Source organism: Carassius gibelio, chromosome B20 (genome assembly GCF_023724105.1).
Source record: "Carassius gibelio isolate Cgi1373 ecotype wild population from Czech Republic chromosome B20, carGib1.2-hapl.c, whole genome shotgun sequence".
In the NCBI taxonomy this organism is placed as follows: domain Eukaryota; kingdom Metazoa; phylum Chordata; class Actinopteri; order Cypriniformes; family Cyprinidae; genus Carassius; species Carassius gibelio.
Window position 1 is genome coordinate 3,707,273 of NC_068415.1, and position 72,089 is coordinate 3,779,361.

At 36.7% G+C, this 72,089-nt stretch overlaps 3 protein-coding genes across 3 annotated transcripts in view; 1 reads left to right on the plus strand and 2 right to left on the minus strand.

Annotated features, from left to right (window-relative positions):
* Positions 1 to 8,479: 8,479 nt before the first annotated feature.
* Positions 8,480 to 32,885, minus strand: LOC127983422 (protein lin-28 homolog B-like). Its single transcript, XM_052585602.1, has 4 exons — positions 32,450 to 32,885; positions 31,683 to 31,834; positions 20,340 to 20,527; positions 8,480 to 13,435 (listed from the first exon to the last, which is right to left on the minus strand). Exons 1-4 carry the CDS (start codon positions 32,457 to 32,459, stop codon positions 13,162 to 13,164), a joined length of 624 nt encoding a protein of 207 aa, XP_052441562.1. The 5' UTR covers positions 32,460 to 32,885; the 3' UTR covers positions 8,480 to 13,161.
* A 14,344-nt stretch (positions 32,886 to 47,229) lies between these two features.
* On the minus strand, positions 47,230 to 63,506 carry LOC127983970 (ras-related protein Rab-10). The gene is made up of 6 exons (XM_052586417.1): positions 62,877 to 63,506; positions 54,226 to 54,286; positions 53,507 to 53,645; positions 52,383 to 52,472; positions 51,047 to 51,148; positions 47,230 to 48,262 (listed from the first exon to the last, which is right to left on the minus strand). The coding sequence occupies exons 1-6, from the start codon at positions 63,001 to 63,003 to the stop codon at positions 48,176 to 48,178; spliced, it is 606 nt and encodes a 201-aa protein (XP_052442377.1). The 5' UTR covers positions 63,004 to 63,506; the 3' UTR covers positions 47,230 to 48,175.
* Positions 63,507 to 71,542: 8,036 nt separating this feature from the next.
* The window catches only part of LOC127983404 (kinesin-like protein KIF3C), a 14,713-nt gene continuing 14,166 nt past the window's right edge, over positions 71,543 to 72,089 (plus strand). Inside the window, exons 1-2 of the mRNA XM_052585584.1 lie at positions 71,543 to 71,631; positions 71,710 to 72,089. The exon at positions 71,710 to 72,089 is cut by the window's right edge and continues 1,188 nt beyond it. Coding sequence (XP_052441544.1) covers positions 71,850 to 72,089 — 240 coding nt within the window. The 5' untranslated portion in view covers positions 71,543 to 71,631; positions 71,710 to 71,849. The remainder of the gene's footprint in view (positions 71,632 to 71,709) is intronic.

Consider the following 72,089-nt stretch of genomic DNA (forward strand, 5'->3'; position numbering starts at 1 on the left):
TTTCACACAGGACGCGTTTGCAGTCCGCTACTCGGTACGTGAACGATCACTGCACTGCTGCAGACGCACCGCTCCTGGAACGCACTGACGGACCGCAACCACATGAACGCTTGAATCCGTTAACATGGGTGCGAAAAAAAATACGCAATGCATGCGCACTGCAGACGGATTTTGTGTGAAACAGACGTAAGGTTGTTTGCACATTTTGCAATGTGGAATTAGTTTACAGCTTTCTCAAGCAGTTTGTGATTCATTTTGGAAACAGGAGATGAGCCCCTGGTCTAATGCACCACCTGGCTTGAGAAACCCGTTCTAAAAGACTTAACGTTACTTTTAGTCATTATTTTATTTGGGTAACACACATATTCTGAATGCCTTCGGCAGAATTTAAATGAGCCATTTTAATCTAGATTATTCTAGATTAATTCCAAGATTACAGTGAGATTAATCTTACTTTTACTTTCTTACTATTTTAATTCCTTTATTTTTCTTAACTAATTAATTAAGTTAATGCTTTAAACTGACAGCCCTTATTATATAGGTATATATATATTTATGTAAAATGCAACAAATTTATTCTGACCTGTAATGATTAAAATGTATACAAGAATACATGATCATACAACATTTTATTAAATGTTAAATAATTAAAAACAATTGGCAGAGATTGGTTAAGATTTAAAATGACAATTAATTTTTTTATCTATCTGTGTGTGTGTTTATAAAGAGTCTATTTTTTTCTTTCAGTTTAATCTTTGAGAATATCCCCAAAGAAAAGTTTTATCACATATAGCTCATTTTTGAGGACAGCTTTGTTTCCAAAGAACTAAGTACATACACACACACACACACACACACACACACACACGCACAAGCACACACACACACACACACACACACTTGCTAATTCTCAAAGCCACAGCTCTGACATCATTTATTCTAACAATAACTGACAACAAGAATTAATAACTCATCATAACATGACTCTAACATTAATAATCCATCAGTAGTCAGTAAATAATCCAGTCATGCCGGAGTTGAAATGGAAAATCTCTCTGGATCTCCTCTGGCTAATATTTACAAGCGCAGACAGGAACAGGAAAAACATCCCTGCTTTATGAAATCTCAAGTCAGTGTCAAAGGCAAAGCCTTAAATGTTGTGTCATTCAAAATATTTCTGTACAGCAGTTTAATAACCAAGCTTGTCTGACCATTTATTATTTGAACGATAAAAATGTTATGGTAGTAAAAAAGCCATAAATCTCCCAAGGCAAAAGCACAGGAAATTGTGTCACTTTTTCTCAGCGAGGCCTCGTTGAGCTTTTTAAAGCGGAACGACTGAACTTTTTTTCAGATGATCACGATGGATCATGGGATCACAGGAAGTCAAGTGAACTGTAATATTAAACAGGAAAGACAAACAGGACGGTGCTGATGGCAAGATTTCAATATCATATGAGACTGAGCCACTGAGTTGGTATGCATTTCAATTCACATATATCTAATATACGACTGAAGATGATGAAAATAAACACTGAAGATGATAAATAAGTACTTCAGCATTATCTTGATGTCTTAAACAACTTTTTACTAGCTTGCATCTATGCAGTTGATATTTGTCACTTTTATCTAAAGCGACTTACAGTGTGCTCAAAAAGCATTTTATACTTATGTTCAGCAAATAAAATCTGTGACACATATGGACATAATTAAACCATAAAATGCACTTGGTTCACACATTTCAACAGCGTTTTTCTAAACCTTAAAAAGTCAAAAGTGAGTACTCACAAACCACATCTTCTGTAGCTCAAGGGATTGTGGGGAACATTAGACAAATGTTTATAACCCGGGCATATTGTTTCCAATGCAATGATATGTGATGCATTCAACTTTATTTGGGATTATTCATTTTTAATTATTCCCATTATTTATTTGTTTATTATGTACAAGTGATTGTGTGAATTGAGATGCAGTATTCTGACTGGAGTCGCGATTCAGAGTTTGAGCGTTTCTGTGTTTGCGCCATAGTCAGCACTGCCATCTAGTGCTGGAGAGAGTCCAAACGTCTGGGAAATCTGCTTAAAACCTGGAAATAAACAATGTTTTAGGCTTTTGTTATAAATGATTATAAATAAATGAGTGTCATTGATCATGTGACTCTGCACAGACGGACATTGAAGCTTGATAATGTCTCAAATCATGCTGGAGAACATGATCGTCAGGTTTTGTTCATGTAGCTGCTGGCATTAATGCAAAAGGGAAGCACACCAAATACTAAAACCATTTTACATTTAACATTTTGCTCAAATTGTTATGCTTATAATTATGGTTATCATTGTTTGCATTATAAACTGAAACCATAAAAAAATTAGTTAACAAGTAAACTAAAATAAATGCAAAATTATTTAAAAGACTATATGGAAGTATTTTAAAAAATCAATTGCAGATGTAATAAAAATGACAAAACACAAAAAATTACTAAAACTTGTGAAAACAGAATTTATTTTAAAAATAAATTCAAAATATAAATAAAAACTATAATAGTATATTAATGTTATTTAAATAAATCTGTGTATAAAATAAAGTATTTAATCAAAAATAAATAAATAATGAAAGAATTAATGAAAAAATTTAACTTTTTTACTTTGCAGTCTCAAGAGTTTTTCATAGTTTATCCAAAAATTTAATTCTGCCATCATTTACTCCCTCATGTCTTTCCAATCCTGTATGACTACTGTCCTTTTTTCAGAGGAACACAAAATGAAAGGTTTAGAAAAATGTCCAAGCTGCTCTCCTCCATATAATTAAAGTCAGAGGCTTCCATACATGTCCATACTGTATATGGAGTTATACTTTCATTTAGCAAAATATTTTCTGACAATTTCCTAATTATTAGGATGACTTTATCAGTTTGAATGATTTGCTCCATGCAGACTGCATCTTTCACGCTCTTTCATTTCAGGAGCAGACAGATTCATGCTCTGTGTGAATAAACATCAGTCTGTGTGTGTGTGTGTGTTTCCAGGTGAAGAGTGTTTCTCAGGTGAGCTGTGCTCTGCTTAACTTTTCCTGCAGTTGTGTTCCTCTGCCGCCCGCGGCTCGTCCTGCTAAAGAGAGTAATTTGGCTTATCTTATCACGTAGACCTCACAGCTGCCTTTTGATTCCTCTCCCTCCTTCTCCTCTTTTCTCTTTTTTTGGGATCTGCTCTTTTTCTCATTTAGTCCAACAAAGATTGTCCTCGGAGATTGACCTTGCGTTTGCCCGCAGGCCGAAGCCCTCATGCTAGTAACTAGATAACACACTCTATCAGCGAGAGTGAAATCGTTGGGAGAACACACTGCTGATAGTAGCATCAATCCAGGCCTGACACCGCCCGGGTCAACCATTTATCTCCCATAATGCCCCGGGCCATGCACTCGCCATCTTGCTTTGCTACATCCTTTTTTTAATAACCTTGGCCACGTTGCGTTTCCACACCGCTCTTCCTTTCTAATCTGCTATAAAGTCTCTGTGTGTGTGTGTGTTTGATTTGCACCGGAGTAGTGAAGGTGAACGAATTTACTCAAGATATCTCTGATTTCTGTCTGTCTGGGTCTTTGTAAAACACACACACACACACACACACACTTGTTTTTGTTTTGTTTTTCACATAAAACTAATCATAATTATCAGACTAACCCAAACCATGTCCCTCTACACACACACACACACACAAACACACACACACACACACACAATTGTACTGTTTGGGGTCAGTAAGATTTTCAATGTTGAAATGTCTCTTCTGATCACCTAAGTTGCATTTATTTGATTAAAAATACAAATGAAAAAAAATAATATTGTGAAATATTATTACAATTTAAAAGAATTATTTTTCTATTTGAATGTTTTCAAATGCTCCGGCCTTCAGTGTCACATGATTTGAATATTGTTCAAAAGAACTGCATTTAATTGAAACAAATCTTGTTTTTACTCTCACTTTTGATCATTTTAATGAATCATTGTATAAAGTCTTAAATTAATTTCTTTAATAACTAAATCATATTCACCCAAGGAAGGGACTATTAAAACACAATGTATCTAAAGTATGAAATGTAGCCTGTTTATTTTTTTATAGAAGTTTTAAAGTCACATACTGGATGGATTATTTATAAATTATAGTCTGTTACTGTTTACAGATTACATGATGAGAATTGTAGTTAGTAACCTAATCTATGTTACTCGTATTCTGACATCTTTTTAGATTACATTAGTTTTAACCTAATTTATCATTAAATGTACAATATTAATATAAAAAGCAGAAAGAAAATAGATTTTATTATTTGCTATCAACATTATGAAATGCATTTAACATTCTATTACACCAGGTTTGCCCAAACTGGGCTTAATGAAGGAACTGCAGTCGGTATATTCGGTAAATAATATGGTAAAAATGTAAATATTTGTTTACCTGCATGTCTGTGTGACCATTAACCGACCTCAGAGAACTGTGAACATGTGAAGGTCTTGTTAAATCATTGAAATACAGGTGTTTCTCAATAAATTAGAATGTCGAGGAAAAGTTAATTTATTTCAGTAATTCAACTCAAATTGTGAAACTTCAATATAAATAAATTCAATAAATTCAATGCACACAGACTGAAGTAGTCTCAGTCTTTGGTTCTTTTCATTTTTATGATTTTGGCCTGCATTTAACAAAAACCTACAACAAATCTCAACAAATTAGAATATGGTGACATGCCAATCAACTAATCAACTCAAAACACCTGCAAAGTCTTTTTTTTTTTTTTTGGAGTCTTCAAAATGGTCTCTGGCAATCATTGACACCCTTCACAAGGAGGGTAAGCCACAAAAATGCATTGCCAAAGAAGCTGGCTGTTCACAGAGTGCTGTATCCAAGTATGTTAACAGATAGTTGAGTGGAAGGAAAAAGTGTGGAAGAAAAAGATGCACAACCAACCGAGAGAACTGCAGCTTTATGAGGATTATCAAGCAAACTGGATTAAATAATTTTATAGAACTTCACAAGGAATGCACTGAGGCTGGGGTCAAGGCATCAAAAGCCACCACACACAGATGTGTCAAGAAATTTGACTACAGTTGTCGTATTCTACTTGTTAAGCCACTCCTGAGGCATCTTACCTGGGCTAAGAAGAAGAAGAAGAAGAAGAACTGTCAAAGAAACCTGGGCTTCAGACCACCTCAGCAGTGCCTCAAACTGATCACCTCCATGCCACACTGAACTGAGGCAGTAATTAAAGCATGAGCCCCTAACATGTATTGAGTACATGTACAGTAAATGAACATACTTTCCAGAAGCCAACAGTTTACTAAATGTTTTTTTTGTTTTGTTTTTTTTAATGAAGTTTTCTAATTTGTTGAAATAGTGAATTGGAGGGTTTTTGTTAAATGTGAGCCAAAATAATCACAATTGAAAGAACCAAAGACTTAAATTACTTCAGTCTGTGCCCATTGTATTTATTTAATACATGGGTTTCACAATTTGAGTTGAATTACTGAAATTAATGAACTTTTCCTCGACATTCTAATTTATTGAGATGAACCTGTATTAACTTACTCTGGGATATTTCAATGTTATATGGGGCTTGGCTGAGAACAGTTTTAAGAAACACTAATAAATGTAAAAACAGCAATGATATTACACAGTGAGAATTCCAATTGTTATTAAATCCACTGGTTTATATCAGAATTTTGTAAATTTTTCTTATGCCTACATTTTATAAATAGTTTTTTGTTGTTGTTGTTTATATGTTTTTAACCACAGAAGTCCCAGAAGTTACAAGTCATGCAAAAATCAAACAACATATGACATGCAGAATGGATGCATTTTGAAGAAAAAAAAAAAATTATTTGATGACTATGTTTGATGTCAATTTGATGTCTATTTGATATCAATTGCCCGCTGGGTTGATATCAATGTGATGTCAATATGACACCAACTGAACGCCTATAACACGATGTTGATTTGATGTCAACTCAATGTCAAACATGTTTGCCCATATACTTACATAATCAATTTCAGTATGGGATGAACCTAATATTTTCACCAATTAACCACTGGAAGGACTTAATGTATAATCTGACTTTGAAATTATGTTTTGCAGCATCTTGATCAAATCTTGTCTAATATTTGACGTCAAATTGACATCAAGGTGCCCACTGGGTTAGAAATGAACATTTAAAAGGGTTTTTTAATTAACTATCTATCGTTTTAACATTCTATCTATCCGTCTGTTTTAACATTTTATCTATCTATCTATCTATCTATCTATCTATCTATCTATCTATCTATCTATTATTCGGTCGTTCTGTCTGTCTTTCTGTGCTCGTTCAATATCTATTCAAATCTCTTGAAGCACATCCCTGATTCACCTTCATGTAATAATAACATTATAAACAGTGATAACACGCTACCGAATGATTGTTAATACAAATGGATTATTGTAATTGTCTCACTCTCTGTCATTCGGCGGTGATTGAATTCTGACAGCTCATTGGCCGAGAGAAATAACCCCAGAAGTGTGTTAGCGTGCGTGTCTGTAACAGAGCTGTTGATTGGCTGTTAGGATAACAGCCGCTCCATCACTGTCTGTCGTTGCTATAGAGAGGAGCTCAGAGTGGTGGAGGATGAACGCTGGAGGGAGAGAGAGACACACACAGAGAGAAGAGGTTAAATGGTGTCTCATCAATCTTAATGAAATGCAATTATTTCTGCCCGTATTAATCATTTTTGCGCGTTTGCTGCTGGCCACTTCAGTTAGCCATCCATCTCTCTCTCTCTCGCTCGGTCTTTCTCCGGATAATTCTGTTTCTTCTGCTGCAGTTGTTTGTTTACTTGGGGTCGTTTTTAACTTGTGCAGTCCTATCAGTTCCCATTAATTTGGTCTGTGTGTGTGTGTGCAGTTAAAGTGAGATCTTTGTTGTCAAATGGGACATTGCATTTCTGTGTGTTTGAGCTGTGGACATGAATGATGTTCACTGTAAATATGGTGTGTGTTGTTTGTGTATGTGATGATCATGTATGCTGTCTGTGTATGTTTGTTATGTTTTTTCACTAGGTCACAGAAGGTCTTAATATACTAAGTTTGGCCTTTCTTTCTTTCTCTAGTCCAGTAAAACCCACTGCAGAAGTTGACTAGATTCAGTGTGAGTTTGCAGAATGGCTGACCTCTGCTGACGGAGTAAAGTAAGTACAGTCGATTATATTTCAAATCTGTTAATAATTTAATATCCCCTTCTGAATATTTTGGTATGAAAAAAGGCATGTATTGCGAGTTAAAGTAATATTAAACCAAATAATCAAACATTTCATTTAAAATTGATTTAAAATATAAACATACGCTACTGTTGAAAAGTTAGGTGTCAGTGAGATTTTTTCTTTCTTTTTTTTTATTTATACTTATATTAAGCATGGATGCATTCAAGTGTTCAAAATATAGTAAAGACAGTATGTAGTAAATATAAAGACATGTATAATGTTACAAAATGTATATTGCATTTGAACTTTCTATTGATCAAACAATCTTGAAAAGATAAATGTATCACGGCTTCCTTAATGATCACATGACACTGAAGACTAGTGAAATGGATGCTTTGCATCACAGGAATAAATTATATTTTAAAATATATTCAAATAGAAATCATAATTGTAAATTGTCAGAATTATATTAACTATTTTACTTATTTTGCATTATTTAATAATGTAAGCAGCTATGCTGTATAGCTATGCTTTAACAATATGAATGTGTAATTTGTGATATGGCAATAAAGAACAAAAGTGAAATAATTTCACTTATCTATTTTAATAATTGTATTAATCTTATAGGCTTTAACCATTACAGTCTGCACTGAGAAACAGCTTAATTTAGTCTTAATATGCAATGTGTTTACCCTTTCCGACATCTTTGATTTTGTTTATTTTATTATAACTTTCCAAAATGATTATTGCCAGAAAATAGCATTAAAAAAAAAATCACAGAAATCTTGCATTTTGTCAACTCATATTCAGTTTAACTTGACCTTGTGAGCCTGGTAAACCCTTTTCTAATGGTAAAATTTGTTAAAAATAAATTTTCATTTTGTTGTGGCCAATTTTTTAAAGCACTTATGAAAAATACCAACCAGCCCCACGATTTCCCCAAAATTTTCCATTGAAATGAAGACGTCAGCTGAGAACTTTTATGCAACATATTTGATGTTGCTATAATTGGTTTAAAGTGCCCCTATTGTGCCATTTTTAAGGTTCCTAATATCCAACTTTGCTGATCATTTACATTCACATACAGCTACATTACATGCTGCATGAAAGGCGATATTGGAAAAGGCATAATAGGGGCACTTTAATATCAATCAAGCAAAACAGTTAAAAATACTCAGAAGTCCTAAATTCACAGACAAAAGAGGCAAAATGCATATAAATGTGGTTACAATGAATGATATGCTCTTCAAAAAATATCATAAGAGGCAATCAGTGCTTTAATGAAGTTAAAATCAGACATGACCGCCGCTCCAAATACATCTCAAGAGCAGAACTGAGAACTAAAGTACGACACTGTTAAAATGAGGGTTAATGAACCAAAGACCCACTGCGTCGCCGTCTCCCCTCAAATACATGACATCACTGACTTCATCAACCATACTCTGATTTACAGCACGTCAACGTTTAAATACACAGGGCATAAACACACCAGCTCTTCAACTCACAGATATCATACATCTCTGAGAGACACACTTCTTCAAAGTTCAGCAGCTGCATGGCAACAAAGGTATGTCATAAAAACGGGATTTGATTGATTCTTAAGAGCGCAGTGATTCATTAGGCATTACAATAACAATCAAGACTTTGCAGCAGTTATGTTCATTAGTCCCGGGCTTTGGTCAGTTTCATACATTCAGTGCTAAAAGTGAGGCAAAGAAAACGCACATTGATCTGATTTCCACCATCTGCTCAGAAATCACTTCAATCTGATGGCAAGAAACATATCGATCTTGATGCATTTGTGACTGCAAATCTCTCAATCAAACAGCATTAAATCAGTAGTTATAATATATATATATTTAATACTGCTGCTAATGTATTAAAGTCCTTCTCTAGTACTGAACCGGAATGATATTATAGCAAACTAATGCCCCAAAATGATAACATACTTCCTCCCGATTAAAAGTCTAGCCATAACAATAGAAAAGAAAGGCACAAGATGCTAAACAATCTTTGCACTGGAGAACATTCTGAGCGTTTTATGCTGGGTGAATCTGTTAGATTTACGCTGAACCGTTTCAACACATTCAAATCTAGTTGAGTTACTCTAAAAATAAAAGAAAGAGACAACAACAACAACAAAAAAAATAACATGAGGTGTCCTATTTTCAGCAGAAGTGTTCTGATAAAACTCAAACTGCCCCAGACCAGCATCTGGACCAGACCGAGATGAACTGGAGATGAAGAGAGAGAAAATGAGGTAGACTTCTGTGTAAACACAAAGCAAATTATTACTTTCGCAGACTAACAAAACAAACGAATGCTTTGTTAAAAACATCAGACTCGAACGGAAAAGTATGACTGTGTAACTGAAGGAGGTAGTTGTAATGAACGAGAACGAGAGTGATAAGCAACAGTCGATAGATTCAGTTAATGGTCAACGCTTCCCTACAGAATAACATCAAATACGCTTATTTGGTTCGTTCCCTGAGAGAAGTTCATCCTGAGAAGAATTGTGGGTAGAAATGTACAAAAATACACTGTATAAATCTGTACGAGGTTTGGGATCTGAGTCTGTGCTATCCATGTCTGTCACTGGTGGGGTTCTTTCTCTCAGATTGTTTTTCTTCGTCTGTGCACTTGATTAAGTATGATGCGCGCACACACACATTCACGTCTAATGCCTTCAAACACAGCCAGTCTTTGGTATAAAGGTCTATACCAAAACACACAGTTAGTTTACGCCCTCCAATGTTACCACGGGCCGTCTGATTTGTCAACACACAGAGGATAGGAAAGTCCATGGAGCCGACGGCCGGGAACAGTCATGTAAGCTCGCTTTGAATCTTTATCACATTCAGTACGGTCAGAGAGGAGTCGTCTTGTCTTTAAGGACCTCAAGTGGAGGATGAGCGCCAGTTCAAGTCATGATGTGAGGCAGCACGCGTGTCTCTTTCCGGAAATCTCTGCCTGAGCGCACACACACACACACACACACACACACACACACACACACACATCTGCTCATGTGATGAGATACAGAAACTTAAGACTGTTCAAAGCTTCCTATCTACAGAAAACAGACATTTTTGATTGGCTCCCCGATGAATCTCAGAAAAACATGCAAATGTCATATTTCACCCTAGAGACAAAAGAAAAATTAAGATTTTATGTGAATAAAAATAAGTATTTTTCACTATTATTCTCATGTATTCACATTACTGTAATTCATAGTTTTACAGCAAAATACTGCAATAAAAAGATTTTTTTTCAAATCAGCAACACTACCTTGAAGTATAAACACTTTAGAAATTAAATATTTTAATTTTTATATTATTATTATTTAAAATGTACATTTTTCTTATATTACAGTAATAAGAATGAGATTTGTTGACATTGAAGTGAGGAGAAATACTTAATTAAATACAAAGAAAAAATGTCTTACATTTTAAAGTATGCTTTTTAAAGTTGTTTTTTCTTATTAAAATAAATCAAATGTATCAATTCATAATTTCTTTCTTTTGAGGTCAAATATGACTGCTGTGTTTCATGAGATTCACCCTCCTTTCCTCCAGATCACGACAAAATGAGAGATGCTGCCATAACACTCTATGAACACTGTTCTTCTCTTGGATTTCTAAAGTTCATCAGTATTTAAGGTCGACAGAATGAAAAGTGTCTGAAATTATTGCTGGCAGTCACTTCACTGGAGCTTTCAGTGACTTTGAGACATTAAACAGCAAATCTCTACAGCGTGGCATTCTGGGTAAACCATGCTTACTTTGTTCAAGTGCACTTTTTTCACTGTTCAGTGGATGATTGTAGCAGATTTGCTTTTAACTTTCACATCTCTGCCAGCAGCTTTAAATGATCAGATCTAAGGCTTCAGTTCATCTACATTCATTAGCTGAACGGGAGAAAAAGCATATGCACTGCATAAGAGCGTAACAACTTGTTTAGGAGTATATTAGCATGGACAAAAGACAAAGGGGAGTAGGTTTAGACTTGAAAAAAACAAACAAATCCAACCCAGCGGCCTCACGAAGCTCAATAGAAACGTTCTCGATCATCTAGAGTTTGAACAAGGGTTTGTGATCAACTCTGGAGTGCGTGAACTTGAAAGCCAATCATTAAGAACATCAGCAAAGCATTAGTTATATTCACTTTTTTGCTGAAGATTAAGAGATGTTATTATTAAAAATAAATTTAAATGCATTTACAAGGCAGGGATTTTTTTTCTGTGGTGAAAAAAGCTTTATCATTGTGGTAATTTCGACATAGCATTGTTTCCTCCACAAGCTGATCGCTTTCAGTGAAGCTGCATGAGATGCATGAGAGAGGAGAGAGATCAAATCGAAACTTCATCTACCTATGTGCTCTATATAAGTTACACTTTCACATTTATAAGATTTCAACATATATATTGATGCCTTAAATAATCACTGTGAGCTGTGGAACAGTCTGCAGTTAAATAATGGCAATACGTTTAAATCAGTTAGTTAGTCCACTCTGGCTCTTATTAGTCTTCAACTGTTACAGTCTAATCTCAAACTCTGGCTGACAGCACCTTATCTGAGAGCTGTATGTGAAAACAACCCACACACACAAACGAATTCACAATTCCTCAGGATCCCATAATAATGTTATTGACTTTAACCACTGCCAGCCAGAATAATCTGTGCTGGACCCTGCGGGCACCAAACTTGATCATATTTACTTTCCTAATAAAAAAAAGGAAAACTGCTGGAAATTTACTCACTCTCAGGCCACCCAAAATGTAGATGAGTTTGTTACTTTATTTGAATAGATTTGGAAAAATGTAGCATCAAATCATTTGTTCACCAATGGATGCTCTGCGGTGAATGGGTGCCGTCAGCATGAGAGACCAAACAGCTGATAAAAACATTACAATAATCCACACTTAATCCACAGCAGTCAAGTCCATCAGTTAATGTCTTGTGGATCTTAAAATCCATTGCTTTCACCAAAATAAGAGTCAATAATCAATATCATTGCTTCTAGTAAAAAAAAAAAAAAAAAAAAAAAAACATATTTGTATACAAGTTCTTCCACTGTTGTCCTCTCACATAAAAATCCACCTACATATTTTTAAAGAAACATTTTGGGTTGTTTCTCTTAATTCAAAATTTATTACTTTTCACTAGAGGAAATAATATAATTGAGAAATAATAGAGAACTCATATTTTAGCCAGGAGCAATGGTTAAAAATGTCTTAATGATGGATTTGTTTCTTACAAACAGATTTTCACCTCACAAGATGTTAACTGATGGACTGGAGTGGTGTGGATTATTGTGATGTTTTTATCAGCTGTTTGGACTCTGATTCTGACGGCACCCATTCACTGCAGAGGATCCATTGTTGAACAAATAAAGTGAAGCTACATTTCTCCAAATCTCTTCCCAGGAAGAAACACACTCATCTACACATTGAATGGCCTGATGGTACATATTCATAAAATTGTTACTTTTAGGGTGAACTATTTCTTTAACGTGATAACTGTGTATGTTAAGATAACAACACTGCTTCTCCTCTGAAACGAGTTCACTGACGTCACTTATGCAGCACACGGCAAACATTGTTACTCAATCAAAAGCCCATTTCACTATTATGGAGATCAAATGGCTAGCAAACAGAAGCATCTGTTGACTTCATGCTTGAGTTTTTAAAACACTGCTTCATGTTTTTGTGTAATCTGTTTTGCCACACACACACACACACACACACACACACACACCAGTCGCAGAGTTTGTTGTGATTTCTCAGTGAGAACACGCATGTACACGCATGACCCCCATCGGCTGATACCATAGCTGCACGGGAAGGAAGGAAGGGAGGGAGGGTCTCCTCTGTGACCCAGCCGTGTGAGGTAGATGATTTCAGGTCTGGGCTTCGTCTGGATGAGGAACCTTTCGGTTGCTTTCAGTCCCGGCTTTTCCTCCAGCTCCGGGAGTGACTCCCCCTTTGAGATGCTTCTTCGGGAGAGGACGACGAGCCCGACCGGCTCCCCTCTTCCTGGGACTGAGCGGAGGTGGAGGGGCGCTGGGGGTCCTGAGACGTGGAGGGGGACAGCGCCCTCTTATGGGGACACTGGGCCACCATGTGTGTGACACTCTGACAGTAGTGACACTTCTTTGGCTGGGGTGGAAGGCCACACTCTTTAGCGTGGTGGTCCAGACCTCCACAGTTGTAACACCTACAGAGGGATGAAAAATGCTTCGTTATATTAAAACATTACAGAAATTATGCTTCTAAATTTTACTAATCAAATTGGAGATTTATTGGAAATCAGGACTTCTCTTGCTTGTTTATATCAGAAAAATCAGTTTTTAAAGCTTTAAAAACATTTCCTCTGCTCACCAAGGCTGCATTTATTTGATCAAGAATACAGTAAAAACAGACAAACTGTGAAATATTACATACTAAAATAGCTGATTTCTATTTGAATGTATTTTAAAATGGAATTTATTTCTGTGATGCAACGAAATTATTCTAATATGCTGATTTACTGCTCAATAAATTTTTGTTGTCAATGTTGAAAATGGTCAATTATATTTTAGTGGAAACCATGATAATTTTTTTAGAATTATTGGTGAATAACATTTATTTGAACATTATACCTATATTTTTAATTTGCTGAGCTTAAGAGACTTTTTGATTTATTCATAACTTTTAAGCAAAGTTAGTTAAAAAAATAAATCTTAATTATTCCCAACATTTGACCAAAGTTAATAAATTTTTATTTGTAACATAACCATTGTTTTTTATGTATTAAGTTTATTATGTTATTGGTGATTTGCATGAAGAAAGTGGATCATTACTCATTAAGATAAGACCACTAACCAGATTCAGAATGCAAACTAATTAATAATATAATGTATTTAAATAATAAAGTATGCATCATGGTTGTATTCTAATAATGCTTGTCATATCAATAAAAAAAATGGAGAAAAATCTAATTAATGAAAATAATACACCCCAAAAACATAAAATTTATTAAAACAAGCTTTTAAATGCAAAACATTATTATTATTATTATTATTATTATTTTCTTTCATTTTTTGGAATGAAATGTGAGCTGGACTTTTCCGAGTTTTGGTCACTAGAGGGCAGTACAGGATAAAACTGACTCCAATAACAAACATCCGTCTCAGAAATATATATTTTTTTCTTAGAAAATAGGCACTACAGTATTTAATAAGTATTGTTTTAATCATATAGGAGTAAAAAAATAGAACAATAAAATGTAACCATAAAAACCCATTAAATGATTCATAGCCACAAAAATACAAATAAGATTCAAGAATACAGTTCTCAGCTCTTTTGTTAGATATGAGGGAACTGAGTGACTGTGATCCTGAGGAATTGTATGGTAGTTAACAGGAACCTTGTATGTTACCATGGAGCCTTTGGTTGCCAAGGAAATTCCAGTGCATGGAAACGAGAGAGTAGGAAATGACATTATAGATCTAAATATAGAGAATCAGATCAGATCTCTCAGTTCCACTAATGTGTGTGTGTGTGTGTGTGTGTGTGAGAGAGAGAGAGAGAGAGAGAGAGAGGGGGATATATTATTACACTGCTCTCTGGAATACTTCATTCTGATTGGTCGATCACAGCACTCTACATTCATTTTTGGGTTTTTTTAATAATAATGTCAAATTACATCTGACTACTGTCAAGAGTTAATTAAATTTTACAAAACCATTACATGTCTCTCATATTAGTGCTCTTTTAATATTCAATGAATATTCATTTTGGAGAAAAATAGCTACTAGAAGGATTATATGATGTAAACAGACACAGCATATCTGCATTAAAATATATGTGTATAAATATCTATTATAGATAAAACAATACGTTTAAGGGGGAAAAAAACATACCACTCAATGGAAACGGAATGTTTTGTATAAAAAAGGGACAACTTGCCCCCAACCTGCATTTACGAGGGATCTAATTATTTTGATAGGTTACGATGTATTTTGAGGTGGTGTTTTTACAGTGTCATTGGACAAATAAGAAGTGAGTCGTATTAATTAACTGCATGGGTTAGGGTTAACTGGATGTAATTATGCATCATTTACTGTTATTGCTATAGTACGTGTAATTTGTGTAACTACGTCATCTTAAAATAAAATATTACTGTCTAATTTAATAGGGTCTAAAACTAGTTGCTTAATACGGACAAACAACAAACCATGCTTGCAAAACACAAATAATTGATTAAATCGGACTTATGTCGTGCTGTGTCTATATGTGCAGTGACTGTACTGAGCCTGTAGGTGGCAGAGTGGATTAACTACAGCTTCACAGCCGACTATTACACGAACAAACCTGACACAACTGAACAAAAAAACTCAATGTTTATGAATGACATTTTGATCATTTTGACTCCTCACACATTCACATCTAAAAACATGGAAAATGGTCAAATGACCAAAAGATCATAAAATATTGACAGTATAATTTCCCTCATTACATCCAGACTTTGCATGCACTGATAAAGATTTCTATTAACATCATAATTATATTTAAAACAATTATTACATGCTTTCGAACTTAGAAGCTACATATCATTTCACTGAAAATACAAGCAATATTTCTGTATTTTAACTGAGAAAATGACATGAAATCAAATGTCTAAAGGTTTTGTAATTTTTCTGATGACATTCAGACTCTACATGCAAAGAAAGAGCTGTTCAACTAAACAATGAATTACTCTTATGTAACTATTCAACTAAAGAGTTATATTCATTTAATGATTGTATTTAAGACAATTATTGCATGATCTTGAACTAAAATTGTGGCAATTTTCCATTTAAATTAAAGGTATGAGATAAAAGTCTTTTGAATATTTATTTTCCTGCAGGAATTTTCCTGAAAATCTCAGACTAAACAAAGCAATAAGAAACATGATAATCCCACGCATCGTCTAATGCAGTGTGTATGTGGCTATGGCTATAAATGAACGACAGGAAGATGTGCGATCATCATGGGTTCCCTGATGTTTAGTCAGAAAATTTTTATTCAAGGTGATATATTAGAAACATGATTGAAACTAAAGAAGAATTGAATAAGATCAGTAGATCAATATTGTTATCCTGAAATTTTTGAAACAAACAGATGCCAGTATTGTCATATTATAAATAAAAAGATATAATCTGCAGACATCAAGAATTGATATCTCATATCCCTGGGAGACAGCGTGAAAAGTTGATCCATTTCAGAGATGCTATGATTGTGCTTCGAATGAGAACGAGACCAGCGACCAAACCAAGTCAAATACATTCAACAGACATCTCACAGTCATGTTAGTTTCGAGTTAACAAGGAAGACCAATTAGTCTTTACTATTACACCATATGCATTATTCTGTATTCTGTGAAGTTACTGCATTTTTGCAAAGAAGCAACTGCTTGCTTTTCTTTTTCCTGCAGATCTGTGACCTGATAAGATGTATAAAATGTAAAGAAAGGTCAAGAATCGGAACGTGAAGAGCTTGAAGAAAAAATGTTCGATTTGATTCATGTGCGTTTGTGTAGGATTGACCCAGCAGCAACCTCGACAAAAAAGAGTAACCCGACTGTAGTCTGCTCAAGGGTGAGAGACATGACTGCAGTGAGAAGAGCAAGTGTCTAGTGCCTTGACCGCTCAGGAAAGAGGAAGTTGATCATGGAGACAGACTGATGCAGGAATATTTCATGGTGACAGCTGTGTTATATAGGGTTGATTTTAAAGGGGTCATATGATGCAATTAGAATTTTTCCTTTCTCTTTGGAGTGTTACAAGCTCTTGGTGCATGAAGAAGATCTGTAAAGTTACAAAGACTGAAGTCTCAAATCCCAAGAAATATTCTTTATTAAAGTTAAGACTCTGCCATGCCTTCCTGAAGCTCTTTCAAACATGCCTCCACATGTCTACATCACTATGTGGAAATATTTGCGTAATGCCGCCCCAAAAGAAGGCTTGGATTCAGTAACTGCAGTTGAAGCAGCCATGTGTGTATCTGGAAAGAGGTCTTCTGAAAGAAGATGCATTTAGGAATATTTACAGAACAGAACAGCAATGCATTTTATGGAGGACCGTTTGGTGACCCTAGGAGAGGAGGTCATTTTGACTTTGCTACGACAATCTGGCGCTTCTGAATCAGCTTCTGGAAGTATACTTTGTTATTAGTTTAAGTATTTGCTATTGACTGTTCAAATGCTGAGTTTTGCATGTTGCATGCGTGTGTGTGTGTGTGAGGGAGAGAGAGAGAGAGACAGAGAGAGACAGGATCACACACGTCCGTGGCTTGTGTACTGCAAACACGTACGAGCTTCATCACTGTGTCTGTCACATGACTCTGTTCATCTTTAGGGCTTGAACTGATGGTAAAACTAAGGACATTATTAACTGTCTTTACATAATTGAAAGAGGTGTTACATTTCCGACGAGTGCTTGCAGTGATCGGCCAATCACAATGCGCTGGGTCAATGAGAGATAGATTTGACACTCTGTATACAAATGAATCAGCTTGTTGAGAACTGACTCTGTAAAAGGTCTGTTATAGCAGTTTACTTTGAGGGATTCGGTTGCTAATTTTCCATCGCTTGAAAATAAGATGTGATAAAACTGGGAAAATTACATTAGTAAATAATTTTCCAGTTTAGGATTCTTGATGGAAGGAATATCAGGTATCAAGGAGAATTAAAGTGCAGTTGATCAACATTAGATCTGGTTATTAGATGGCTAACTTTGGTGATGATTTTGATCACCGCTACCAGTAATTATCACTTTACACATTGCAGGATTAATTGAATCCTCATTTGATATTTCTTGAAGAGTTTGTCTAGAAAACATTTGGTATGTTCCTCGTCAGAGGAGGACATTTTATGCATGAACAAATAAAATTGTAGATTCATACAAGTCTTTCCCAGAAGAAGTGTAAATAGAGTCATAACCAGTTTGTTATATGATTGAGAGATATTGAGATATCTATGTCTCATGAAAAATATGATTTATGACCTCTGGTGGAAAACATGGAAAGAAAACAATTTGAGAGAGTGTGTAAGAAGTAGTTTTATCTTCTTTGGTTATCGAAGAATGATAAAAGTGTGGAGTTTGGAGGAAATGTTATTTCTATCTGAAAGTTTAGATTATTAGTTGTATTATTTGCTTCTCTGTACTAAAGAGTGTTCTCTGAGTTTTTGATGAGCTGACAGATCCATTAGTGTATGTGTGCAAGACAAGTGTGAGACAGAAATGTTATTTTAGTGTCTTCCACGTCCTGGCTACTTAGAAAATGATTTGCATTCAGTTCTTGGAAACTCATCTGGAAGACATAGTTAGGTGTCTTAAACGGACAAATATGAGGAATATGCATTATGATCGCATTTGATGAAGGTATAAACGTTGAGTTTGGGTGTTTCCTCCTTGTTTGCAATCTAAAGAATGACTGTATGAATGTACACTATTACATAAATATTCTAAAGACTTTTACCTTTAATTGAAGTGGAAAACTGCCACGACAAACATTAAATCAGATGTTTAAAGATTGTGTAGTTAAATTTACACCGTAAAACAACAGCATCATTTTCTTATGACATTAGATACAAAGAACCGGTAAACGAAATCCTTTAATCTAATCTAATGTGTTTAAGATGTTAATTACAAGATCTTGAACTTTTAGCTGCAAATCTTCAGTATTTGCCAAAAACACTGAAAATTACTGACATAAAATCAGCTGTCTGACGGTTCTTAGTTTTTTAATTGAGCTGTGTCCTAATATACCGGTTCAGTTTCCGACAGATTAAAGAATTGTTCATAAATTAATTTTTAATCATCAGTTCAGGTCTGAGAGTGTTAACAAAACTTCCATCATCTCATGTCTAGTTTTTTGTTAGCACATCTATAGTGATGGACTATACAATAAACACACACACACACACATGCATATACATATACATAGGCTACTTATAAATAGCTTTAACACAACAGACTGAAAATAATTATTCAGAGATTTTTTGTGCTCTTATCGCCATGGCAACAGGAAGTAGAAGACACACTCACAATCAATGAGTCGTGAACAGAAAAGCGTTTGGCGAAACCAAACTATGAGCCGTCTACACTGAAAACTATGAGCTGTAATTCATGTGGCTTCACAGAGCATTATCAACACTGGAACTGATTCTTTCATACAGAGAAAAGGAGAGATGAAAATGCTTGTGTAGGATAGAAATAAAAGATTTTAGATTAATAATCCTGTCTGCATATCAATCTTAAACTATGACATTATTCATATATATTATTTTACATTAAGGAATATTTTAAATGCAGTATGTAATTATATAATTCCCCGGCTCTATTTTATATGTCAATTTATTATTATCTATTCATATTATTACGAAAATTAGGCTCATTTTGAATTACAAACCAGGTTACAATAAAGGTTTCATTTGTTAACATTATAGTTAATGCATTCACTAACATAATTTAACAATATGAAATATATTTCATTAACAATAGTTCATTTTAGTTAATAAAAATGTTAGTTTACAGTGCAAGTTTAACAGCTAGATCTTAAAAAAGTTGAACATTATTAAATATGAATAAATCTTGTAGAAGAATTGTTCATTGTTCATTTCCGTTACATAATGTAATAAAGCAATGTTAATAAATGAAACCTTAACAGAAAGTCATTTGTTTAAGTGTTTAGATTGGATTCCATCTATTTTTGTGGGTAAACACACACACACACACACACACACACACACAATTATGATTATAATTAAACACCTTTAAAAATTCAACAAAATATAATCAGACATTTTTCAGAAAGAAAGCAACAAGAAAAGTTTGCCATGTATTTTAAGTTTTGATTTTAAATTAGTTTTTACTAATTAAGATCTTCCAATAGTTCCAATTATTTAAATTAATCACTGCTACTAAAAGAACACTGGTTAGTACTACTCCTATTATTATAATTATTATTAAAAGCAGACTTATGTTGTGACTTATTCTAACGGTTTATAAAGACCAGCTGCAGCTGCTAAAGGCAAGCTATAAATTTAAAGAATAAATGTATTAAACTACACTTCCCATCATACTCGGCGCACTCACCGGTCTCCCTTTGGTTTGCGTTTGAGGGGCGGGGCCTTGCCTTTGGGGCGTCGGTCACTGCCCGAGCATGGGCCCCCGCCGGGCCCCGTGACCCTGAGCGACTCCAGACCTTTACTCGACCTCTTGAAGGTGAATTCAACCTGCTCGCCCTCCCGTAAGCTCCTGAAGCCCTCCATCACCAGCTTACTCTGAACACACACACACACTTCATTTAATACAGATACAAACACACTTATATCATCTAGAAATGTCTATATATTTATTTTAAATAATAAAACTAATAAAACATTTCATGGCAAATATGGAAAGATATACATAGATGTTAAAAAGAGAGATTTTCTATTTACTAGAAAAAAAAAAAACAATCTTACAAATTTTTTGTTTAAAAATGCAATGCATTGCAAAAAATGTTTAAAAGCAATGTTTAAAAATACATTTGACCACTTGCATTAAATGCACAATTTTATAAACTTCATTGCTAAAATAAAAAAACTAATTTTAAAAACAAATTTTTCATATTTAAATATTTGTAATAAACCCAGTGTTTAAGGCACTAAACCAATGCCAATGACAGACAATTTTCAAATATGCAATATGAAAAAAATAAATTTATTTACATTTATTTAGTTTAGTCACACCAGATATTAGTGAAGTTGTCTAAATACTAATTGCTGCCTGACACAATTAAATACATTTGGTCATATCTACAGAAAGAGCCAAATCTGTCAGGGAGAGAAGTGTATATAGATGTTCAACAACAAGGTTTACCAGAAATAGCAACTTCTGTCTGTCATTTAATCTTGCATTAAAATGAAATCAAAACCTCATTTTGAAAAACAGATGTTTTCTTATTTAAATATTTGAAGTAAAACTACCACCTGGCAGAATCGAAAACATTTGATTAATATATAGGATCAAATCTAAACCATGTAGAAAGAGCTAAATCACACAGATCAGTCATATCTACAGCAAGATCCATAAATTGTAATTTAATGTAGAATAATAACCTGCATTATAAAAGCAAACTTTAAAAACACATTTGATCATGTTTCTTGCAAAAAATGCACAATTTTGAAAACTAACGTTTCCTATTTAAACATTTGTAGTAAAACTGAACTGTTCTTTTCCAGAACGTCAGAATATTAAACATATCAAAAAATATTAGAGAACAATTTACACTGCCAAATGACAGAATCTAATACATTTAGTTTTGACATAAAAGTTAATACTACAAAAGTAGTCACAATAGATGTAGACAATTCAGCAATATTTTAATTATATACAGTATATGTTATTCGACAATATTTGATATTCTTGTTTACAGCTTTTATATTCAGGAGATTTTAGGAGAACTGTATCCACTGTCACACAAGATGCTTACAGCAAATATAATTGCAAATACTTGTTCCACAAATAATGTATAGGACTTAAGTAAACTTTTACATTAAAATAGGTTTGAACAAATGTGAATCATAGCTTTTAAGGAGTGAAAATTAATTAAAAATCCTCTACATAAAGCTCAATGCCAGAAAAAAATTATATTTAATCATTCAGCAGATGCTTTTATCCAAATGAGGAAAATTAAAAGCATTTATCACATGTATTATTCACAGTCAACACACAGTGACCAAGGTGTTTATTAGTTTATTCAAATCCATCCTTCAATTTATACGATTTTCTGTCATTAGAAATGAAAAGCAAAGACCCTGAGAAAAGATCAGAAATTATTAAAGCAATGATTTCAGTTCATTTCAGTTAAATCACCACAGAATCTGTAATTTAGCATTGGTTTTATGAAAACTGTTTCATCACACATTAGAGCTGAATTGATGAATTTATTTAAATACAATTAATACTAGAAAACCCACAGATCACAACTAGTTTATGATTATGACAAAAACAGCAAATCCTGAATATGTATCTATGTTTAGACATTTGTTTGTGATTTAATAAAGCTTGATTGTGAGCTTTCCAATATATAAAAAAATAATAAAAACATTCAAACAAGTCGACTTCGTCAAGTAACGTTGATTTAAGTCATAACTGTGATTCAAATACATGAATACTAATGAACTCCAGAAGGCTCTCCATGGTCTTGCAGAGACAGTGCTATGATCATACCATTTACATTTCAATTATTAATGAAATTAAAACAGCACTAACATAATGCATGAATCAAATGCAAGAGGTAAAGCGCAGCTGACATGTATTCTCATCATTTACATTCCTCTAGAAACATCACGCTCAGAGAACAGTCGTCAAGACGCTTTAATAAGACTTTTTGGAAAGATGAATGTTGAAATATCAGCACTTTTAATTCAGCCGTGTAGGAAATTAATTGACATAATGGGCACAAAAAGCATTCTGATTTAACACTTATGACGGGGAGAAATTAAAAATCCATAGCATGAGAGAGAACTGCATTTATGAGAAAAGCCAGGGGCAAAACCCTTCACACACAGATATATTAGATATGTTCTATTGAAATATGAATCTAAACAACACAATCAACAGGATCAGATCTGGGCAAACACACACACACACTCACACACACAAAAATAACAAATACATATTTATAATAGATACACATATTTCTATCTGTAAGTAATAATGAAGAAAAAAAAATCAGTTAATCAGTCAGTATTATTATACATTAATATATTGTTTTGTATATGAATGTTTTAATATTATTTATTAATATAATTATGTAAATTTTGCCTGTTATTACAATTATATATATATATATATATTAACATTTTCTATCAAATTATTTATTCCAGTGTTACTGAATGTCCATCTATCTCTTTGTTTCTCTCATCTTTCTTTCATCTATCTTTCTTTTTTCTGTCTATCCGTCTGTTTTTTCTATCCATCTTTTTCCTTTATTTTTCTTTCTTTCGTCTATCATCTGTCTTTCCTTTCTCTTTCTATCTTTTTCTCTCTCTTTCTCTTTCTTTCGTCTATCATCTTTCTTTTTCCTTTCTTTCTATTTCTCTTTCTTTTTTCTTACTTTCTATCTTTTCTTTCTTTCCATGTCTATTTTTCTTTCATCTATTTTTACTATATTTATTTTTCTTTCTGTCTATTTCTTTCTTTCTATTTTCCTTTCTTTATTCTTTTTATCTCTTTCTGTCTATTTTTCTTTCTTACTGTCTATCTTTTTCTTTCTTTCTTTCTTTCTTTCTGGATCTGTCGTGTGAAAAACTGTAAACACTTTCCATTAATAATTAACAAAATAAAAATATAAAATCCTTTTTCTTTTGTTCTTTCAGTCTCTTTTTTCTTTTACTTTCTTTCATCTATCTTTTTCTTTCTATCTGTCCTTTTTTTTCTGTCCATCAATTTTGTCCTTTATTTCTTTTACTCTTTTTCTTTTTTCTTTATTTCTTTATTTACTTCATTCAGACTTTCTATTTTTATTTTCTTTTTTCTTTGTCGATTTCTTTCTTTCTTTCTTTCTTTTTCCTTTCTATCTTTTTCTCTTTTCTATTTTTATTTCCTTTCTCTTTCTCTTTCTTCAGTGCTTTACTTCATTCTTTGTAATTAATTCTTTGTGAGTGAAAATCGTTTTTCTACACCAAATGTGTGCTTCTATTTCCAGGTCAAAGTTCAGAGAGAAGCAATGCAGCTGCAGACACATTTCTGGAGTCTGAACTCATCCAGTAAAGCACAATTAAGAAATGAAATCCAAGAACACAGGAGAAGATGTGTCACACTGTTCTGCTCACTGCAGGGGAAAAAAAGCAAAAAAACTCAAGAGACGGAAGACAGAGAACAGGAGGGAGAAATACAGAGAGCGCCACCAAAGGGCCGGACGTATCGCACATCACCCCTCCTCCACATGTTTTCATCCTTCACTGTGACCTCTGACCTCTGCCCACCCCCCCTTCAAACACACTCACACACACACACAGGCATCCCGTTTCCCTGCGCTAAATTAACAACACACTTCTGCTCTGACTACAAGACGTTCACACAGTATTTGATCTGCTGACACACACTACATCACTCCACACACACTCCTGATAGCAGCCGGAAATGAGCTCTGTGTGTGTGTGTGTGTGTGTGTGTGTGTGTGTCAGCTTATGTCTGACTAAACTATCTTTAATTTAACATTTTAAAAATGCCTTTGAAGATGAACACATTGTTTCTGCATGATTGTGAATGTACAGAATTACAAAAGATTAAACAAGAACTGAAATAATTCGATCAAAGGGACGATTTAGACGTTCACATGTCTGTTTGAATTATGATGAAGCTTAAAAATAAAACAAATGCACAGAAAACAAATAGAAACAGAATCAAAAGTACATTTTATGTTTGTTTGTCCTGGTTTGTTTTGTTACTTTTTGTGTTTCTTCATTACAATAAAACACAACAATGTAGCTCATTGTCTTTTACCGAAAGCTCGTTATATTTGAAAAGCAAACACAAACAGTTGTATGAAAAAGTAAAAGAAATCATAGCTTTTGGTATCTGGTTTATGTTGCCTTTTTCTTCTCTGTCCAAACCATTTAACTTGAGATTTTAAACACTTCTAAACAGAACTCACTTTTATATTTAACATTTGTGCTCTTGGCAGATGTTTTCTTTAAAAAAGATACATCATTTAATGAGTTTGTGATTTTAATCAAGTATAGATATATATTATGAGACCACAAATCAATTCTTAAAATTAAACTAGCAAAATAATAAAAAACAGAGCCTTTTTATAATTATTTCATTCAAGAACTAATTCCACCAGTGAACATTAATCAACAAGTCAAGCATTAATAAGATTATCAAATTAGATTATTAAAAAATGTGTTGATAAAAAATACATTTAAAAAATGCATTGCAAAAATACAAAAAAATAAATAATAATTTGATTTCAGTGCTACAAAGCTGTGGCTGAACTCTTGGAAAGTGAGCATTTGTTTGTGTCAGATCAGCAGCGGCTCCACCCACACACTCACTCCATATATGGGCAGAGCTGAAAGAGGAAGTCATGTGACCTGCAGCTTGTGTTGAGATGGAGACATGAAGAACTGAACAAATGGAGAAATGGAGACTAAAAGAGCAGGATGCAGAAGAGATCGAGCTCTGGAAGAAAAAAGAAGAGAAATTACAGTGAACAAAAGAAGATACAGAGAGTGAGAAAGAATACTAAAGACAATAATGGAGAAAACAGAAAACGAAAGCTCAAGGAAAACAGAACTAAAGTTTAGATGAAAACAGAGTAAGATGAGCAGAGGATAAAAGGAGATCAGAAGCTAATGAGAAAGATTTTAAGGCAGATAATGAACTACATTCATAACATGTTCGGCATCATTCCTGTTATACAGCATTTCCATCTCCTCATTATGGGTCTTACATTCTAAATAAAATATTAAACTCAGTATAAACCCAATCATTTTAAAGATAAAATCAAGTTAATTTCTGTTTTGTAGCAACTATCACAACACAGAGTAAAAAATAAACGAAAATCTACAGTCCATTATACACATCAAAAACAATAATTAAAAGCATTAAAACAAATAAAAAACATTACCAGTTGTTCCTGCATTTTTAGTTTCTCTAATCAAAATATTTCAAACAAAGTTACTTGAAAAACTTGTTTTAATTAGCAATTAATTTATTGTTTTTCCTGAGTTCTCAATATCACAATCTATGCTTTTTGTAAAATTCGTTTAAATTACAAAACTGGCAAGATGAAAGGTATTTTATTGCTATTAGTTGGTTTGTATCACAGTTTTAACTTCAGTTGAAAAAACTCAAATTATTATTAATAGGGTAAAGTGCTTTCTGGCTGTTAAACCCCTCAACACTTCCTTAAATGACAACACAAACATTAACATATTCAGTTTATATGTCACAGAGTAAAAACATTCTGTACAACAGGAATGAGCATAAATGTACATATTCATTATAGCTCTCATATTCCTGTGATTGTAAACCTGAATCATCAGTCTTAGATCACAGATTTTACACTTCCACATATAATATTAGATACTTGTCTCTTGCTTGATTTAAAGGAGTTCTTAGTTTCTTCTTAAATCTGTTTACAAATGTCGATTTCACATAATAAACATTTTCAACTTTCATTATTTACTGTGTAAAATAAGTGCCAACTTTAGGATTCGTGCATGACATCTGCTATCATATATTTCATCCTGCGCTCTAGATATCAGTATTGGCATCAGCAGTTAAACAACAAACGGATGGAGCACAGGATGAAGAGAGCAGCATGTGTGTGAGAGGAGGAGTCTGGATGAGAGCTTCATCTCAGCCTCACAACACACACACACGCACACACACACACACACACACACACACGCACATATTTGACTAGCTATGTAAATAAGGACATACCGCACAACCCATGCCTACAAGAACAGCATTTCTAGAATTAAAAAATATAATGTACACTACAAATCATTTTTCCAGTTAAACTTGTCCTCAGTTGTCCTCAAAGGGAGATTTTACACACTTCTACAGATAAATGTGCCTTTAAGCTACAGTAACGTGAGAAATAAGTGTAAATGCTGATTAAATATTTAAAAACTTCAACCTTCAAACTTCTAACTTCAACTTCAACCTGTCATACAGTTTTTATTTTATACTTTCATAAAAATAAAGGTTCTTTATTGGCATTGATGGTTCCATGAAGAACCTTTTACATCCATGAAACTTTTTGATTACTCCAAAGGCTCTTTAAAGTGGAAATAAAATGTTCTTTAGAATTTTTAAATGTTCTTCACACTAAGAAGAAAAAACTGGTCTTTTTAGAACTGTTAATTGAAAGGTTCTTTTATGGAACCCAAAATGGTTCTTCATTGCTGTGCAAAACCCCAGTTAGACGCTTTATTTTGTAAGTGTATTTTTTTTTTTTTTACAATTTATGAGCTATAGTATAATCTGGCATTGTAGCTCAGTGTAATTGACTACTTTTAACCAACAACCTATTGTGGTCAATATACAAGATTTTTTTATTTTATTTAAAGTTATAAAGTTCAAATTCAAATTAATAAAGATAAAACAATTTATATCAATAAGTTTTTGTTAAACATTTTCTCATTAAGGGAAATGACAGCATAAAGGCTTCGTCAGAGTTAGTTCACATTCGGAGATCAATTTGGACACAATCTATAGCAAAGTAAGCAACAGATATAAAAAGTCATTCAAATGTAAAACTTCCAGTCTCTGCCTTATTGATCATACCAGTTCAGAAGAACATACCCAACAGTTCTTAAATAACCATTTTTACCTAACATTTTAAAAACCTTTTCCCACTAAAGAACCTTTTTGTGTAACGGCAAGGTTTCATTGATGTTAAATCTTCTTCATATAACCATCAAAACCAATAAAGACCCTATATTTTTAATAGTGTAGAAACAGATGAAATGATCGAGTCATACACAGTGACACATTTATAAACAACAACATGCATTCGTGCGGTTAGACACACACACGCACAAACACTGCAGGAGGTGCAGCATTCGGAAGAATCAAACACAAAGCACCTAATGAAACACACACACACACACACACACTGCAGTGCGTTGATTCGGAGTGTGAGGGCCGGCCAAGGCCACGCCTCCTTTCCCTTTTTTGTCTTTAACGAAATTCCTCTTTTAAAGAATGTTAGAGGACCCCAACCCCCACCACACACACACACACACACACACAGAAATCCTCTTTACGCATACAAACAAACACACACACACACACACACGCGCGCGCGTTCTCTTGTCTTCTGATTCACATTTTTTCCTGTCCTGGATTGACACAAAAAGCTCATGGATTTGTAGAAGATCTGAAACACTGCTGTGTTTCAATGAGGAGACTGTATTGATGTATTGGTGCCATGAAAGGAGGCTAATGTAACAAAGGTAACACTTTCTTTAAAGCCTTTATATATAATGCATTAAAAAGTATTTTAATGCATTAATTATGCCTTGTAAAAGCACTTTATGATGCATTGAATGATAACTGTAAACACAATTCTAATGCTTATCTATTCATTATTACACCTTTAGAAAGTATAAATGGATTAGAACATGATAAAATGTCCAATTTCAGATGCAAGAAGGAATATGAAAATATTATATCCATTTTAACATTTACCTTTAAAAAATAACACATTATAATTTACATTATGAATAACTTAATAATGCATTATACATAAGTGCTTCAAAATAAAGTGGAGCCAACTTTTGGTTCAAAAAACATATACATGCACCATAGGTAAAAGAAAAATTAATGTGCATGCATAATGTGACTGCTTCATCAGGTTTAATACATCACAAATTTTAAAGATTAAATTTTTAATTATTGTTGTTATAAATGTTTATATATAAAATAGTTTTTTAACTGAATACTAATAATACTAATAATATATGCTATATATAATTTTGTATGTGACGAATAAAATCTTGAATCTTGATTTGAATAAATTAATGCTGATTACATATTCATATGAAATGCTGATTCATTCATAGAATTTCATATTTAAAATAATTTATTGTAACTCCTACAGATAAATAAACAGAATATAATATGCAAATAATAACAAATATTTATCTCAAAAAATGTTTTGGCTTAAAATTTCTCATAAAAGGGAAAGAAATCATTTTCTGAGGCAGACATTACGCAAACAGCACTGCATAGCTACATTAAGGTCATGGGTTCAATTCCCATGGACTGATAAAAAACACAATAACAATCTGGATAAAAACGTCTGCCAAATGCATACATGTATTGTGCTAAACAACACAGTTCATTCTTGTTTGTTAAGAAATGTGGCTTTTTTTTTTTTGATGAACTGCCAAAGGAAACATTCTGTTTCTTTACATAATATCAGGTTTAGACACACACTAAAGGAATAATCAGCTATACACTCTGCTTATCACACATCGTAGACAACACACACCCTGCGCAGGATAAAAGCTTTTTCATTTTCAATGTAGCATGAAGGCACATGTACGTGCAGCATTCAGACACAAAGAATCCAAATAAACCTCCGCATGGCAGCGAAACGCAAATCTTTATCAGAGACATTATGGATTACAGCCTCTTCTGCCATAAGTCTGTTTAACACGCACAAACAGCCTCAACATCCTGACCTGCATCTGCATGATGCTAAAATTAGCTCGAGTCTTCAAAACATACAAATAAATACTGCAGCTAACCTGTGATATACTTATATATTTACGCATTCTGAGAATATCAGATAATGATTTGCTTACTTGTATGAGTAAAAATATGGTATTTTGCTCATGCAACACCGCTTTGAAAAGATAAAGCACCAAAGTAAATGTAAAAGCATCAGTGAAAACTCATTTGCTATAATTAAATTGTTTTATGCAAACTACGCCATTATATCATACACCCTGATCTCTGGAAGCCACTGTGTGTTTGCTGGTTTCAGGATTTTCATATACATTAATGGAGACACAGGATTGACTGCACACAAAAATAAACCAACCAGCTCTTCCCGATGACAAACACGACTCTAATCATTACACTTTCCCATGCAATAAGGAAAAAGCAGGCTTTGTTTTCCAAATGCATTCGTTACAATTGTTTACTTCATGCTTATCAGAAACTTTTTATTACTAGTACAAGACATTCTTATAATAACTACTCTAATGCATGCAAGCTAGGAAATGTTCCATGTTTAATCTATGTACACAGATTTCACATTTAACATCAAGTCAGCATAGTTTAACCTGTTCTTTACAACACAGAGTAACTAGTGCATTTATTGTACATTTCAACAGATAATTCAGGAGACAATCTGCTGAATTTGCAACTACAGATGTGGAGATATCATTTGATTTCAACTAGCTAATTTCTAACCATTTGCCTCAATTATATATAATATTATATATGCTATCAGTACGTTTTTTAACGACACACATAACAGTCTGACTGTGCATCTGGCTGCTGCTTGTCTTTTTTGAGAACTGCATTTCCCAGAATGCACTCAGGTTTAGGGGCTACTAGCACAAGAGGTTCATGTTTAAGATCATGCACAAAAAATCACATCCACACAAAATTGTAATTTAAATAAAAAATTTGCCTCAAAACAGTCTCAGAGATAACAGTGTAATACTGCCTGTTTTAAATCACTTCAAATAATTCAGTACAGATTTAGAAATGCCTGCTATCAATTTCCTTAACTGTGCTAGTTCAAATGTTATACTCTAATTAAACAAAATTGTATTTTTAAACAAAACAATATGTCTAATATATCCATAAAAACACAAATAACAAGATAAATACATATGGTTTCAGCAATTGTAATTTGGTTATACACATATTAAAAGATTATTAAAAATACTGTTGAATTTGTGAAAAGAATGCACAACTGTGATTTTAATAACTCAAGATATTTACAAGTCTTTAAATTCTTTAAAAAAATAGATAGATAGATAGATAGATAGATAGATAGATAGATAGATAGATAGATAGATAGATAGATAGATAGATAGATAGATAGATAGATAGGTAGATAGATAGACACTTGTTTCCTGTGCAAACTAGCTGTTATGTTATTGAATTTCAGATTTAAAGTATTATGCAGATGTGTTTTGGGACAATGGAAATATTTAATACCAGGAATCATTTTAACATCTCATTAACATCCAGCAGTAAACATAACAAGAACACACTGTAACAGAAATGAAATCAAAACAACAGTCCAGTGAGCTCGAGTGCTAACAGAACTCAGAAGAAACCTCTGCTTTTGTTCTGTACGTCTGCGTGTGCTATTTTAAGGTGCCGTGGAAAGCCTGGAAAATGATGAAAGGAGATAATTTCCGGTTTAGTACATGTGTCCGTATTGATTTAGCTCTGAATGTCCATGAGAAGGAGACGAAATGTTGTGAATGGGGGCTGAACTACACCCCTGTAAACACGAGAGCACATGATGTTCAGTACAACAGTCCACACCGAAATCGCTTGCCATTTTTTCAAAAGTCTGATCATCGTGTGCTCCGTGTGGCACATTTTCCGACATGTTGGCAGGTTTATCAGACATGTTCCTGTGTGCATGAGGCGAATGAACGCCAATATCGCAAGCTACTCTCTCTTCTCGTCCTAATAAAGGTTCCTTTAAGAGCTGCATCGTAAATACCTCCGTGTTTACTACTAATACGCCGTTCAACTGCTGATATCAATGGAGAGTGAAGATGCGTTTTTGGCGTTCTTAAAGTGACAGAGGATGAAAACACGCGCATGTTTACTTCTGCTTTCCTCGAGCACATCTGCTGCTGATGTCAATGAGATGCGACAGATAACGTGAAAAAGAGTCAGAGGAGCTGAACGGCTGAAACCCAGCACATGCATTACGGGACTTACTTGGTGAACGAACACGTCCAGTGGAGGGTCCACTGGCTTCCCCTCGCTGCTGGTCATCGATATAAAGCCAAAACCCATGCGGACATTAAACCACTTGCAGTAACCCGAGCCAGCCAGAATCTGCGGTGACCCGACACCTTTGCGCGGCCCTCCTGTGCGGTCAAAGGAGAAAAGCCCATGATGTTGTGTGCATATGTTTGAGATGTAGCCTATACTTTGTTCTCGGTGTGTATACAATGACCGTGGGTCTGCGTGGGCAGCGTTTCTAAAGGGAAATCCCCCAACTCAACAACATGCATTCAATGCAACGATGTGAACCAGGGCCATAACCACCGCTACAGACGCCCCATTTTCTTCATATTAAATCAATAGGCCTATATGGAGGTTTTCAGTGACAGACAGTTAAACTTTTGCATTTGGGTAACTTAACCTTCTATACACTATTACACCCTTATCTACAACCCACCCTCTGGAAAACTGGAGAAACTCAATGAAAAGTAGAGCTACAATTGTCGCAGTGCATTGTTGCTCAATGTACCTAGTTAGTAGCTACACTATGTAACTTCTTGCACATCTACCGTATGTGAACCGCCTGGTGTGGGGCAGGTGTGCACACGTTACCCACCCCCCCGTATTCGCTTCCACCCCCCACTACCGCTGGCTCGAACGTCTCTTCTTCACGCGTACAAACAACGTAAACAAAGCGCAATGGACAATATGAGTTCGCGTGAAAAGAGACGTTAAATAAAAAAAAAAAGCATCGTAACCTTCGGCCATGTTTCCCCGCGGACCCTCCGTTCCAAAGTTCCAGCGAAATCGTTTCCTCCGTGAAATGGGGTGATGCGCGTCACCGTCGATCCGACATCTCGATTTCCAGCGGGCACAAATTTAGCGCGCATGGTACGGCGTGCGTCTCCTTTTTGGATATTTTGTCATGTCTCTTTTAACATCTCGAATCCCCTCTCTCTTTCCCTCCCTCGCACATTCGCTCTCTCTCTCCCGCTCTCCGTTTCTCATTCGCTCGCTCTCAGCCCTGCACACGTGACTCCTCCGTGAGCCCGGGAGAGGGAGCGGACTCGGAACCGGGCTGGACTACAGCTCCACAGCTGCGTCACGTAAAAGCATCAGGTTCAGTTTTTTAACTCGTGTTATGACGAGTAAAATCAGTTGTTTGCGTGCTCTGTAAGTCTTTCGAGGGACCATAACAAGTCCAGCATTTTAGTTTTAGTTTTTATTTTATTTATATGTAACAATTTTAATGATGCATTATGTAACCAAATTCCAACCGCTGGTAACCACAGCCATAATACTTTATAGTCTTATGAAAGTAAATAATTGTATAACGCTTCATTTTTAACGCTTGTTGTAGCGAAATGCAACAACAAAAGTTTTCCAGAATGGTAGTATACAGAGGGTAGTAGTTTTTTTCTAGAAGTGTAGCCAATAAACTGCAGGCTAGAGCAATAATAGTCTTAGCCTATTATATAACAGTTGTTTTAAGTTATACCTTGATGTCATTAACCAAAAATACGGAAAGGTTTATTATGCACGCATTTGGTTTCCTTTCAAATTTACTAAAAATATTATTTTTCTTATGCTGTTGCTGCTGCCTTTTTGCTTTTGTTTAAACGTTTCCAAAATATTCCATATTATAGTTCGGGAGAAATGAGATCATCACTAGCTAATTATCGTTTGTTGAAACACACTGCAGTTTGCATTTGTTGTGTGCTGCAGTACAGATGTCAATGAGACTGATTTAGAAGCCCTCACACATGGATTTACATCAGCTTTGCGCATTTGAAAATATATATATGATGATACCTACATCACTGATTCATCTAGAAAAAACAAACATGCAGATATAAAATATAGGTATACTGTATTGCAACAGTACGCTATGAATATTTAACCTTCAAACTACATGATCTGTTGATTCATGAAAATAAAGCAATGATAGGCTACAAAAAACAACAAATTGCAAATCGCCCCATTTTTTCCTGGTATTTAAAGTAATTAAACATGGTAAACATGCACATTGATATGAACACAAAATGTAACAGTCTAATGGAATGTTCTAAAAATGGAAACATGGAACGGATGAAATGCAATCATACTTTCAAAGACTTTTTCTGTTTTTGTGCTTATTGTGTTCTTTTGAATTGGAGCTATGTGCACAGTAGCCTACTCAACAACAACGACAACAAAAAAAGTAAAATGTGTAATAAACCAACAAATTGAAATGAAAAGATTAGGCTAATAGAAAACTGACAAGTAAAATAATTGTCTCCTGTTCTAAAAATGTAATGTTTTCGTTTCTACAAGACATTCGTTTAGTGAACGTTTCTGACAAGCTCTCGATCAAACCTGATGGCTTGGCAGAGGATGTTTTTCTCTGTCTTTGAGTCAGAGGGAAAACACTTCGGAGGACTAGGAGTGAATCAACAACTACCCCCACAACGCTTCTACGCTCCGCCCCTTTCACCCACCCCCACCAACCCACCCACCCATCGATGCCGACCACCCTCCGGAATTCACCCCTGCCCCCAATCCCCCACCCCCTGCACCAGTTCTGCTGTCGGAGATGCTGTGTGTGTGTTTGCTGGTGTGTGGAAGAGATGGAGGGTGGTCGTGCCATTACGGCGCAGGTCACGGATCTGGTCACCGGTGTCAGATGTTATGGAGTTTCTCAATTCCTGCACGAGGGTTTCCCATCCATCATTCATAAAACGGCCCCGCGAGCTCCGGGAAACACGTCCAGCGAGGTCACGGACACACCCTAAATGTCCCCGTTTGATCCCGTTAAAGTCCGCAAACATCGAATAAGTTGCCAGACAGACCGATAAATAAAGATGTTCCTCGGTGGTTTATATCTAGCTACTGGAAACATGAAACGGGTCCGCGTGACTTCAGAGAGGCATTGAAATCAACAGCACTGAGGAATACTGATTTGAGGTAAAAAAAAAAAAAAAAAAAAAATTAATTCGCTTGTAAGTGTAGAGTTTAGAAAAAAAAACAAGCAAAAGCGAGGCGTAGGCTAATTCATCAGCAGGTTATTAAAACGTTATTTTTTATTTCCGATGGATAATACATATAAATATTAGCTAACTGATTTAGACTTGTTGAGTTTAATGCTGGACTCAATAACAACACTCTAAAAACTTTCCTAAATCCACGTATTTATTATATAGCCTATGTAGTAGTCATGAATGCCTCAAATTGAAATTAAAGCTATGTTTAAATCCATAACAAAACAGCCCACTTTTACAATTCAATTTACATGTAAAACTGTGCATACAGGAGATTAAACAGTAATACACACTAAACGTGTTTCAATCCTGAATTGTTCACTAGCAAGGGTTAAACCGTTTGATTGGCAAGAGTTAAACATTTAAAGTTTAGCCTGAAGGATCTCTTGATTTCTTTTTAAATAAACAAACCAAACTTTTTCTCTCTGTCAGAGCAAAGTTTACACACTGATTCTTCAAATCCTAACTCATATTCAAACACCATGTTTCCCACATGTGAAATTATCTTTTAAATCAGCACTCTGCAAATAGGTGCCACTGAAATGCAAAAAGGTTCACTAATTGTTGTGCATTCATAAGCTCAATATAAAAATAAGAATATCACTTACAAGAACTTTCATACACATACTGAATAAATCACTCCCTTGGGCCTTTGGATTATCCATTTATTTGGACTTTCCCTCCAAACTGAATATAGAAATATCCCATTAAACTAATTCCATTGGAATCGTTTTGTCAACATTCCTAGGAGACAAGATCCCAGTTTAACCCATTAATAAAGTGAGTTTGAAGCATAAGGTTTCCTGAGGTGATTTGTGCTTACAAACCCAACAGATTGAAGGGTCTGTTGGAGCAGTTCAGATCCTCCACCTTCACCTCACCCAAACACCCATCCACCCAGCGACCCCCACTCAGCTGAACCCCTGAGGAAACGCATAGTTGTCAATAGAGTTTATTCAGTTCTTCTCCTTTCTTTTGGTTTAATGCTGCATTCGTTCAATCCTCCATCTCTCCAAAATTATCCACCGAAGCCAATACAAAACCGACCGTTTTTTAAACTAATTTGATAATAATCAGGTACATATCAAGTATGAGGGGAGGATATTTTTAAATACCTCATTCTCAGTTTTACACGTGTGAAGGCTGCTGCTACATCAGTTGTTCTTACAAAGACCAATACAACTGAGGTTTCATTAGAAGGTAAGGACTTATTCCATTTAAAACACACACGATATTCGAATTATAGTCTAATTAGTTCTTAAAACAGTTCTGACCTATAATCTCATTCATTTTAAAAAACAGTTTTATGTGCACTTAATGATAAACTGAAGAGTTCAAATATTTTCTACTAAATTCCTACGCAGTGTCTTCATTTTCACAGCTCGTTCATTGCTAATTTTGCCGCAATTTTGGAAACATTTTTGTCACACAAAAAGATTTGAGACAGAGAGATCAGTTGTTTCTTTTGCTAGACAACATTAGCCTATATTTTTCGTTTCTATTAAGTTGCAAAAACGTTTTAAAACGTAATTAGATTTCAGGTTTATTATCAGCTTTATTTCTGTTTAAAAATGCAAAAGACAACGTTTTAGTATGCTTATATATATATGTATAAAATAAAGAACATTTAACAACAAAAAAGTTTAAATGTTTGTCTTCTCGATTTCGGTTCATAAAAATAACCCGTTAAACAACCCGAAAGCTTGTATTGATTCATTTATATGTATTTATTATTATTTTATCTGGGTTGGTCGTTACACAAAAAAAAAAATAAATAAAATAAAATACCATCTAAATGAACTGGCTTCATGTAGGCTATTAGCTATCTTTACTGCAACATAGCTCATACTCAACAGATAGCAGTGAAAACATTTAAAATATTTTATATACATTCTAAACATCAGCTTGCAACATCATGCCCAGTAAACTAGTAAGAAATCTAGCGTAGGTTACTTCTGTTGGCGGCTGATTCCGCCTGAACGCTCCTTTATTACGTCACAATTAAATCATGACGTCGACGGAAGTATGAAAAGAGCATTCAAGGATTCTTTTCCTCCTGTCTTTCAGTCGCTCCTTGTAAAAGGACCTGACCACGTCTTTTCCCCGTTTAAATAGTTTAATCATATTATTATGATGAAGGTCATGTTATGTGATTGTGACATGGTTTCATAAAGGTTGAGTTCTCAGAGCATTCAGACAGGTAGCAGTGTGCGCTCACAGAAAGGATATTATTACATTCGTATTTATTTCTATGGAAGACACACTTTATATCCCACTCACCTGAAATGGAGTGCACGGCCATGCTGTTTGTGCTTCGTGTCTGACCCTGTGAAGAAGTCAAAAATAGTGCAATGGTTATTTTTTATTAATATCTGAGGTAGTTTAACTAAAGTTCTTGTAAGTTTTATGTTAATGCACCGACCGAGGCTCGTTTGTTTGAGTTTTGTTTGTGCTGCTGAGGCGCGTTCATTTGTGCAGAATGGAGGAATTTTCCAGCATGAATATTTCATAGCGCCCGTGAAATGTAAGAGGAGTTTAAATCGCTCCTTTAATCCAAACCGCGAATAATAAACATGGGAACAGGGCGCACATGCACGTGCTTTTACCTCAGACACACAAAGTAAAATAATCCTTACTATCATATTTAAATTGAATTATTATTTTACGCGTTTTACTGAAGTTAAAGTAAACTAGAATAAGTTTAAATTATGTACCTGTAGCCAATATGATGTGAAGAGATCTTGAAGTTTGAAATCCAAACTGATGTGGATAATAAAATGAAACTTTTTTTTTTTTTTTTTTTTGAAAACTTCTGGCAATCTTTGTAAAGCCCATTCGCGTAAAAATATCCCGTCAAATACCTGCTGGAGAAAAAAAAAATAGTCTGGTCATTCGTGCTCTTTTGAATGTACGATTTCAAAACATCCCAACTTCTTTGTAAACATATGCGTTTATAGAATAACAACTTTGAACGCAGATCAGCAGAACATGCAATGTTGCTTGTAAACAAATGAAATTATGACATTAATATTGCTATTCTTGTGTAAACATAGGTAACTGTTAGATTTGTTTAAACTTTCAAGTCAAATAACTGACCTGTATTTTTATTATAACAAACCATCAACCACCATTAACGTGTTCTCTTATGTTTTTTCAGTAAGGATATAAAAGAGTCTGTAAGATGAAACACACATGATTGAATGACGGGCTCTGATTGGCAGCCATTTTGTGTGAACAGTCCTTAAATTCAAGACATAATCCACACAAGGAAAATAACAAACTAATTAAAGGTCCCTGGATTTATATTTTAAGCTCAAGATCCTTAACTGGCATGTCTTCATCTTGTGACGCCAAAAAAGAAAAAAAAAGAAATCATCATATTGGCACGGGTCGATGAGATTCAGTCTGCCGCAAGGTTACAGTAGGAAGAATTTACTGCCAGCAGCGCCCTCTGGCTGTCAATCAGCGGTATGACGTCAGTGTGGGAAATGGTTCTGCTATGGCAAACTGTTTTATCTTAAAATATTCCCAGCGTCACTCGTCGTAATTGCATTATTAATAATAACAACTGAACAAGAGAGCGCTACAATTCAATTCTTACTAGTAAGAATTACAGTTAGAGAGCTCTTTAATGCATATCTAACTAGTACCGACTGAATTAAAATGCTCTCTAAGGGCCTGTTCACATGTCGCGCCTAAAAACGCACTTTCTCCTATTTTCCAAAGCACTCGGGCAGTTGAGCTCCTGAGCCATCTGTCGTTGCTAAACAAAACTATCAGCTGCGTCTCCATGCATTGTTCCTCTTATTGAGTCAAAATAATGAGAACTTGACAAATCATAAAGTTCAGGAAATCCCTGGACAGCAATGATGAGCTGATCCTCCATTTTTCTGCTGAGGCTTCAAAGTAAAGGAAAAGGTGAGGAAGCTGATTGGTTGGTTCTTGTCACATGACCTGCGGTGCACTTTCAGTGCATTCAGAAAAGTTTAGTTGTTTTTAACTCGATGCGGTGCGGATGCGGCTGGAAAAAAACAAACTTAAAATTTGAACTTTGAAATAACGAACTTGTGCGTGCAAAAGAGAATGGCCCCAATTCAGTTTTTGCTAGTAAGAATTACAGTTAGAGAACTCTTTAACTCAATTGTTATTAGTAAGAACTGAATGAGATAGCTCTTTAATTCAGTTACAAACCTCTGCAATTAAAAATATTTTTAATGTGCTTTTTACTTGTAAAAATTTTAATTGTTATTAGTAAACATTTAATTGGAGATCTCTCCAGTTATAATTTTTACTAGTAAGAATTGCATCTCTAATTGCCAGTGTTGCTAGTAAGAATTTAATTGGAGAACTTTCTTTATTGAAATTATTACTAATAAAAATACAGTTGTAAAGCTCTGTAATTAAAATGAATGGTAGTCAATGGAGACATATGATGAATACTTCATTTGTAAAGCTCTCTAATTGCACTATAAAAAACACTGGGTTAAAAACAACCCAATTTGGGTTGTTATTAACCCAAGGGCTGGGTAAAGACAGAACCCATCTTGGGTTTATTTAACCCAGCATAAGGGGTTGATTTAACCCAAATAAAGTTTATCAATTTTTACCATATTACTAGCTTATTTTTTAGTTCATACATTAAATAATGTTTATAGATTAACTTAAATCCTCTAAACTTTTCTAAAATAATCCACACAACCACTGGTTTGCATGTTAACTTCCATTATTTTCCTTTAATTATCATTTACTGCATTGTTTATATCGTTTTTAATAGGCTATACATATTGCCCATATTTAAACTAGTTTAACCAACAGTAAAACTAAAAATTAAATGTTAAACAGAAGTAATTTACAGTTATTAAGTAGTCTCTGTTGTTCTGTTTTCAACGTAACTGTGCTGCGTCGCGCTGGTTCTCGTCCCCGAGCTGTCTTTATGAATAAAATCATTTATTTTTTGCAAACCATCAGGCTTTTCCATTACTCGCAAAGGTGATTCAAACTGCACACCTGTATGTTGCTCTACATAAAACTGAACACTATTCAGCACAGTAATGATTTCATAGATCAAATAAAATGTATACAAACCTGTATTTTACAGACGAATGCGTAATTTCGATGGCGCTATGAACTGCTCTCTCCAGAAGAGAAGCAAATCCCCGCGATAAATAACTCAACCACTGGGTTAAGTCTGACCCAAGATCTGAGTAATAAAAAAACTACCCAAACACTGGGTTGTTACCTTTGACCCAGGAGATGGGTAACACAAAAACTACCCAAACACTGAAAAAATAACCCCAAAAAATTACCCAAAAGGCTCAACCCAGCATTTGGGTTAAAGAAATAACCCGATTTTTTTAGAATGTGGAATTCTTACTAGTAATAATTAAATTAGAGATGCCTCTAATTATAATTGTTACTAATAAGAATTGCTTTAGCAAGCTCTCTGGCATTGTTGCTAAGAATTTCATTATAGAGTTCAAATGCAATTATGACGAGTTAACAGTTGGAATATTTTAAGGTAATGTGGCTTGCCATATTCTGCAGCAGTTTTTGGAGCAGATGAGCCTCAGCTACAGGTGATGCTGACGTGTAATTAGATGTTTTCAAAGGCAGAATTAGGGTCTATATAATTTTGCATATAGTAAAATGAACGAATAAATAAAAAAGTTTGTAGAAATGTGAAGTTAACATGGGAAGAAATAACTAAATCCTTGCCAATGTAGTGACACTGCCTTGTTTTTTTTTTTTTTATTATTATTTTTTTAATATTATTGTATTTTCCTGAAATTGCTCATTAGGCCTTCCATGGGGTTCTCTTCGCCTGATGCGATCACTTAAGATTGTTTCAGTGACAGCCTATTATAAATCCAAGATTCATACAATAAGAATTAAATTGACTGTTTGTGAATTTTGAATGTAAAGACATTCTAATCAATCACTGATTTTACAGTCTTGCAGTTTCACCATATGCCGACATGCGCAATCTTACCTTTCATCCGCCATTACCGGGGCGTCAGTAACACGGGTGTGTACGTGTGTCTTCCGCAGCTGTGTTGATATCTGCAGGCGGAATCGTCCAGCAGCGGCTGGTGACGGCGGAGTCCTCACGGTTCCGTTAAGCATCTCAGCTCGCCGCATCCTCCAGAGAGAGCGCGCGAGTGTCGCTAGTTGCCATGCGCGGATTCCACATGAAACTTTACGGTTGTTTCAAAAATCTAAACAAATAATGTTTATTGCTTGACTTAGGCTACTAGAGTAGAGGTCTAGGTCGGTATAATTTATTTTATGTAGCTATCTAATAGGCTTGAGTTCGTTCAAATATGTTTGTTACAGATGTTTGTGATTTGTAACTTTTTGCATGCCATGTCTTTCAAGGGAAATACAAACTCAGACTTGTTTCTTTAGAGTTCACAGCAGCTTATCAATATGAATATTATCAGCAGTCATCATTGCAGGAAAATGTGGGAGGAAAATGTATTGCTCCATCTCCTGGTTATAATCAGGCAGTGCAGAAATTTGAGTTGTCTGTCAGAGTCATTTAAAGATGATAAATACGAAAATCCTGCATGGTTTGTGTCAATTGACACAAGATTTATTTGTTTTTATGAAACTATTTTACAATAAATAAATAAAAAGCCAACGAATATGAAGGCTTGTATAGATAAGAAAATAGATTAAATAAAATATAGGCTATGAGAAATAAAAACATAAAATTAAATTAAATCTAAGATCTAATATCGAAGCTACAGAAAACCTTTTTTTTTTTTTGTTGTTGTCTTGGCAATTAGTTTTCTGTTATGACAATCTTTTGTTTGTTTGTTTTTAATTGAAGCAATATTTGGGGTTTTACACTCATAGTTGTTTTAAAAAAGGTGATTATTTAAAGTACTTGTGTTTATAAACATATTTTATATGTTTTATAGCGCTAGATTCGTGAAGATCAATATAATTTTTTTAATCGTAAATGCAATAAAGTTACCTTTTATTTAAACATAAGCACAACATTATTATTGTGGTTGTTGTTATTGCATAACATATATATTTCTCAAATCTCCTCATGGTTTCATTATAAACAGTGATCATTAAAATATGTAGTTTATAAGCCACATATGATTTTAGGTTTAATGGGGGTACCGAGGCTATTAGTTGTTGCTATTAGTTATTAGTTAAGTCTAGTTTAACAAATATTTTCTCTAGCAGTGGTTTTGCATGTTTGACTGTATACATAAACTTAAAGTATAATTGTTTTTGAATTCTGTCCTCCAGACTAAAATTAAAGTAATTCTTATTAATATGTTTGTTGGGTGAACAAGGGAACACAATCAAAAAACGAATGCTTTAAGAGTCAACTATTAAAAGAAGTTAGCTTTTAACTGAAAGACTGAAGGTTTATTCTCAAGACAAGAGTATTTTTCATAAATGTAAGGTTGGGGAAATTTTTCACTTTAATATCGGGCAGGTTGTCACGTGTTTCTCTTGTAGAATTTCTATACAATTGAATGATTACAATATCCGTTGGCCAAAACTATTTTTAGAATGTTTGCTAGCTCTTTGAGGTTCTGTTCGTCATAATTGTTTTACTGTTTGAATTTTGCTGCAAAGATTCCAGATATGACGTACTGAAGAATTTGTTACAATAGATCAACGTGTTAAACGAAATACAATAATCGTCAGTAATTTAATTAAAAGTGCTGGAGTATAAATGTTGATTTGTACCCACCCCTTCGAATGTTTTTTTAATGGCTTCTATAAGTAGCCTGTCTTCATATTCTGTAATAATCTATTAACGTCACAAACAGTTTTGGAAGGTAATGTAATTGTGTCTTCATTTATATCTCTATTGCAGACAATAAAAGGAATTGGTTTCATCAAATGTTTTATTCTTGCCGTCTTTCTTTTTAAGTCTTTAATAAAAATGTTTTATGATGGTTGACTTTACTCTATTACATCTTAATATTTCACCAGTCATAATTCCAGTGCTGTTAATCACTAATCCATGAAAATGAATGTGTAGTTCATGCTGAAGACTGCTGTCAGTGGTATTCACTTCATCTCTGTATAAACTCACATCTTCACTTCTCAAAACATGGACGAACATGACGATTTTCTTTCCTGTGCTGCCATCGTGTGGTTCTGATCAACATCTACAAACGTCGAAACCTTATAGACAATAAAAACACATTTATATTCCGCATAGACTAATTATAGGCTACCTTTCATATATTTTAAATGCATTATAATACTTTCACACTTTATCTGTCACTCTGAGGTTCATTCATCTTTTAGATTAGTTCATATCATTTAGGCTTTACAACACAACATGACCGGAACCGGAAAATGCGCTATACTAAATAAATTGATGTAATAAATAAATAAATAAAAAGTGTGTGTGTGTGTGTCTGTGTGATATATTATTTCAATATAATTTTAAATACATGTTAAAAAAAAAAAAAAAAGTGGTTGTTTTATCAGTGATGCGCGAGCAGACTAACAGCGAATGGTCGACAGTTGAACACATTTGACATATTTTTAATTTGCAACGCCAGACAAATTCAGGTCTTTCTTTAATCTAAATATCTTGTCTTTAATATAAAACACTGCTAAAATATTAGAAGCATTTGGTGAAGAGAGATATGAATTACAAGCGACCAGGGGCGGATCTAGAAAAATATTGGTGGCGCGAAGGGGGCAGGAATTTTTGAGGGGTGGCAACATATGGCAGACGTATATATACTGAATTTAGTCACAGTTATCACAGTTTGATGATAAATATATGTGCACACTACAAAAGGACACAGGCTATCATTTACAAACTTAATCTCATGCAATCAATGTCTTGCATTTGAAACAGTTATAACAAACATTACAAACATATAAGGAATAAGTGACCCCATAAGCACCACCACACTCACTAATGCATACAGTATGCATCGACATGTATTAAGAGCATTATAAAAGGTTCAGTGTTATCAATATGTCGATTTATTATAAGAAACACAAGATTTTAACAGCCAATGACATTTCCAGCTGTAATAAATAAATAAACATTATAGGCACAAATACAAATGTACTTTTAGAAATTGTTTTTGAAAAATATGGTGTTATTGTTTTGGCAAGCTTAAATTAAAACTTCAATGAAAACTTGTGTGATATTCCTTTAAAATAATGTTTTAGTATATCTTTTTTAAGTATTTTTTACTAAGCAATTTCTTACATAATTTCTTTGAGTTAGACCAAACTTTTATTTTGGTGGGCTGTAACCAGAGTTTATGTGTTTTTTTTTAATTAACTATTATTATTAGCTAATAGGAAGTATAGCATATCAAGTATGCTAATCCTTGATGTATAGTATACTCTACTGTGCAATAGTACTACATTTCTGTTTGAATTTATAGTTATACCGAAATTTTATTTTGACAGGTTGTCGTAAAGACATTGCCGTTTCTGTCAGTCTGTGTATACGATACGAATGAATGACGATAGTTTTATCAAATGAAATGGTGAAATGGTGCACATGTGTAGCATACATCATGCATCAATATAGTGAAGACCTGAAAACACCACGCGTGCTTCAGTGTGTGTGTGTGTGTGTAGTAGAGCACACATTCCCAGAGAGGTGTATAACAACACCTTAAGGGTTCCCATAAGCAGGATTTATTGTTGTGCCCCCTTTCCTCAAATATGATGATGGAAAAAACTATAGGGGTGAAAAAATAACTTATATCCAATAAAAAATTCTTTTTATTATTTACAAATCACAATTGTAGCTCTTGACATTTACCTGTGGCTATAACTTTATTATAACTCTAATTTAATTTATAGTCTCAAGCATTCAGAAATCATGCAAAAGGAAACTAAGCAGTTTTACTATAATAAAACCATGGTTTATTTTTGTAAGGGTTGTGATATGCACATTTTTTGTTGAAGAAATTATAAAGCCTAAGGTGGCCAAAAATTAAAGATTAAGTGAATATTTGAATGAAATGTTTGGTCAGTAGCCTAAACAAGGATTTGATCGTCCTGTAAGTGTAACAGCAGCAATCACATGGCATTTGTAATAACATGTACATAAATTGTTTATTTTGTATTTGCCTACATTATGTATTTTAACAGTGTTATTATTAACCAATCATTATTGCCTCATAATTTTTTTATATAATGCATTTTAAGCCATTTTAAAGGCTATTGATGGCTTAGGTCTGTTTTTATTGCAACAACAACAACACAAAAAAATATTATAGTATATTAATACTTTGTAAATTATTAGAGTTTGGGGATCGCAAATAATTGGAATCAGTTCGGGAGTTCGGAGCGGGATCGCGAATCATTTGAGTCAGTTATGAGGATCGCGAATCATTTGAGTCATTTCGGGAGTTCAATGCGGGTTCGCGAATCATTTGAGTCAGTTTGGGGATCGCAAACCATTTGAATCAGTTCGGGAGTTCGGAGCGGGTTCGCGAATCATTTGAGTCAGTTCGGGAGTTCAAAGCGGGTTCGCGAATCATTTGAATCAGTTTGGGGATCGCAAATCATTTGAATCAGTTCGGGAGTTCGGGGCGGGGCATTTGTAATAACATGTACATAAATTGTTTATTTTGTATTTGCCTACATTATGTATTTTAACAGTGTTATTATTAACCAATCATTATTGCCTCATTATTTTTTTATATAATGCATTTTAAGCCATTTTAAAGGCTACGGATGGCTTAGGTCTGTTTTTATAGCAACAACAACAACAAAAAAAAATATTACAGTATATTAATACTTTGTAAATTATTAGTTTGGGGATCGTGAATCATTTGAGTCAGTTATGGGGATCGCGAATCATTTGAGTCAGTTTGGGAGTTCGGAGCGGATCACGAATCATTTGAGTCATTTCGGGAGTTCAAAGCGGGTTCGCGAATTGTTTGAGTCAGTTTGGGGATCGCAAACCATTTGAATCAGTTCGGGAGTTCGGAGCGGGTTCGCGAATCATTTGAGTCAGTTTGGGGATCGCGAATCATTTGAATCAGTTCGGAAGTTCGGAGCGGGATCGCGAATCATTTGAGTCATTTCGGGAGTTCAAAGCGGGTTCGCGAATCGTTTGAGTCAGTTTGAGGATCGCGAATCATTTGAATCAGTTCGGGAGTTCAAAGCGGGTTCGCGATTCATTTGAGTCAGTTTGGGGATTGCGAATCATTTGAATCAGTTCGGGAGTTCGTAGCAGGTTCGCGAATCATTTGAGTCAGTTCGGGAGTTCAAAGCGGATTCGCGGTTCATTTGAGTCAGTTTGGGGATCGCAAATCATTTGAATCAGTTCGGGGCGGGATCACGGATCACGAAAGATTCGCACTAGTAAATTTTTAAATTGGCCATAACCTTTAATTCGTTGCTGCCAACTAGGGTGGCAGCAGGGGTGGCAAGGCTTTCTTTTAGGGTGACATTTGCCACCCCGGTAGATCCGCCCCTGCAAGCGATAATACAGACAGCGGAGTTTTCCTACAATTTTCCGTTGATTTGTGTAAGTGTTTCCATCAACCAACAGGATGCACAACACAAGGCACAGATGCACGCTACTCTCAAATCAGGATTTTGATTACCGGTAGGCTTATTAATAATTTGATTAATCTGGTCTAATTTTAAATTATCCCATAAATCTCATGATCAGAACATATTAGATCAGTTTGTCTCTTTAGCTATATTACTGCAATTGTAATTCTGAAATATTTATATTCCAAAAACTACTAGTGCATCCTCAGAGCTGAAATTCACCAGACTACAAGGAATAAATAGAATCCATTCAATGAAAATGTTTTGAAATACATTTTTACTTTTCAAAAATGTACAGATGAGTGGTTTTTCAGGTACTCATGCCCCACAGTAACTATAAAACCAGGGTTTCTGCAGGTTATATGAATGAACATTTAATATTTTGAGCAAAGTAAGTGAAAATATAAGGACTAAATTGAATGAACACAATATGTCATTATGGTCTCTAAACTACTTTTTAATTAATTACACACACACACACACACCTTGAGGCTTGAATAGCTCTGCTCCTGAACACTAAAATATAGAAAAAAACTGTTCCGCATCAGTATTTTTGTCTCATTTTAGTGCAAATGTCTAAAGATTCGTAAATTTTAATTTATTTTATAAGTTGTTACATAAAAAAAAGTGTCTTGCTTTCTGAGGAACTAAATTGAGTTTGTGAATAAAACAAATATCTTCCAATGGGCTCAAAAAAATAAAAAAAATAAAAAAAAAATAATTCAAATGGAAAACCGGTTTTAATTCTCCATGGACATATTTTTTCTTGTTTTAAGCAGAAACTCCCTTAATTTTGTTGTTTCTCAGAAAACAAGTCTTCTTTATTTTGCATCTCAAGTAAATGTATCTTGATTTAAGGATGATTCAATATTTGAATCCCGAGTCCCCATGAGTCTGTGTATCCAGGTTTAAGTCTCCACCAGGATACATAAACCTGTGTACACACACACACACACACACACACACACACTTCAATAACCAAGACCAACATGTAACTTAAACAAGCTTATTTTTTAATGGATCTGCAAAATCGTTTGAAATTCCAAAGAGAACGCTCCCCTCCCTGACACGTGTCTGGACCAGAAGAGATAACTTCCCGTCAATTACAAACATGGCAAAACTTACAAAGGACCCTAAAAACCCAAAGAAACCAGCATGCAGGAGAGAATGAGTAACTGATTGAAAAAAAAAAACATACAGGAGGAGATTCAAAAAACAAGTAATTCTGACACGAAACAAAAAATATATATAATGCCATTCTCTTCTGAGCAAACAGGTTGAATCCGGATGGTTCCACTCGGGCGTGTTGGGTTGGGTTAGCGGGTCAAACAGAGAGGAGAGGACCAGTGTGTGTGTGTGTGTGCATAACTGTTACAGAAAAGTGATGTTTAAATGTGTGTTTGGGGGGGGGTGAGCTCTAAGGCTCTACATTAAGGCACCGGACGAAATAAATCAAAGAACAAAAAACCCAGCTAGAGAAGATCTCTCACACTAACACACAACACTAACCCCAAAACACTGGACAAAGTCTCGTCTAAAACGCGATGCCGCTCCTCTGTGCCGACGGACAGCGTCTCCAGGTCCACTGACGGTCTCTATGTAGTGGTGAATGCGCTTTTTGTTTAAATTCATTTCTTTCGTTCTTTAAACTTTAAAATAAGTAAGAAACAACACAAAATGACTTTCTCTTTACATTTGTTTTTTTTTTCAGAAATAAAAATGATGTCAGCAAGCAGTCGTAAGTCTGAGAGATGTTAGAGATGTGTTTTACGGAGAATCCCGTGAGAAGGACAGAACGGAAGAGTGTTAGACAGAAATGAAGGATGTGTGAATGAAAGAGAGAGAGAGAGAGAGAGATGGGGGGGGGGGGTGGTATAGAAGAACAGGTCGTGTGTGTGTGTGTCTGTGTAAAGTGTGTGAGTAACTGTGTGTGTCTGTTCAACTGCAGCACTTGGTCTTCCATCCCGTGACTCCACCACCAGTGCTGATGTCCACGTTTTCACTGTTGGGCTCTTTTACGGGCGTCTGCGGAAAATACAACAACACAAAATAGATATGAACAAACATTTTGGATCTGCAAACATCACATTTGGAGTTTTGGAGTGAACCCGGGTTTATTTTAATCGCTTTCTGGTGCCAAACTCGCACCACTGGTCGCTGGTCACTGCTTCTGTCCGGCTCATCAGGATGCTCAAACAAACAGAGCCACAGTGTTCATTAGGGGTGTGAAACTATATCCTAATTGTTGTTTTAACAATAGGTGATCTGACATTATCGAGTATGTCACTCACTTTGCATAAAACACAAACAAAAACACATCTTGAAAGTCCAAAAGCATTCACTGCATGATGAAGCCTGTTAGAATGCCTGGTAAGATGTCCTTGTTACACGTTACATGTGTTATAATAATAATAATAAATAAAAAGGCATAATTACAAACTATTAACCCTAAACCAAACCCTCACCCTATCCCTAACCCTATAGTAAGTACATGTAGTTAATTAACATTACACTGAGGACACCTTCAAATAAAGTGTAACCAAACACCTCTATAAGTCCAGATATAAAAGCTAAATATCCCTGTATGGGCTTTTTGTTGTTATATTTATATAGTTAAATAATATCACACAAGTAACAGCAATGCTTTTTTTTAAACATACATTGTAAGCGCAATTGAACAAACAAGCTTATATTGAGTGAGAGTTACATTTTAGAGACAATATTTTTTTATACAGTCAATGAAAAATAGTAAAAAAAAAAAAGCTAAAGCAGAACATTTGTGCATCTCAACACTGCAGTGTTTCATTTCTGAATTAATCTGTTTTTGAATAAATCATACGAGTCAATGATTCAATGAACCATTGATAGAGACGGTCACTTGGGAGCAGCCCTATGGCATCTTATTTTTCTAATTGAAAAGAATTTGACATAAAAAGATGACCCATTTAATAATGTTTGGGAGAACTTTAGAGGCTCACTTTGAACGCCATCATCCAACAATGAAAGAGGTAGAAGACCTCCAGAAATTTGCCTGCTAATAAAGTTTTACTATCAAATTGAAATAATGACTCGAAGAATCAAATTGGATCATGGGATTGCAAACTATTCCAACCTCTATTTGTTGATGTAAACTAAAAGCAAAATCCAAATTGGAGCACAAAATGAGAAAATTCCTGTCATTACAGAGACAGGATAAATTCATCATCGTCTTAAATCAACAGAAACACAACTGGGGTGGGAATCTTTCAGCAAATTGATTTGTAATTTTAAAGCGATTCTGTGAATTGACAGTGCCTTTTGTTTTGTTGTATTATGATTCAGAAAAAAACATATAGACTCATTTCTACAATTAGAAATAGAGTATAACAGACAAGTAAACAACAAAAGCAAAAAAAACCTTTAATATCCCAGAGAGATCAGCTGCTGTGACTGTGTATTTATGAGTTAAATGACATGAAATCACTGCTCTTCTGCACTGTAATGTTTTTGCTTAAAAGCATTGAGCACAATGTTACGGCCTAAGCCTTCTGAGTGTTGAATCTGTATTTAGCCCTATTCGGACGGGACTAGTTTTACAGGGGGTCGTTAGAGAAATCTGCGTTTCACAGACGTACTTGGTGATTTTAATCCCGTCCGAATCTGCCTCGTCTGTGTTTTTCTCACACAACCTCTGTGATAATTCCAGAGCAAATTACCTACTGTTTTTCAGCAAACTCAGTGATCCTCTGCGAAAACTAATCCCGTCCGAATGCGAATGTCTGTGATTGCCGGTGATATTTTATTTCACAACGCGTTTCCTTGTGTGTTTTGGCCAACGTGAATTACCGTAGATGCTCTTACCGCGCGGATGTTTGATATATTTGCTTAGCGGCAAATAAATAATAATAAAAAAATAATACAAATAATAAAATCAAGAGCAAGATCGCGTAAACTGTTAATACCTGCTATTGTAATATCAGCATCAGGTAAGATTACTCACGTTCATTTATGTACTCAGTTACATAATGTTTTAATTACAATAAAAAAAAAAAAAAAAAAAAAAAAAAAAGTTAAACTAAAGGAACCACACATTAACATGGTTTTGCTACACTAGCCATTTAGTATTTATTGTGTAATAATACTAATGGCAATCATTCTGAATGAATGCAATGCACGCATACAGAGCGCGTGATCTCTGTGACGCCCAGATGCACAAATCAGACCCTCCCACCTCTGTAATAAACACGGAGATGTTAGTCCCGTCCGAATTGGTACATGAAAATCACAGACGTCAGGTGGTAAGAATCGAAACTCAAACATAGTTTAGAAAACTAGTCCCGTCCGAATAGTGCTTTAGTTTGTGATCTAATTAGTCTTTTCTCTTCTGAGTGTTAGGCTCCGCCCCTGCACACCTTTGTCCTGTTTCTCTGATGGCTCAACTAGAGTATATAAGAGAAGGGTGAACCAGAATGAAGCATGCAGCAGTGAATGCCATTCAGCGGTGAATGTTGTGTGCATCATGATGTCCAGCCTCCGAAGAAAGCTGTGTTCTATTTGATGTTTATTTGGTTTGATCTATTTGTCAGTGTCTGTTAAGTATATTCTTTGACTTTGGTATAGTTTAATTGTTATTGTTACATGTGGAGAGTTGAGGTGAATGAGAGATGTGAGATTGAGTAATCATTTATTAGTCCAAAGATAAATGGTTAAATTGCTGTTGGCCTCATGTCTCCTCTTATGTTGTGGACCCCTTTCTCAATGAGCATTTTATAACAGGGGTTCGTAACAACAATAACATTGGTGTCTTCAGTCAGTCTTTCCCCGGCTCACCTTTTTGAGAATGTCTTCTGCTAACGTGAGGAACGCCTTCTCGATGCTGATGTTGGCTTTTGCACTCGTCTCGAAAAAGCGAATCCCATGTTCTCTTGCGATCTGAGGATCAACAAACACAAACTAGTCAACATTTGTTGTGTTGGCAGGCCGGAACTAATATGTATGGAGCCATTCAAGTTTCTTAGAGATATCAACACTCAGCAAAGTGCTTCAATAGAGGAACTGACAAATATTCAACAAATAAACTGACTCACGTAACATAAAAAAACAAAAAAAAAACATATTAAAGGGTAACTCCACCCCAAAACGAAAATTTTGTCATTAATCACTTACCCCAAATGTCGTTTTAAACCTGTAAATACTTTGTTCATTTTTGGAACACAATTTAAGATATTTTGTATGAAAACCAGGAGGCTTGTGACTGCTAAGTAACTAAGTAAATGATTCGGGGTTTTAAAAAGCTGTCAATCAAAATGTGCTTGTCGGGCTCGGGCCAAAACTGTTGGGCTCGTGTCCTGTCGGGCCTGACTTTTATGACTCGATTACAGCCCTAGTATTGATTAATTTAAGTATAGGCAATCAGTGACAATACAGTAACATTTAATTAAAAATTTATTTAAAATTAACTAATGCTGTAAACTATACAATAACCGCTGCCAGTTGGTACTTTACTATGTTAAAGTGACATGTAAACAAAATTTAAACTGAATGCGGTGGTTTTATAATAAATGTTCAATTATATAACTGTTACACATTTAAACAGTGGATGGCAGCTTGTTTGACAGATTTATTTAAACATACATTAAATATTACAGAATAGGTTAAGTAAAAGCACAACTTAATACTTAAGAGTTCATGGTAACAGAATGGCTTTTCTGAGGTAAACGCATCATTATAACATTGTTTACAAGCTGTTTCACTGACACCTTTCCATGGTTGAAACACTGATAGTTTGTTTTTAACATTGATTGATTGATTTTTATTCAAGTATATTTGGTGCAGTAACTGGTAGTAAAGAGGAAGTGATCAGTTCTCATGCCGTGTCTATACAGAGGTCTGTTGCACAACATTAAAGAATTAAACGCCAAAATAGTATTTATTGTTTGAATTTTATAAATACAACTGACATATTTTAAAAGCGAGCACATTGCTTCACAAAGCTTATTGTAATTTATTGAATGCTTCATTACATTTTGATCAGACGCATCAACTGAACAACACAGGTCGATTCTAGGGACTTAAAAATACATATAGGTTCATCAAAAATGAGAATCAAATCAAATCAATGTTTTCAAAACCAGCCCTAATCCATAATCCATCCACAGTCTCTTACCTGTTCCCCCTTGGCTTTTGGTACGACACGTTTGTCCTCCATGTCACACTTGTTGCCTAGCAGCATCCTCTCCACATCCTCGTTAGCGTGCTGTAACGACATACACAACTTTGAGTCGATGATTTCTTACAAAATACTCATGTTCAGACTGACAACCTCAATTAAAAGTAGTTTCAGAAGTTACAGAAGAAACCGCACTGAAGAACCGAGTTTGCATCAGTGGTGCAAGTAACTTGGATTTGAACGACAGGCCACCAAACACAAAACCACATCCCTCATGGAGTCCCATGTTATATTAATTCTCTTGAAAGTGCTGATTGTTGGGAAATTCTGCATGAATCATCAGACTAAAAAATCTAACCATCAGCAGACTATGTATCTGTAAGCTGGTGTTTTTACAGCACTGGAACTTCTTAAGTCCCACACCAGCGGTTCTCGACTCAAAAATAGCTCAGAGGTCTGTTCTATTTACAACAGCACAACAATACAAAGCAACCACCCATATGATCATGCACAGTTAGGCTAGTAAAATGAATGGGCTTATTAACTTTTAAAAGGGAAGAGAAAACACTTCCCATATTGTTTTTCACTGACGTCAGAAGATGCTTGTTCAAACAAATTCTGTATTTGGATACAACATCATGTCTCAAAAACCATGAAAAAAAAAAAAAACTATGCAAGATATAGGAAAACTGCATTCAATATGGTTTCACTTGACCAGAATTTGTTCTGGGCAGTCAATTATTGGCCAACATTTTCCTTTTCAGCTCATGTCGTACTCATTTTACACATCACTGAGCCAGAGTTTACTAAAACCAGATTTTATAGTTTTAGTTGACTTAATTCTAGTTATTATAGTTCTTCAACTTTAAATGAAAATGAGAAATATGAACTGTTGAACACAAAAAAAACTATTTTGAACACTGTTGGCAACCAAAACGTTTCTGTTCCCCATTGACTTTATTATCAACGGACGAAGGATATTCACAGAGGTTTGGGAAAACTTGATGAGCTAATAACAATTTTAATTTTTGAGTGAACTTCCCTTTAAAACACCATTCCCTGAATAACTGTCTTATTCTGATGTTGTCTGAGGGGTGCAGTAAGATTGTGTGAAGACTGACCTCATCAATATTTCTGAGCCATTTGCTGATGTTTTCGAAGCTCTTGGCGTTGGTGATGTCATATACGAGCATGATTCCCATGGCCCCTCTGTAGTAAGAGGTAGTGATGGTGTGAAACCGTTCCTGCCCCGCTGTGTCCCTGCAAAAAAACATTGACAACCACAATCAAACACTGCAGCAGCCCAGACGCTCGTGGACTTAATGGATTATAGACTACAGAAGATCCAAAATTAACTTTGGCTGGCAATAGCTGGTGAACACAGCTGACTAGTTGTTAAGAGCCACCAATTGTTACCAACCAATATCTCAACAGCTGTTTCCATCAACTATACAGATGGACAAATGAGCATCTAATGCAATATGCATATCACAACAGTTTGGAATATCTGAATGATTTCAATAGTTCAAAAAATGTAAGATTAATTTAACTTTATTACCAAGTTGAGCAAAGAATTGGTGGTATTTAAATAGTTGTTTGTTTACTTTGTTAAAATCTAACCTTTCATTTAATGCTAAAGTAAAACACTGCAGTTTACTTTTTTTTTTTTTTTTTTTTTACAGTTATAGTGATGCTGTCTTCTCCCAGAAAGAGAATGAAATGTGTGCTGGTTATGTCATTTTTTTTTAATGCATTTAAATATAATTAAATTTTTATATAAATTACATCTAATTTTAAAATGGTTTTACAAAAAGCATGGTCGTAACTTAATGATACTTACCATATCTGTAGCTTTATTTTCTTTCCTTGCAATTCAACTGTTTTGATCTTAAAATCGATTCCTAAAAAGACACAACAAAAGACATAAGTTGAACAAAGACACTTAAAAGAAACCGGATTCACAACCTATTTGACTTCTGTGAGTGAAAAATGTTGCATGACAGGAATTTTGTTAATTGGAAATTGATTGGATCCACTTAGAATTGTAATACTAGAATGGAGTTAGATCTGAATTTGATTATACTCTCTTCCTAGGGCACTTTTTAGGAAGCTTTTTCACCAGGACGTTGATGCTGAAAGTCAAGTTAGAAGGTCTTCTCCAAATATCCCAAAGGCTACACTACTTTTCAAGCAGATTTTTATTTGCCATTTTTGCTGTACTACTGATCATACGGTGGAACGATGTCAAAACAATTGGAATTGGACGTGTGAAACATCCCGATGGGCGATTACATGGAGGAGAGGGGGCCTTTCTGTATTCAGAAAGGCACAGAAAATAATTAACGATTGCTAATGGTTGCCTGTTACATTACAGCACATCAAATTTCACTTACCACATAAACAGAGAAAGGAAAGATGACTGAGGACGATAGCGAATGATTTGCAGATCCTCAGCACCACTGACAAACATCTAAATCTTGTAAATTGTGTGGTGAGTACTGCCGCTCAGTGGTATAAACGGAGTCAGTACATCTGATCAAGAATCTCGAAAGTCACGGTAAAACTAAAAAGCAGTCATGCATTCAAAACCAGTTTCAATGCCAGGCATAATTACAGCTCCCTGATGCCTGCCACTTATATACAGTATAATTACTCAATGATAAAACTGCAAGTGAAAGTACGGAAATATATATTTTCCTCCCATCTCGTATTTATTCCCTTTAGGGGTTCTGAAGTACAAGTCATTTTCTTTCTGAACATGGTCTATCAAAATCATCACACAGCCTAAAAAGGAAAGTTGTTTCCGACTGGGAACAAGTTAATTACATTTAGGCCTGGATTCTTAGACAGGGCTTAGGTTAAGCCAGGATTAGGCCACAGTTCAATAAGGACATTTAAGTATCTTTTATAAAATAAAAAAAAATATTACTGGTGTGCATCTAGAGGCAAAACTATGGAACTGCCATTTTAAGATCAGTCAGTGCAAGTTTCTTTCAGTTAAAACAGCCCAGACATGCATTTTAGTCTGGGACTAGGTCTAAGCCTTGTCTGTGAAACCGAGGGTTAAAAAAAAAGACCAACGTTTTACACTTTTCTGATCTACTAATCAATCATACACAATAAGCACAGGAACATCTATTAAGTGGGAACGAGGGTCATTTTATTTACTGTTGAATGCAAGGCCTGGGGCCCGTTCTTCGTACGTCGCTAACTCAGTTAGCTGGATTTGAATGTTGACGATTTGGCGTGATCTTGGATCGTTTGGTTCTTCGAAGCTCATCCCGGAGCTGCTGTCATAGCAACAGGTCCGTTAGCTTAAACCTGCTCGGGAGCAGCTTATTTCATGTAAACAGGATTAGATCGCTTATTTTCAACCAGAACTGATACTCAAAATATGTCTGCTACCACCGCTACTTTATTACAATAGTATCGTACTGATCCAGGGACAATAATTTAAAATAATAATCATTAAAAAATGTATTTAAAAATAATATAAAAATGTTGTGTAGTCCATAACAGCCTACTATAGACAGACTGTTTTACTCACTGAAATATTTATTTGTCATAAAAGTATTACTTCATAATTGTATTAGAGTCTTACACACATGCTATACAGATAATAGAGTCGTGCATTATTTTGAGTGATGACTGCTATTACAAGAGTGGCTTGATGGAGCGCAGGAGATGCAGATAACATGATATTGACCCTTAAGAAACTTTCTTTAATGCTGTCACGTAACAAATCTTTCCAAATATAAAATGAAATGAATAGATAATTTCTACATTGAAATAAAAATGTAAAGACTGCACAACTATTATAAATTGCGAATCTAAATATTTGGGAATCATGAAAAAAATTCTAATAAAATAAAAACATGTTTCTATTATCTGTTTCATGTATCTATTATAACATTTATGTAGTTTTGTTTGCTTGGCTGTTTCCTTATAAAAGTCCAGAAATTTGTTTTTCGTCAGGTGTCGTTTTAAATTATATGACGTCATTATATTGATGTATTGCCACCAGCCAATCACTGCACTTCTGATCATGGTTTCGAGTATCGATACATATCCCCTTTTAAGGCAACACATGAACGTGCAATTATACTCAATCCAGCGATACTAATCATACACAACAGGTGTGTTCGAAGAACCCAATTAGCCGGATCAGGATTAGCACGATGATATCATCTTGGATGTGTCATTTGATCTCGGATGTAATAAGCGACGTACGAAGAACAGGCCCCTGGTGAGAAGTCTTGAGTGACAAAACAACAAATGAGTAAGCACCACTGCTGAATTTTCATAAAAAATGTGGGATGTGTAGGCATACATTAATTTGTCGTAAAACCTTCTCAACAGAAATCTGGACTTGTGCAAATTGTCCTCTGAGGGTACTAGCGTGGGAGAAGCTTTTCCAAATGAGAAACAAACCTGAGTTTTGACTGTGCTACACTGCATATAGGAAAAACAGAACTGACTGGGCATTTTCATTGTATTCTCCATTTTAATAGCAAAAATGTAGCCCTGAAAAGGGTTTTCTAGACACTCTTGCAGTTGAAGTAGTAGTATATTATATTTAATACCATGTCAGCATCTTAGGCGATTGTCTTTTGCAGTTGAAAGTAGCATCACAGCATCACAGTTCATGTAGATGACGGAGGGTAAAGAGATCTCTCAGTAGCAGTGTGTTGTTGAGACTAGCACAGACCAACACGGACAGGACGGTTCATCAGTGAAACTGCTGAGAGTTTAATGGCCCAGCAGCACAGTAAAAGCATTCAGACTCAAACTCACACTGGAAAATGTCCTGAACTGATCACTGGTTAGTTACCATGTTTGTCCTGCTGCACAGCTTTATTAGTGATGTTTGCAGATTGGTAAGAGACTCCCACAACACCCTGGCAACCACAATGTGCCCAAAAAAAACCTTAGCAACCACAGTGACAACCGAAATCACTCAAAACACCTTGGCAACAGCATTAATGTCCTAAATTACTCAAAACACCTCAGCAATTCCACAGTAACAAGCTAAATAACTGAAAACACATTTGCAACTGCATAGTAACAACCTAAATAAGCCTAACTCTAAATATCTTGGCAAAAGCATAGTAAGAACGTAATTCACTCAAAACAACTTGGCAACCACACAGTAACAACCTAAATTGCTCTTAACACCTTAGAAACAGCACTGGATCAAGTTCAGTGTCACTTTAAGAGCTGCACATATCTAATATACAGGTACGCATATGTTTTTCTCTCAACGGTTTACTTTCATTTCCAACATAACCAACCGATTCTATATGTAAACCTTGTGTGTTCTGACAGTATTAGCCCCTAAAGATAACTTAGTCCAGTAATCAGGTGCTGTTTGACAGGTGTGCGCGCACGTCAGAACTGCACGTGCATTAAACGTTTAACTGGCAAGGCTTTAAAGCTCATGCAAATAATGTACTTTTATGATTGCAAACAAGTGCAGTGTCCTGTGAGAGTAACTCTATCGATGAGTTAACACTGATGTAAGGCTGCACAACTAATCACATTTCTAATCGCGATTACAATTATGGATGCCACAATTACGTAATCATTCAAAGCAGCAATTAATGGTTCAAAGTCCACTTATGTTATTCTGCAAGCTTAAGATATTTTCTTTTCTTTCTACAAGTTATCTTAAGGGTTTTTTTCATCGTTTTAGTTTTAGTATAACATTATAAAACCATTCATATTTTTACTTTTATTATTTAAAGAAGAAAATAATCCAATGTATATTTGACTTTTGAGGCTTAACAATCTAGAAAAGCACTAAAGGTTTTCAGAGTGTTTTCAATTTGTTTATTTTCATATAAAAATACAGCATTCAGTTGCATCAAACAAATGGTATCAACAATGTGATAATTGTAATTAATAAATCGCAATTACAATTTCAAGGGAATAATCATCAATTCTGTCATAATCGTGCAGCCCTGCACTGATGTGTATGTATGTGGCGTTATAAAATATATTGAGACGGTGGTGCCAGAAATGCAGCTAATATGTGCGCTGTAACACGATACTATGATATTTCTTCAAGAGCAGATCGTGGAGACATTTTTATCATCCACGATCTAAAATCATCATATAGCACACCCCAAACTAGTCAGTGTCAGTAATGTTGCAACACACTCTTCATATTGGACTTTAGTGTGCTGTTATAAATTAGTAAAGAGATTTCAAGAGCTTCTACATTTGGATGCGAAACATTTAGGCAAAATGTATATTTTAGTCAGAATTACTGCTCTCCATCTGTTAGTCATGCATCTGTGTGATTCTTCACTTACTGTCCGGATGATCCTTTATGCAAATGCAAATACTGGCGTGACTTTCTAACATTTACAGATAAGAATACAACCGTAAGATGCAATTTATACACAGAAATAACACGTCTCAAATGCATTAAGCAGTGAAAGCATGTTACAGAAGAGAAAGCCTCTTTAATCCCTATGTTTATGAGTTACTTAGACGCCCTTAATATAAAGCACATCTCATGTATAGGACTACTTAAATCTCATCTCTGTCCTATATTATTTTTCTGACGTGTTCGTGGACATGCGTGCTGAACCGAAAAACCTGTAACAGTTGCAAACACACGTTACATGCCTAGATGCACAAAGACTGACCAACATATTTAGCTAAGCAGTAATGCTTAGCAGAAGTCTAACCGCACACACATACACACAGCTGCACTATGGGTGGGAGCCGCTTTATGAAATGGTACACAAATGAGCAGCCAAAGACTGAGTCACTCTCACACAATACACACAAACCACCGCAGAGACAGAGCAGACCCCTGAAAGAGACACGAGAAAACTCTGCTGATGTGAACGACACATGAGAATATAAAAACAGAGAGTGTGAAAGTAACAGCAGAGGACACACACTCATAGTTCAACCTCTGGAAACATGTCAAAGGACTTTTGACTGAGCCTCAGTCTCTGCAGTCGGGTACGTTTATGCCACTTATGGCTTTAAAGGCACAATTCACCAGATGAAAATTGTGTTATCTTTTACTTAACAGTCATGTCGTTACAAACCTGTATGACTGGAACACAAAATAAGATATTTTGCTACTCCACTTCATACAATGAGGACTAAAGCTGTCATTTTTTGGCAAGTAGATGACAATAAAAGAGCAGCCTGGATATTCTGCCCAACATCAACAAAAGAAATGAATACTCTGGTTTAATGTGACATAAGGGTGTGTAAAGGATTCCTGCAACAGTTTAAGAAGTCTGGATTTGGCCACTAAATGTGCGACTAGTTTAAAACTTGGGTTATACGAGTTCTGAACACAAAGGACATGGAAGGGTTCCTGACAGGCAGCCAATCAGACCCCTTCCCATGAGCCTTTGCAGCTGTGGGGCCCCTCAAGGATCCAGAAGGAAGCTCCGCCCAACTGAGCCAAGATCCTGTCAAAGAAAGAGAATCCACTAATGCCAGACAGAAAAAGAAAAGTAAAAAAAAAATGCTCTATTAGTCTATTTATGCATTTATAAAAGCTTAAATCAAGAGTTTAATAGTGCACATATGGTTAAGGTGTGTATTCGTGTGCGAGTGTGTTAGGTGATCTTTCCCTTGGGACTGCAGGGAGTTTCCGGTGAGTATTTTAAGGCTCTGAACTACAGAAAGAAGGAGGGAGGGAGAGAGAGAGAGAGAGAGAGAGAGAGATGTGGTTCAAGTGCATTCATAGCCCATGTCCATAAAGTGACAGGATGTTGAATAAGGAAAAAGTGTAAAGTGGGACTTTATTTTATCCTGTAGAAAATAAGAATTTTCTTTCCGGAACTAATCTGTCATTGGTCGAAACTTAAGTGTCCTTGATGACATCATCAATAAAAGAATGTCATTTTAGAGACAGAGCAGGTGACATCTGGAGTAACTACATTTGGAGTAACATCTAGAATACCAACAAGAGACTGCATAAAGTGCAAACAGAGTCAATTATGATTAAGTGTTGATTCAAAAGAAGAAACACTAAAATTTAAGGAAAAGAAGAAATTGATTAGAAGAGGATTGACTGGAAATCCAAATTTTCACTGATCTGATGACTTAAACCACCATTTCCTGACAGTTCAGAACTTCAACCCTCATTCTGATGGTTCACAACTGTCACCTGATCACAACAGGAAGCCACAGGTGACACACACCAGGAGCGGTCATGTGACTCACAGCACAGAGACAAAAACTCAGTCGTAAAGGTCACCCTTGCCTGTCCAGAAACCAGGTCAATATTTGTTTTCATTCCAAATCATGATCATTTCCAGGTTTTATCAGTCTGAAACACAATGACGGCAACTTTATTCAACTTACAAATGCCATTAAAAACAAGTCTATTATTTCATAGATTAATCCATTTTATGTTAACTAATACTCACTGAACCATGTGATGTAAACAGTCAATTCTAGAGGCAGCACAGGTTATGAACTATATACAAAACGAAAGGCTTTTTCTTTGGAATAACATGCGGTCATGAATCATTCACAATAACCAGGAAGAACCAGAAACGTGTTATGAAAAGTTATTTTAAAATTTCTTTTTAGGAACAATCCTGAACATGCATTATATAAATTTGTTCTAACATGAGTTACAGGCTAACATCCCTGTATGGACAAAAATGATCAAAAACAAAACATTAACAAATAACAAACAATAATGAAAACAGAAAACAAAAATGTAAAAAAAAAGTATAACAATAATACCAATACAGGCTACTTGATGTACAATAATAATATCTACTAATTTAATTTTGATTTAATGTAAACTTAAATACATGTTCATCAATTAAGGTCTATAATTGCAGGACATTTCTTAATCAGACAAAATGTCAACGAAAGAGCATTTAGGATCCGCTCTTTCAAATAAATGGACAGGGCCGGCTGTGTCTAAATTTGCCCCATGAACCAGCGTGGCGCTGAGATCTCCAGTTACCCCCAGAGAATTGACCCTGCCGTACGTAAACCGAGTTCAAGAGCATCTGCTAAATGACATCTACCCACGCCGTTCTCAGTGAATAAGTTCATGCGGTTTCTGTGATCTAACAGGTATGGCATGCTTCTCATTTTAACCCACTGAATTTACCTTCCAGGCATCTAAACACAGAGAAAAGGTGATAGGAAGTGCGTATTATATTGCAACAATGGTGTTCCAACATCTGCATCAATCTGAACAGGACGTATATCTAGCATTTACATGCTTAGAGATGTTTAACAGGTGACAGACGATGGATTTGGGTTACATAAACAGGTAACTAAATCAAACAACAATCACATCAATGTTCAGATTCATTACTTCCCAATTTAATGGGGTTTATTTAGGAAGCTCATCTCCTTACAAAAAGTACCATGGTATTACTATGGACTCTGGACACAGTCTACTCAAAAAGTACCTTGGAAAAACCCTTACATAATAATAATATAGCACTCAATACACTGTTACAATGGCAGCTCCGAAGTGCGTTTTTATGGAAGGGTGGAGAGATTGTTTGCAACTCTTACACCTGGCCATAACCCAACATCTCCAGTCAACACTAACAACCATGAAAAACCCATTTCAGATGTGCCTTTCCCATGATATCATGCAGAAAGCACCAGGAGGTAGTTAAATGACAGGTTTGCGGTTCCCAACCCTGGAGGCACCCCAAGTCCCCAACACTGCATGTTTGGCATGTCTCCTTAATCAAACACACCTGATTCGGGCCTTAAGCTTATTAGCAGAGACTCCAAGACCTGAAAGTAGCGTGTCAGAGAAAGGAAACATGCAAAATGTGCAGTTTTGGGGTGCCTCAAGGACCAGTGTTGGGAACCACTTGCATAGAGAACACAGTTAATCAACCGAGCCAATTCACGCATGCGCAGTAGCTCCGCCGATGACGCCACACTAATGAATTGTTTATGCTTTTTAAAATAACAACTCACGACTATTTTAACAAACTCGTTAGTTAAACGCACTAGTGACGAAGTAACGATGCATTTTTTTTACATGTTAACCGGTTTGGCTCTTAAAGTGATGGATTTTGGGGTTAACGTTACTCCATGTAACCTAACAGGCCGCTTGAACCTTTAACGTTTAATCTAAACTATACACAATGTATCGAGTATCTCATTTGGACAAATTAGAAATTACATATAAAGCAGTGACAAGCCATTACTTGGACTCCTCCGGTATCCTATCATTATTTGTCAGTCAACCGCATATTAACGCAAACTTTAGCCAAATAACCTCAACAATTACACTTAACGTTACATAAATCCAAATATAACGTTACAGAACTCTGGGATGTTATTCTGAATCAACTGATTTCAGGGGTTCTCTCAGCTGATATGAATCAGTTAGCCGGTTAGCATGCTAAAGTCCAGAATCAAGGCCTAGTCAGCACATCCTCACACATTTAACAGCTTTTCTGACATAAAACAATAAATAAAACTCCGGGAGCGGGTGGATTCGGGTGTGATCCTCACCTATAGTGGAGATGAAGGTGGTGTTGAAAGCGTCGTCTGAAAATCGGAACAGCACGCAGGTCTTTCCCACCCCAGAATCACCAATCAAGAGCAGTTTAAAGAGCAGATCATAGGTCTTCTTCGCCATCTGAGCTCTTATAAACACACACTGATGAGAAACCGACAGAGACCGAGCGCGTGTTAAAGGGAAAGCGTGTGTGTATTATCCGAAAACGCACACCGGACAGTCTCTTCTTCACAGCTGAATTGCTTTGATTTCCTCTGCTGACTCTTTTTTTTAAACTCCGAAGGAGATGTTTACGACGTGTGTCTCCTCTGAAAGTGTGGTGTCTGGTGTTTTAATGTCTCTGTCTTTTCTTTCTTTCTTTCTCTCTCTCACACTGTCGGGACAAAATGGCTCCTCCGCCCGACTCTCTCTCTTTCTTCAAACTACACCAGCGATCTGATTCAAGTGAAAGATATTCCGCTTCATCCCAGCGATGCCGAACAGCGCAGATCTCGTTTGACAGCTGGATCCAAACCGACAGTCTGTACCGGGTCCGTTCGTGGAGTTTGGAAGAGGACAAACACAGAGACGACCGACCAACCGCCGTCGCCTTCGAATGGAGCCACCGCGGCGACACCCTAGATTTCATAGTCACGCCTTCCTCCCCGCCCCTACGTAAGCGCCTGGCGTTGTGATTGGCCCAACGCGCCGTATTTCAAATCCATGTCGAACGCTGATTGGACGGAGAGACAACTGTCTGTAGACATGAGGGCATTATTGACGTAGCTTTTTTAGGGAGGGAGAATGCAGCTGGCGCAGCCCAGAACCTGGCCCCTAACGACACTTCGTGGCCCTACAGTCGATTTCCGTCAGCCCCAAGCAGCGCTGCAGGGTGTGATTGGGTCACCGTGACGAATCCAGATGTTAAGTCAAACCCAGTGATGTCATTTCGGGCGTGGCGCTTTTAGAACATTTTCAAATGTGACCCAGGACCACAAAACCAATCATAAGGGTCCTTTTTTTTTATTTTTATTGAGACTTATGCATCACCTGGCAGCTGAATAAACAAGCTTTTCATTGATTTATATTTTGTTGGGGATAGGACAATATTTGACCGAGATTCTGACCCATACAACATATTGTTGTCTAAATATACATGTGCTGATTATGATTAGTTTTGAGGATTAGAGTCACATATGACAGCACAAAAGTTATCCTCTGACAATGGCAAAACGTAGTATTGTGGTACTTTTAACATTGCAAAATCATGGTACAGCAGTATTATGTACTTAGTAATAACAACAAACAGAAAACAACAAACCTGAAACAACAAACAGAACTAACAATTATTGCTAAATGTGTGACTGAATCATATAATAACTTAATTATTAATATTGATAGTTCATCGTCTAGCTGACTACGTCTTTTATTATTATTATTTGTATTTTTTCTAAAATCCTGTCAAATGTGCACAAACTAGTAGCTACTACTAAATATTGTAGAAACATAATTTTCTGTAAAGTTGCTTTGTAACGATTTGTTTTTTAAAAAGCGCTATAAATAAACTTGAATTGAATTGAATTGAATAATAGTTAGTACTATGGTGAAAAGACGGATTTAAGAACATTTTGGGTTTCCTAAAGAACCTTTCTACAAACAGTTAAGTTTTCCCCCAATTGCTTTGGCTTAGTAAGTATAAAGCAATTAGTTTTTTTTCACACTAAATTTTAACATACCGTAAAAATCTGTATCTAAAAGGCTCAGTGTGAAATAAAAGCATATACACAAAACTGTTGGGAAAGAAACAAAAAAATAAATAGAATAAATATGAAATTTGTAGCCTAAAATGAACATTTGAGTTGACTACCATTGTGAAAAAACATTGAACAAGTACTCACACGAGTCACAACATTGTGACATACAATAGATTTGCAGTGAGAAAGAACCATTTCATTTCTTAGTGTGAAAAATATTTTAATAATTAAAAAAAAAAACTTTTTGTGCATTGGAAAATTTCAAGATGGTATAAAGATACTGTGGAATAAAGAGAGAAAAGTATGATATTACCAGTATCTAAAGATAATAAATCAGAATACCCCACTTCCAAACTATCTGCAAACCACAAACTGTAAGAATCTCATTTTGTCGCTGGAATGAGTTCTGCTCTCATGTCCTGTGAGGTTTTGAAGAATTTGGCTATTGTTTGTAAGTCATTGGGCAACATTTTTCCTAACGCAGCTGTAAACATGCAGAAACCTGCTGTGACTCAGACAAGCATGGCTCAGAGCTGCTGGAGGTTTTATTCCTTTATATCTGTCAGTGAGTCACTCCTGGAGCTCCGTTTTCCTGTTTCCAAACCTTGCCACTCAACGCCGCATGAATCTGGAATATTAGAGGAATTTCTCTGTGGTCAGATGTTTCTGATTCTATTTCCTTGTGTGATCATTGCTCTCACTAAAAGCCAAGTGTGAGGAAAAAAATAAAATGTAGTTCTTCCAGTTTCTCATTTCTAAGGGTTCTTCATATCTTTTGACTGGGTTTTAAGCTGTCCGACAAACTACACACACACACACACACACACACACACACACACACACACACACACACAGAGGCGTAGCTGAGTGTTGTAAGTGAATCTGATGCTATGTGAGTCACAGTGGAGTTAAACATCTGGTTCTGTTAAATCCACCGGATGTCCTTCAGAGTTTGAGTCACAGCATTCAAAATCTACATAGAAAAAGTTAATATAAATGGACCATGTTTAACTTTTATATGCAAGACTTCCGGTGTCATTTGCTTCAGCTTACCTCTCCGAAAATACTTTGTTATACTGCTTGATATTTCAAACTGGTAGCCTATTTGTTATCACTTCATTTTAAAGTATTATTGTAATATTAACACTGGTTTGTAGCGCAAATAGTTTTACTGTTAACTGCACTTTGTCACTCATTCTCTTATTTAGCCTATATAACACTTAATGAAACGGAAGTCTTTCTCATTTACAAATAGCTTACTCCTGCCTTGCAGAATATGATGTATTTATAATGTATTTATATTCCTAAGTTTTCTAATGAATGCGTTCGTAAAAGCTCTTTTCCACAGTGTTTTCACAATTGTTCCTTGTTGTAAAGAGTGCCTTACAAACACTGCAGTTACACATCAAGCCATATATTGATTGAATGCATTCAATGTCATTGTCTAAACGTTTTAAGGCAACAAATGTTGAATATCAAATTTCAAGATTTTTTACTGCTAAGTGTCTCATCATGAGAAGATGCATCTGTAGCTGACAGCCATCATTACAGGCCTCACCATCAGCTATTTGTTCATTTCAGGGTGGATTGATTTCATCCAAGATGTTTCACTAAGTGCTTTTGCTTCTCTGATAGATTATATGCACAAATCCTTCCCTCACTTGAAACCCAAGAGCTAGTCTGGTCATATTCTAGAGTCAAGCTCACTAAAGCTAATATTAGTGGTCCAAGCATTCTCTGTATGGGTCATGAAAAGGAATATACATATATCCAGGGATGACACTTCTGTTTAATAATTTAGAATAGTGGCCAAAAATAAAACTACATACAACAAATCCACTAGATGGCGCTATTGATGTACGTTTAACCAACCCAAAACATGAATCTGCTTTTAATTAACCAGCAACACACGATACATGGTGTGTGTATATATATATATATATATATATATATTACAATTTGTATTTTAAATAAAAAGTATATGCCTACATCCACTAAGTTTTTATATAAATGTATCTTGCAGCACACTACATTATAGGCTAATATTGTTCAGTCTTAAATAATTGGCTGGATCTTTGGACTTTCTCCTTTTCCATCAGTGTTTGCACATTTTTGGCCTATAAGTAAGCAGATATTGTCACGATATGAGACGCTTGAAAGACGGCGAGAGAACCAATTGCAGGTAAGTATGATTTATTTAAGGGATAATCCAGAGGGGTAAACAGTCCAGGCAGGGGTCGAAACCAAAACATCAATCCACATAAACAAGACACGAACACAAGGCAAGACAAGGCAAGAATGACGGACATGAATAATATACTGACATTAAACAAGGACTCCGTAACACAGACTAAGACAGACTGGGTATTTATACAGAAGGATAATGAGGAGACAGGAGACAGGTGGGGAAACAATTAATTAACTTAACAAGGAGGAAGGTGACCATATAAGGAAACAGGAAGTGATCTGGGACAGACACCGTGAGAAGGAGGACATCTAGTGGAACCCCGGGGAACAACAACCCAGACACTGTGACAGTACCCCCCCTCTACGGAGCGGCTCCCAGACGCTCCAAGACAAGACACAACACAGAGACCAGGAGGGAGGCGGTAAGGTGGAGGCTCAGGGGGAGGGACGAAGGGCCGGAAAAGGAACACATGGGGAACAAACACCAGAAATGTAAACATAAAACAGGGAGACCAGGAGGGAGGGGGACCGGAGGAGGTACAGGGGGAGGGACGGAGGGCCAGACTAACTGAGGGGAACAGACAGAAACATAACAGAACTCAAAAAACACAAAACAGAAGTCCATGAAGGACATGTTGAGGCGTCCACCAGGGCGGAGCGGAAGACCACCACAGCCTTGTGGTCAAAGTCAGAGCCCTCCAGGGCGGAGCGGAAGACCACCACAACCTTGTGGTCAAAGTCAGAGCCCTCCAGGGCGGAGCGGACGACCACCACAGCCTTGTGGTCAAAGTCAGAGCCCTCCAGGGCGGAGCGGACGACCACCACATCCTCGTGGTCACCGCCAGAGTCCCCCAGGGCGGAGCGGACGACCACCATGTCCTCGTGGTCACCGCCAAAGTCTCTGGAACCGCCTCGGGCACTGCCTCGACATCGGGCACTGCCTCGGCCTCCGGAACCACATTGGTCACCGCCTCAGCCTTCAGAACAGCATCGAGCACCACATCGGGAAGTGCATCGGGCACCGCCTCGGGAACTGCATCGGGCACCGCCTCGGGAACCGCCTCGGGCACCGCCTCGGGCACCGCCTCGGGCACCGCCTCGGGAACTGCATCGGGCACCGCCTCGGCCTCTCGAACAGCAGCGAGCACCTCCTCGTGAACAGCCTCGGCCTCGGGAACTGCATCGGGCACCGCCTCGGGAACTGCATCGGGCACCGCCTCGGCCTCTCGAACAGCATCGGGCACCGCCTCGGGAACAGCATCGGGCACCGCCTCGGGAACTGCATCGGGCACCGCCTCGGGAACTGCATCGGGCACCGCCTCGGGAACAGCATCGAGCACCGCCTCGGCATCGGGCGCTGCCTCGGCATCGGGCACTGCCTCGGCCTCTGGAACAGCGTTGAGCACCGCCTCGGCATCGGGCACCGCCTCGGCATCGGGCACCGCCTTGGGCACCGCCTCGGCATCGGGCACTGCCTCGGCATCGGGTACCGCCTCAGCATCGGGCACCTCCTCGGCCTCCGGAACAGCATCGAGCACCGACTCGGCATCGGGCGCTGCCTCGGCATCGGGTGCCACCTCGGCCTCTGGAACAGCGTCAGGCACCGCCTCGACCTCCGGAACAGCCTCTGGCACCGCCTCGGTAACTGCAATGGGAACAGCCTCGGGCACCGCCTCGGCCTCCAGAACAGGATCGAGCACCACCTCGGCCTCTGGAACAGCGTCGGGCACCGCCTCGACCTCCGGAACAGCCTCTGGCACCGCCCCGGTAACTGCAATGGGAACAGCCTCGGGCTCCGCCTCGGCCTCCAGAACAGGATCGAGCACCGCCTCGGCATCGGGCACTGCCTCAGCATCGGGCACCGCCTCGGCCTCCGGAACAGCATCGAGCACCGACTCGGCATCGGGCGCTGCCTCGGCATCGGGTGCCACCTCGGCCTCTGGAACAGCGTCAGGCACCGCCTCGACCTCCGGAACAGCCTCTGGCACCGCCTCGGTAACTGCAATGGGAACAGCCTCGGGCACCGCCTCGGCCTCCAGAACAGGATCGAGCACCACCTCGGCCTCTGGAACAGCGTCGGGCACCGCCTCGACCTCCGGAACAGCCTCTGGCACCGCCCCGGTAACTGCAATGGGAACAGCCTCGGGCTCCGCCTCGGCCTCCAGAACAGGATCGAGCACCGCCTCGGCATCGGGCACTGCCTCAGCATCGGGCACCTCCTCGGCCTCCGGAACAGCATCGAGCACCGACTCGGCATCGGGCGCTGCCTCGGCATCGGGTGCCACCTCGGCCTCTGGAACAGCGTCAGGCACCGCCTCGACCTCCGGAACAGCCTCTGGCACCGCCTCGGTAACTGCAATGGGAACAGCCTCGGGCACCGCCTCGGCCTCCAGAACAGGATCGAGCACCACCTCGGCCTCTGGAACAGCGTCGGGCACCGCCTCGACCTCCGGAACAGCCTCTGGCACCGCCCCGGTAACTGCAATGGGAACAGCCTCGGGCTCCGCCTCGGCCTCCAGAACAGGATCGAGCACCGCCTCGGCATCGGGCACTGCCTCGGCATCGGGCACCGCCTCGGCTTCGGGCACCGCCTCGGGCACGGCCTCGGAGACGACAGCGTGAATATTCTCCTGGACGGAAGCGGCCCGCTCGTGAAAGTCCTCGGGTACGACAGTGGTCCGCTCGGGAACATTCTCCAGGCCTTGCGGAACGGTAGGCGCCCGTCTCCTCGTCCTCCGTCCTCTATGACGGTGAGTCGGTGGCACCTGGACTGGCGACTCAGGCGTTGAGTCGGCCATCTTGTGCTGTGGCACTGGGCTGGCGGCCATCTTGTGCTGTGGCGCTGGGCTGGCGGCCATCTTGTGCTGTGGCGCTGGGCTGGCGGCCATCTTGTGCTGTGGCGCTGGGCTGGCGGCCATCTTGTGCTGTGGCACTGAGCTGGCGGCCATCTTGTGCTGTGGCGCTGGGCTGGCGGTCCTTTTGTGCTGTGGCGCTGGGCAGGCGGCCATCTTGTGCTGATGCGCTGGCTCAGCAGCCATGACATGAACCGTCTTGGGAACCTCTAGGATCCTTGATAGTGTAGCGAAATAATCCAAGAATGAGTCAGCGGCCATCTTGTGTTGTGGTACTGGGCTAGCGACCACTTGGTGCTGTGGAGCTGGGCCGGCGGCCATCTTGGATTGTGGCTCTACCATGGAGGGTGTGTGCTTCCTCTCACCTCTCCGTTCGCCATGGTGAGAGGGTGGCTCTGATCCATCCCACACGAGCCCCGGGTTAAAGGGAGGCCATGGTTGAGAGCGATGACGAGTCTCCTCTCGACCACTTCCTCCTCGGCGACCTCCCCTGGTCCCCCGGAAAACCACCAGGCGAGTTCCCTCAAAACCGCCTCTGTCCCGCTCGGTGGCTGGGGATGAGGCATGAGTAGACATACCGCTGGTTCTCTGTTGTGACGGAGTCCTTCTGTCACGATATGAGACGCTTGAAAGACGGCGAGAGAACCAATTGCAGGTAAGTATGATTTATTTAAGGGATAATCCAGAGGGGTAAACAGTCCAGGCAGGGGTCGAAACCAAAACATCAATCCACATAAACAAGACACGAACACAAGGCAAGACAAGGCAAGACAAGGCAAGGCAAGGCAAGAATGACGGACATGAATAATATACTGACATTAAACAAGGACTCCGTAACACAGACTAAGACAGACTGGGTATTTATACAGAAGGATAATGAGGAGACAGGAGACAGGTGGGGAAACAATTAATTAACTTAACAAGGAGGAAGGTGACCATATAAGGAAACAGGAAGTGATCTGGGACAGACACCGTGAGAAGGAGGACATCTAGTGGAACCCCGGGGAACAACAACCCAGACACTGTGACAGATATGATGGGTAAAAATGCTGATAAAAATAAATAAATAAATAGCCTTAGTGCGAGCTATAAATATATGAGCAATGAACTGAATAAAAGAACGATGAACTATCAAGTTAAAAAAGTAAATTACATTGTTAAGAATATGGTAATTATGGTTATTATAGCTTTTTTCCCCTGGCCTACATTTGTATTGCATTAATTAGCATTTTATCAAGCACTGATCTGATCCATATTTAATCTGACTGAACTAGCATTAAACCATTTAACTCCAAATCCCAAACACCTCTGGGGTCTTCCGCGATGATCGCAGTGATGCAGTGTGTGTGTGTGTGTGTGTGTGTGTGTATGTGTGTGTGTTAGAGTGTTACTATTTACGCCTTTTTTAAACGATTTTGCCCTTGAAGGGGTTTATAAATATGAGCCGCTACTTTCTGGACATATCAACTTATATATATATATATATATATATATATATATATATATATATATATATATATAATAGTTTAAACTAAGGATGATTAAGTATGCATAAGATACAGAAACTGTTAATGCATTACATCATCATCACTTTTTTTCTAAAGTTGAATTAATTAAATTTGAACACATATTTATTAAAGTTATGAATAGAAATTGAACATAATCTTTAATTCAGAAACACTATAACTCGGAATTCTGTTTGAAAACAAAATCTCTAACCTAATAGCATGTTTTCTTTTCTTTTCAAAAAGTCAAAAATGTTTATATTGAATTTCTGTAATATAGCAAAGCCATAATTCCTTAAAAATCAGTGTGCTTGTTTCTCTTGCGAGACCTGGCAACCCTGATGTATATGTGTGTGTGTGTGTGTGTGTGTGTGTGTTAGGGCAGGGCTGCAGTGAAGCGCAGCTGATGTGTGTGATTCTCTTGTCAGACGCGTTTGTATTTCAGATCTTCTTGTATTTCGGTGGAAATCGGTGAGCTTTTTTGATCGTATGATTTCATCCATACGTGTTCATGACGGAACCGCCTTCATCTTTTATTCATTCGTGCAGACCGCAGAGATTTGCACCGGGACTGACACTATGCGCTCGGTAACCGGCTGATGCTGATGCTGACATCTTCCATCATCCATCTGCCTAAACGGGAATACTGCGCTCATTCGTGATCCATTCATCTCGTACACGGGTTCAACATGTCCATGAAAGCAAAAATCGGCGAGGCGGTGAAGGTGGTGGTTCGGTGTCGTCCGCTCAACCGTAAAGAGGAATCGATGGGGTACGAGAATATCGTGCAGATGGATGTGAAACTGGGCCAGGTGGCCCTGCGGAACCCCAAGGCGGGTCTGGGAGAGCTGCTCAAGAGCTTCACGTTCGACGCGGTTTACGACGCTTGTTCCAAACAGAGCGATCTGTACGACGAGACGGTGCGACCG

Coding starts and splice junctions, on each gene's coding strand:
- LOC127983422 (XM_052585602.1), bottom strand. Junction 20,528..31,682: donor TGGACGTGTTCGTTCACCAA/GTAAGTCCCGTA, acceptor GTGTGTGTTCAG/AGTAAGCTGGTGATGGAGGG. Junction 13,436..20,339: donor CGCAAACCAAAGGGAGACCG/GTGAGTGCGCCG, acceptor ATCCCTCTGTAG/GTGTTACAACTGTGGAGGTC.
- LOC127983970 (XM_052586417.1), bottom strand. CDS start 63,003: ATGGCGAAGAAGACCTATGATCTGCTCTTTAAACTGCTCTTGATTGGT. Junction 52,473..53,506: donor GGCTCAGAAATATTGATGAG/GTCAGTCTTCAC, acceptor ATGTCGTTACAG/CACGCTAACGAGGATGTGGA. Junction 48,263..51,046: donor CAGAAGACATTCTCAAAAAG/GTGAGCCGGGGA, acceptor TATTTTCCGCAG/ACGCCCGTAAAAGAGCCCAA.